This window comes from Lactuca sativa, chromosome 7, assembly GCF_002870075.4.
Source record: "Lactuca sativa cultivar Salinas chromosome 7, Lsat_Salinas_v11, whole genome shotgun sequence".
Lineage (NCBI taxonomy): Eukaryota > Viridiplantae > Streptophyta > Magnoliopsida > Asterales > Asteraceae > Lactuca > Lactuca sativa.
Genome location: NC_056629.2, coordinates 5,695,687 through 5,767,775, shown reverse-complemented (window position 1 = coordinate 5,767,775; position 72,089 = coordinate 5,695,687). Strand labels below are relative to the sequence as shown.

Genomic DNA, 72,089 nt, shown 5'->3' with positions numbered 1-72,089 from the left:
GAGATGTACGGTTCACTTCTAGATTCTGGAAGAAAATTCATGACGAGTTGGGTACTCGTCTGCACTTTAGCACGGCTTTTCACCCGCAGACGGATGGTCAGAGCGAGCGGACCATCCAGACTTTGGAGGAGATGTTACAGGCCTATGTTTTAGATTTCGGTGGTAGTTGGGATACCTACCTTCCCTTGACAAAGTTTTCCTACAATAATAGCTACCACGCCAACATCGACCGTCCTCCCTTCAAGATGCTTTATGGGAGGAAGTGCAGAACCCCGATATGTTGGGATGAGGTTGTGCAGAGGGTCATAGGGAGTACCAAAGTGGTACTCAAGACGACAAAGAGGATCCAACAGGCCCGAAGTAGACTCCAGACGGCCCAAAGTCGGCAGAAGAGCTACACCAACAGCCGACGATCAAACCTAGAGTTTCAGGTAGAAGATATGGTCCTCCTGAAGGTGTCATCCAGTTCAGGAAACGAGGTAAGTTGGGCCCCAGAGACATTGGTTCGTTCAGGGTATTGGGTCGGGTTGTGTATCGACTGGATTTGTCATCCGAGCCTAGTCAGATCCACATCACTTTTCATGTCTCCCAACTGCGGAAGTGCTTGGTATATGACTCTGCGGTGGTGCCTTTAGAGGATATTCAGGTGGATGACAGCCTGAACTACATTGAGCGACCAATAGCCATCCTCGACAAGAAGACGAAGAATCTGAGGAACAAGAGGGTAGAGTTGGTGAAGGTGCAATGGCAGCACTGCAAGGGCTCGGAGTGGAATTGGGAGTTTGAGTGGAGTTGATTTCAGAGACGAGGACAATTCAGCTACTTCTCGACATTTGAGGTGAGTTACCTTCCAGTAGAAGTGGGTCGAAGGCATCAATGTCAGCCCACTAGTAGTTGATTATAGTTGAGATGATTGTCTTTATGATAATTTTCTGGTATGTCACTATCTGTTATGCTTTATGTGCTAGTATGCTATGCTATTATGTGATAGTGGTAGGATGGGTAGGTTAGACCCCTATAGCCGGCTGAGATAAACCGGAGGGTAGTTCGGGCATTCAGATATGCCTGGCGGTATGTTTATGCTATGTATTATGTGGTAGTGGTATGCGTGAAATAGTCCCCGTAGTCGGTTGAGATAAACTGGAAGGTAGGTCAGACACCCAGATATGCTTGGCAGGATAGGTCGATCACCTAGATATGCTTGATAGGGTATGTCGAGCACCCAGATATCCTTGACATGGTAGGTCGGACAGCCAGATATGCCTGACAGGGTAGGCCGGGTACCTAGATATACCTAGCAGTATGTGATTATGTTGTATGATGGGGGAACTCATTAAGCTTTGTGCTTACAGTTTTCAATTTTGGTTTCATGTACTTTCTCTTCGAAGGGAAATGAGTCGACATGATTGCAGCGCATCACACCAAGATTTCCGCACATGAGATCTTTGGGATTTACACTCTGATGTTGTTTTATCATGACATGTTTTGACTATTGATACTTTTGTTTTGTAATAGGATGGTTTTCAGACAAATGGTTTCATCATTGGTATATTAAAAATGAAATCTTTAGCCTTGAATTTTGGGATGTTACATTCTGTCACAACCCAGAGTTCATCTTTACAATGTTGTTATTAATCTCATAAGATACTTGAAAGGATCCCCTAGTCAAGGTAACTTCTTATCTTCCTCTTCCTCCCTCAAACTTAAAGGTTTTTGTGATTATGATTGGGCTAAGTGCAAAGATTCTAGAAGATATGTAACTAGGTTTAGTGTATTCTTAGGAGATTCTTTGATCTCATGGAAATCTAAGAAACAATCCACTACTTCTTGTTCATCTGTTGAAGCAGAATATCGTGCCATAGCTATAACCACATATGAATTGGTCTGGTTAAAACAAATTCTAAAAGATTTTGGTGTTGTTCATACTGATTTTGTGTTGCTATTTTGTGATAATTATACAACAATACAAATTACCACCAATCCTACATTTCATGATCGTACTAAACACATTGAAGTTGACTGCCATTTTGTGAGGGATAAAGTAGTTGATAAAACAATCAAATTAATGTCTATCAAGTCTGCAAATCAACTAGCAGATATGTTCACCAAACCTTTACATGCTACATAATTACAACCATTTATGGTCAAGATGGGATTGAAGAACATATATTCTTCCTCTCCATCTTGAAGGGGGAATATTGAAGCTTATTTCACTCTTGATTGTTATGTTAGTTACAGGGGCATATTATTAATTTAAATTGTAATTAATTAGTTAACAGTTTGTTAGAAGATTGCTAGTGTTAGGTAATACGCAACTTGTTTCTATAATACTTCTTTGTATAAGTTTATGCTATTTTAGTTGATCAATGTAACAATTCAGTTACTCTTTCTCTAATATGTAATATCTATATTATATTATAAAATATATAAGTCATATCGTGAATTTTAAAAGGTAAATCATTTTGTACAAATTGATTATGCATAAATAGCTCATTAATACTTGTCAAAATTTTGAAGACATGAATTAATGAAGGTTATTATACAATTCAATGCAAAATGACAATTTTTAATTACTAAACTAAATCTATGCGTAGAAATTAATGTAGATACCTTAGTCTTGACATTATTATTAATTAATTTACATCAATAGTCTGAATCAAAAATATAAATATAAGATATGAACATAAATATTATATTTGAAATTGATAATTATTTATATTACTTAAAATTTAATTATAACATCTAAGAGTCATTTTGTTTATGTTATTTTAATAAAATCATATAATTATATATTATATGCTTAAAGATACGATGTTACATAAGAAAGAAAAAATACAATAAAATGACACAATGAATTAATATGGTTTGATCGATATGAATATGATAATTATTCTATTAACTGAATGTTTTCAAAAGTAATAATTTTAGAGTCCCTAACTAAAAATATTTATAATCATAAACCCAAATAACTATAAGGATGAGCCCACATACAAGTAATCTTGAAATAATTAAACGTGTCTATACCACCGGGTGGGAGGAGGGATGTCATATGTGAAGACCGTCATATAAACTCTATTTTTTAGACTAAATATCTTTAATAATTTATTTGTTTATTTTTAAAATATAACCGTAAAATTTACCATACCAGAGAGTTATTTCCCATAAAAAAACCAATTCATCAAATAAGTTATTGTCGGCGCCGTTTTGCACGAGCACATATCTAATTTTAGAAAAACAAAAACGTATATTGTTTTAGAAAAATAGAATGTGAATAACATATATAATATTAGAAAAACAGAAATATATATAGTTATTGTCAACGCGGTTTTGCTCTTATAATTTTTATTTTTTTTATTTTAATGTTATTGATGTATTACACAAATAATGCATGTGGTTGTGGTATATAGATATTTATATTACACAAGTCTATGTGGTATATAGTGTATTGTACTTTCTAGTTTTAGTCCAAGGGTCGATTTCTGATATAATGTTATCTAAAGATATTATGAAGGTGTTTTAAAGAACATTGTCGTGGTGAGAAAGGATAAATTTAAAAAAAAAAAAAAAAAAGATGGATAGGGCCCAACCGGGTTCGAACCGGTGACCTATTGATCTGCAGTCAATTGCTCTACCACTGAGCTATGGACCCATTTGTGTTAAACATTGGTATCTTATCCAATTAATATGAAAAAAAAAACGAAAAAAAATCTCGCCTTTTATCCTTGTCCTGGTTTCGTTTTAAGTAAAGTCCAAAATCAACGCTCCGTGCCTTTCCTTTTATTTCGTTTTAAAATTTTCAAAATTCAAAATTTCAAAACCCTAACCACTATTCCCCCTTTTGCCACACACCTCACTGAACACAATGCTGACCTGATTCGATTTCATCTACACTCTGCTACTCAAGTCATCAACGGAATCCGAAGATCCAAAAAGAAAAAAACTGGAGATGACGGAGCAGCATCAACACGAAGGAGAAGCCCTACATCAGGTCACCGATGAAATTGAGGAGCTTGATAAATTAGAGGAAGATGTGAACCTTATGGCTCAGAAAATAGCCGAATTTAGAGAGACATTGCCTGCTCAGCTTCAGAATACTCTCGCCTCAGTTCTTTCTGCTCAGAGACCTGTTAATTTTAACCTTTCTGATAATGATCCTGGACCCTCTAGTAATGCCAATCAAGGTACACATGTAATCTTTCATTTTCTTCTTGCGAATTGTGATTTACATGCGAATAATTAACATTTTAGGGCTGTTAATTAGCTGCTTAGTATGTTACTGACGCAGTTTTGGTAGAATCTGAAGATAGGTATTTTGTATTATCCGGTTAGTTTTAGGGTTTCTTCATATGTTTGCATCTTATGTAATGCTATATCTGTAAGTAAATGAAATAAGCTCATTAGTCATTAGGGAACGTTCCTTATGGCAAACTCAATTCATATCTAACTTAAATTGCGGTATACATTTAAGATGGATATATTTTGTCATAGCTCCCAAGACCTCAAGTACATTATGAGAATATCTTCAAGCTGTGATGATGGTGACATCTTTTACTTTCTTTTGGGTAAATATTGAACAGTGGATTTTGATGTAATGGTTCCAGAAGTTTGGAATCTTTGGGCCAACAAGAATCTATGTTTTTCCACTATATTTTTAATTCATACTCAAAATTTTAAAGAGATAAAACCGTGTGGACATTAGCAACTTTTGGGTGCTTGTTAAAAGCTAAAACCCCATAAGCACCAAATTAAAATTTATCATAAATATTTTAATTGAATAAGAGGGGTTGTCGATTCCATAAACAAAGGATTCTATCTTAGTTTGCTACTTTTTGGATTATGATATAAAAACTTCATTTTTTTAAGTAAGACCTTAATCAGTATGAACAGTATTAACATTACTGTCAATCATATATCTATATGAACTGCTAAATTGGAATCATATACTAATTTTATAACAGTTGTTTTTGTGATTGTAAATTAGTGTTATTCCTTTATTATTTAACTAAACTCAGATCAGTTTTCATGCCAGTGAGTATACTGTATATCTATCTATGTGAACTGTTAAATTAGAATCATATGGACGTTTTGTTAGTTATTAGTTATTACTAACTTGAATATACAATAATGGAAGTGCAAACATTGTTAGGAATAAACAAATAAAGTGGCCAAATCATTTAAATAAAACCATGTTATCAAGATACAGGTGTTCCCCTTTATATCAGTATGTTGATATTTTATTTATAAGTTGTAAGAAGTAAGTGTTGACTTGTTATGTAACTAACTCCTTGATTGATTCAGAAGAAGGTGTTGTTGCATTAGTAGAAGATGACGTGGCACACACTGAAAAGATAGAAACAATTAAACAGAAAATTTCCAGCAATGATTCTGCAATGTTGTTAGTTGTAAAGAGAATGAAAGATTGTATGTCAAGGATTGAGAAGCTAGACTCCTTCAACAAAGGAATCATCCATCCTGCCTTCAAAACAAGAAATATCATCTCACAAGATCGCTTCACATGAGGTTTGTTCATGTTTGAATGAGAATCTACATATGTTTTTTTTTTTTTTTTTTTTTTTTTTCAAATCTAAATTCATGGCTTCTAGGTATTTAGGGTAGCTGGATATGATTTAATCTAAACACTTGATGCTTATGTATGGCTTTTATCATTGATTTTGGATTTTGTGAATACATATTGTTTCTCTATTAGATTTAAGAATGTGGAATTGTGTATAGTATTGCTTCTTGAATTATTTGTTAGAGACTAGAGTTTGGAGGAATTATTTCAAGAAAATGGAAACTTTTATGTTCAACAAACTGCAAAAATGTCCCTTTATCTTTATGTTCAAGCAACTGTAAACCTTAGAGTCAAAAAATAAAATTAAGATAAAACCAAAGTAAAATTAACGCAAAACAAATCAATATCAAAATAAAAAATCGGAGGTCACAGTCATCCGTTAAAAGTTAAATGGCATATGAACTAAATTAGTAACATATAAAAGGTTTAAGGGAAGAAAAAAACGGCTTCATTTGAAAAACTACCCAACGAGGATGAATATGAAAATTTGACAAGTTGAGGAATAAAATATAGGAGCCAAATTGGTAAATTGCAAACTTGTTTAAAAAAAAGATATTGATTTACTGGAGCGTTTGCATACACAAATAAAGTTTCAAAACCCCAGATTTTGGTGTAAAAAGCTGAATTTTGATATTGGTTGGAGATGATTTTAATTTTTAGGGTTCGATCTAAAACCTCAATTATGTATACTTATCTTGTTAGTACACTGTAAATATTTTCACAATAAAAACTAATTTTTTACATATTCCACTAAACATGACAATACATTTTTTTTTCAAAAAATGCATGTCATCTAGATTCTGCTGATTGTGACCTACGAAAATTATGGTTATTTGGGTAAATTTGCTAATTTTTTGCTATTTTTTAGAAAATAATTGGTGACTATTAACATAAATTGTTATTTACTTTGTATTATTTTGGTTGGGTAAGAATAATATCAAATATAGATATAGATATAAGATAAAGTACCATTATTGAAATCCACTATTTAGGTGTGTTATGGCGTCGAGGCTTGAGGTAGCCGTCCCGAAAACATAAAATGAGTCTTTGTTAGGCCCGCTCCAAAAGTGTGGCTATATGCGTCTTATCACGTTATAGTGTGAGTTTTTTCCAAAGTATAGTTTTTTTTTTCTTTCTAATTTGACGTTAAATAATTGAGTTTTTGTCAATTTTTTCAATAAATATTGATATTATATTCTTAAAAACTTGATACAATTTTATAATTATATAATTTATCTTTTTTAATATATATATTGTCATGTCTTGATAAATGTCATGACTTTAAAACTTGACATTGGCGTCACGTCACATCTGACACCTCATTCAATTTAGAACATTGTTGAAATCACAAGAAAATAAATAAAGGTTGGCTAAAGAGACATCCCAAATTTTCATTTAAACACCCTATTTGATTTTTAAAGTTTTTTTTATTGGTTAATATCTTATATTTTTATATATAACACTATGTTTTTCTACCAAACAACCTTTTATTCTAGATTAATAACTTTTATTTTTATATATAACACTAGGCTTTTCTAGAAAAAAAAACATTTATTTAAATAAACAACTTCAATTTATAGAAAGTATTTGTAAAAGTATCAACTTTTATTTTCTTTTTCATTTTTCTTTTGCTTCACTCAAAACACGAAAAAAATAACTAAAACATATCATTTTCTTTTTCTTCACTCAAAATAACGAAAAAAATATATATTTGTAATAGTCCACCACAACACCTACAAAAATAATAATTATTTCTTGAACGAGAGAACACAACGTTAGCATATGCTCGGGGGAATCTATCTGTCCGTCAAGATTCTTCTCTGATTGAAACCAAATCCAAGATTTTTCCAGAACCCATAAGAATCACTACCTGCTACAGCAACTGTTCTTCCCTAATTCATCTAGGGTTTCCCATACACTCTTCGAATCAACTCCCAATGTTCTACACCAACTTCCATCGAATCCCAACTCTATTTTAATTTTCTGATTTAATCAGCAATTTCAGGTGATTTTTCTTCAAATTTCTACTCTCAACTGATTATATCATTGCCCATATAGAGATTATAATCAGTTGAAAGTTCATTAGTCCTGCATCAAGCTTCAACCTGTTTTTTTTCTCGATTAATTCCCAACAGATTACTTCCAGAATCAGTTGTTATTGGATTAATTCCAGAAAAAAATGTCACTTGTTTGTGCGTGCCCTATTCTCGAATGCGTCTACTGTTTAGGTTGTGCTCGTTGGGCATGGAAGAAATGTCTATACACCGCCGGTCGAGAAAGCGAGAACTGGGGTTTCGCGACTTCAACTGAATTCGAAGCTGTCCCACGCATTTGTAGATATATTTTAGGCGTTTACGAGTTCGACATCCGTAACCCACTCTGGGCTCCACCAGGAGGATATGGAATTAATCCCGATTCCGTGGTTTTGAAGAAAAATTACGACGAAAATCAAGGGAAGGTGTCGCCTTATATGATTTACATCGATAAAGACAATCAAGATATACTTTTGCTTATTAGTGGTTTGAATATGGCGAAAGAAAGTGATTTTTTACTCTTACTTGATGATAAATTGGGACAGACGAAGTTTGATGGAGGGTATGTTCATAATGGGTTATTGAAAGCTGCTCAATGGGTGTTTGACACGGAATGTGATGTTTTGAAGGAATTGGTTGAAAAATATGAGGATTATACTTTGACTTTTGCTGGACATTCTTTAGGGGCAGGGGTTGTTACTTTGTTGACTATGTTGGTGGTGAAGAACAGAGACAAAATTGGAAATATTGACCGAAAAAGGATCAGATGTTTTGCAATTGCTCCTGCTAGATGTGTGTCACTGAATTTGGCTGTCAGATATGCTGATGTCATCAATTCTGTTGTTCTTCAGGTAAACATTTTGTATCTGGATGACATTGCTATAAATTGGTAAATTTTTTCCATGATGAGGGTGAGAAGGGTATTCATGTCTTTTGCACAAATGAAGACGAGAGTAACTTATTGTCCTAACTTTTTAGGTGGGACAAAAATTGTGATTTTTAGAGAAATTAAATATCCTCCTATCTGTTCTTTCTACATATCTTCCTATCCATATGAAAGGATGACATGTGTCATATTTTAATAAAAGTAATTATATTTTTGGACACTTGTCATTATTTCAAATGGGTAGGAAGATAATTAGGAAGAAAAGTAGATTTCTCGATTTTTATCTCATTGTCATCAGTTTTGTCTTGGTCGGTCTTTATTGTAGAAATGGCCCTTAGTCTTTATTGTAGATTTGTTTTTTTTTTTTTTTGACAAATCCTATGATTCATATGATTTAGGATAATGTTTGTTTCTAATACTCTTAAATCTTAATCCAATGAACCAGGATGATTTCATGCCTAGAACAAGTGTAGCATTGGAAGTACTCTTCAAGTGCCTATTTTGGTACGTTCTTGGTCACATTTCCATATTATTTCATTATCAAGCATCAATCTTTATGCCTCAATAGTTTGGTATATGATCATCATCTCATTTGATGAATATGTTTTTTTTTACAAGTTTTGGATCATGATGGTTATTTGTTTTAACAGTTTCCCGTGCATATTGTGTGCCACTTGTTTAAAGGAAACATGCACACTGCAAGAGCACATGCTTCAAGATCCAAGACGTTTATATGCACCTGGTCGCCTTTATCATGTTCTTGTCAGGAAACCATTCGGGTATGTCGCACAATATATTTTTATACACATATATCACAATGATTTAAGAACATGTTGCATTGTTTTGGAAAATATTTGATGAATTTTTTAATGGGTTGAACATTTGATATGTATACATGACTGTTTCGTTTTGACTTAATCCAAACATAATGACTTAATGAGTTGAGCTAAAAAAATAGTGGCTTAATACACTAAGACACAAACCTTTTTACCTATTTGTCATTCTTTGTTTTCCTCCCAACCCTTTCACGTCAAAATTGATTGAATACTGTTAAGATTAATGAATATTGGGAAATCTGTTTTTTGGAATGTAAGGCTAAAATGGTCATTTAGTCTCATTCAGATGGTTTATTCGGACTATAATAGAAACATACCCATACATGACTTGATGAAGTAGATATTTGCCCTTGGTGATAGAGGGAGGGTATTGGTTTTCGGTTGAAGGGTATGAGATGTATTTTAGATTAATGAATTTGTTGCAGGGTTGGAAGAATTTCACCTACTGTGAAAACAGCTGTGCCAGTGGACGGGAGATTTGAGCACATGGTTATCTCATGCCATATAATTAGTGATCATTCAATTGCTTTAATGGAGCGTGAGTTTCAAAGTGCACTTGATGTAAGTCTAAGTCCTCCTCATTTTGTGTGTGGTTTTATAAAATTAAAAACAACATTTAATCTCTCTCATCTCAACCCTGGGTTGTCAGACATTGAAGGAGAAAGATCATGTGATGGATATCCCAACACAACAAAGGATGGAAAGGAGTACATCTTTAGCCATGGAGCACAGTGAGGAACACAAGGCGGCACTAGCAAGAGCGGTTGCACTAGACGTTCCGGAAGCTTACTTGCCTAGTGAATATGGAACCTTCCAGAAGGCTCAAAGCATGAATGACTCAGCCCATGGGTCCTCAAGCTGGGATGAATTAGCTGCCAGGATTCTTGACACAGATGAAAAAGGTGAAAGTGTGTTGAAGAGTGATTGGTATTGAAGATTTTTAAAAGATAGATTTTAGAGGGATATACTCCATCATATATATATATATATTTTCAGAATCACCATTCTTTTGTAAGATTCATGTACTTGTATAGCTTATCGAGTTGTTATAGCTTGCTCAATTTGTTGTTTCTTAAATCATAAATGGTTGGGTTGGTGAAAGGGGTGGGTCTAAGACCTATTTACCAACATGTAAAATAGCGTATTTCAAGTCATTTTTTATTCAAGAAAATGTATTTTTTGAAACCAATGGTATAACAACCTGTTTTTGATTATTGCTGACCAGGCCTAACCAAGATTGGGCTTGGGTTAAAATGTTAAGACAGTTAAAGTGTCAGATTAGCACAAGCAAAAAGGTAGTTTGAAGCCAAACCCGAACCCAGTTTGAGTTCAAACCAGTTTTTGCATATAGCCAATGGAAAAGGTTTTTTATTTTTTATTTTTTATTTTGGTCTAATGGGTATATATATCCATTTGTGAACATTTGTTTGTTGGTATAAACAGCCGGTATTGAATGTTTTGTTTCATCAAACTACTAAAAAATGCCTTCTAATGTCTCAACCGCAATTTCACTCAATAAACGTAGATGCTATTTTTTTCAATTAAACGTTGGTTAAGGTTTGGATTTCTAATAAACTAAACGCAAGTATTGAAATCGGGTCTGTGTTAAAGTTTAAAGTCTGTATGTAAATGAGGAAATGTAAACTCATTACTGAAAATCGTTTAAGTTGCATTGCCAATAGGTTAATAGTACGAGTTTAGAATCAGAAATGAAATTTGTCGTAACCAGATCCTTATTTTATTATAAACTTATAACATATGCCTTTAAATGTTGATCTTTAAAAAAAATTATTAAAATATAAATGACCAAAAGTATGTTCTTTTTACAATTTACGTTTTACCAACATATTATAATATTACTTTGGTGTCATATATATTTGACATCAAGTAAAGAAGAGAAATTAGGTAAAATCTGATATGTAATTTCTCCAAATTTTGAAGTGTATCAAATATATGATCACAAATAAATACCATTAACCCTAAACAGACTAATTAATTTACCTTTTTTTCTTCTTCATATGGCCTGACCCTGGATTTCTTCTCTACACTTGTATTCACATTTACAGTAATACTAAAAATATCACCTCTCGGATTTGGTTAGTATATAAATGTTAATATTATAATAATAATAATAATGCACACATCTCCACTCTGCTTCCATCCACCTAGGCATGGATCTCAAGAACCGCCTCCCCTGTAAAAAAAAAAAAAAAAAAAAAAAAAAAAAAAAAAAAAAAAAAAAAAAGTGTTATCATCAAAGGGTAAAATGGTAAATTTACAATGTAGAAAATGAAAGTAGGATGAAGTAAATTTACCATGCATTCTCTTGACGAATCGTTCAAACTCCATGATATTGTGAGGATCCATGAGAAGCTGACCGAGTCTAAGGTAAGTAAAAGCAGAGTAATGCCTCCCATCTGGATCGTTCATAGGCTTAGCCTTCTCCAATATATAATTGTAGCTTACTTTATCAACACATGGAAGTGGGTTCTCACTAGTCATAGCTATACAAGAATCCCATGCAGCATTCATCACCTGAAAATAATTAATTAATGTACTTTCATTTTATTCTTATTATTTACTAAGACATTCTACTTCCATTAAATAAATAAAAAAGGTACTTATACTTACTTGCCAAGCTAAAGCATCAGGATCTTCAAGGGCTTCTGAGGAGTCCATGTCCATGTCCATGTTGATGTTCATGTGGGCCAACGTAAAGTTTAAGGCAACCCCGTGTTTCTTTAAGACTTCCATAATCGGAGCATATCCATCACGATTGGACGGGTTGTAAAAGCCAGCAGTTAACTCAGCAGCATGACTTGATGTCTTGTACCACCAATGAATACCTGATAGCTGCTACCTCAGGTCTCAGGAATTAATATAACATCAACTTTTTCATTGTGGAAGCTACTAACTTTCTTTCTTTAAAGAAAAGAAAAGAAAAAAAAAAAAGTAACCAAAAACTGAGTACCTTTGCAGTAATGAAAGTCCCTTCAAAAGCAAATTTAGCCAAAGAAAGCAGGCGATCAGCATGGTTGATCAATAGCTGAGAATACCAATCAAGAAAGAAGCGACCATAGTAGCCATCATAATCCCCTGCATTGCAAAAGAATCCGGTTTCATGAGGCCTTGAATTATAAGAGCCTGCATTTTCTGGTCCTCTACCCCAGAACGAGTGTCCCCTTGTTTCAGCCGCCTTTGTCAGGCTCTTCAACATATATCGATCGTAACACTGAAAAATCAACATTTTCAATTTCTTATTCTTTTCTTGGAAATATAATAACAATGATGACCTTCAAAAACTCTCAAGACATCAAATTCTAATTTTCAAATACTAGTCAACAACTTCAGAAGTAATTGTGATGCCCTGTGATTATTTTTACCTGAAATTCACCCACACCTGGATATCTCCAACCATGTTTCACAGGATTAGATGGATACCGAAGCTCCCCACATGGACCCAATCCAATTTCAATCATTGAAATAACTCCATCTACAAAGAACTCGTCAAATTCAACCCGAAAGCTTCTCATGTAGTCAAAGTAGACCTATACATTGGTTGCGTTTTTCACTACGTTATAACATGTCCGATAAATAATATTCTAGAATTTGGAAATGGTACCTCTGAAGCAGTGCGACCTCTTAGAACACGTTCCTTGTCAATCCCCAATGAGAGACATTCCGGGTTGCGTCTTCCTGATCTATCCGTGAAAAATATGTCCGGATTGCTCCGACCAATTTCAGCCACCCAATGTGGTAAGGGTATACAAACATCATCACCAACATTGCCTCCACATTCATGGAAAGACATTACTACCTGAGCCAAACTTACATTATGGTCACTTGTTTTATTTTCAAAATACATGAAAAATGCAACAAACAGGTGACAAAATAATGTCTCCAAGAGGACAAACCTGTAACTTGAGCTTAAGCTCACGCACCATCTGAAATAATCGTTTATATCCCTTCCAGTTATACTCCTGTGGAACATGTGCTTCAACTATACCCCACCAGCAATCAACCATTACACCATCAACATTCATAGACTTCAAAACCCTTAATTGGTTCAGTAGACCATCAGGATCAACAACTTCACACTTCATATTAACTGCTCCCAACTGCACACCAATTTGCAATAAGTCCTTTAACTATGCAATGCAAGAGGAGATATGTTAACTTTTTGGCAAGAATACGGAACTTACAGGAAGCAATACATAAACAGGAACATAAGGAGTACCCGCAAAATCCCGTTCTTGTAACTTTGAAGGCATGTCAACAACCTACAAAGAGACGCAAAAGATATTGTTGATTTTTGGAAACAGAAATCAGAAATTAAACAGGGAAATACTTCTCTAACCTGCCTGCCTGCAACAGTATCTACAGAAACCCCTATAAGTGGATCATCTTGACCATCAACTTCAACTCCCAGCATATGAGAAGACTGAGATCGACCACTTGATGACACATCATAAGCAGAAGAAGGAACAAATAAACCTTTCATTTGGCATGCCTCATTATCCATCTCAATTGGGCAGGCAGAAGAGATGCCTCTTAGAGAAGTAGCTTGGTTCTGCTGCAATGGCAGTGAGGTGGATGAAGTTGATACACCAGCAGCAGGTCTCACACCTTGTGATCTTGATGGAAAGGTGGTTCCATCAGGAAGAACAACCCAACCAGCTTCCCTAGCCAGAGCTGCAATCACATCATTAATATCGGCTCTAACCCTAAGATTGTAGTTCCCATGTCTTCTTAGGCCTGCCAAGATCTTTGCAGTAATTGCCCTTCGTTGTCGCTCACGAAGCTTTGTTCTTTCCTTTTCTTCAATAGGTCTACACCTTCTACCACCTCCTTGTGGAGTCATCTGATCTTGAAACTGCTGCTGATGTTGAAACCTGTTATTGCTTCTGCTTGATGTCATTAGTCCTCCATCAACACCTACCATTGTTGGAGGTGTTGAGTTCTTATCGTCATCATCTTCGTCATTCTCACCTTCTTCTTTCACATCCAATCCCATTTCTTCATCCTCTTCTTCACTTGTCCCAAATCTCTGCATTTCAGTTGCCATTAAACTGCACAGACCGGGAGGATACTATTAAAGCTTCAACATGCTAGACATAGAAGAATCCCTCCATGATCAGCAGCATACACAATTTTGAACTCCCTCGGACTCTGTTCACAAGGTTACAGATTATGAAACAATGTCAGAAGCTTTCTATAAATCCATACAGAACTCAGTTAAAAAACGTCGACCACTGATTGCAATTTTGAACACCCAAAAGCACAACAAAAAATGGATGAATTAGATATTAATGGAAATCAAGAACATGTAAAAATTTATATTTCCTTTCCAATGTACAATACTTTGCCTGATGCCACCAAATTTTCATTCAATCGTCACGATCAACAAATTCAACCACGCAATAACCGGAGAATTTGTATTCTCTACATTCGACGGTTGGAACTTTTGACACCATTTCTCATGCCAACATGTCTAGTATAAGTGTTTATCAACAAAAAATTACGACTTTCATCAAGTCGCATAGTTCCCACCAAAAACAAAACTTCGAAAGAGAGAACGAACTAGATTCAGTAACATTCAAACGAGAAACGAAGGAATTTCACAATTTCTCAACTTCAAACAAGCGGAAACATTTTCACTAAAACACCAACAAAATTCTCAAAAACTGAAAATTTCCTCACCGTCAAAGCTTCAAAACCCTCCATCTTCTTCATAAAGCTACAAAAAATAAAAGTTTTCGCACCTCCGTCACAACTCACAAATTACACGTTAACAACTGGTTAGATCTTGTGAGGTGAGCTCGCCGGAGTTCAGCATCCGCCGGAAACATAACGGAACCGTTGAGACATGACGCCGGTGGCGCCGGCGGGATAAATTACGAGAGGAATAGATTTCCCGGCGAGGGTTAGGTTATCGGCACTCGTGTGAAGGAATTGGCACGGATGAGGGAGGGTGGCGATTGGGTGTGCGTGAAGCATATGAAACCAAACGTGCGAGGTCACACGATTTGTGCGTGCGGGAAGAGTGGGGCCATGAGAATTGGATGTGTTACCGGAATACCCCCAGAATCACGTGAATTAACACCCTCACCCCAAAAATTCACATTTTGTGGTTCATGCTATTCGTTCTCGTTTTTCTGATATAAATATAATCTTTATTATATTTTTATAATTTTAACTTTGGTTTTTCAAATATCAAGCTTAGCTTCTGTTAATTTTTAATATTAAGGATGGTCCCTTTTGTTTGAAATTTTTTAATGGATCATCTGTATACCATGTATTTTCTTCTGTTAAGTTTAAACATATATGAGATATGTGAGAGCAAAATCGTCTTTTATGTATGACATGGACCATTTATGAAGTTTTAAATAAATAGACTTTACCTCAACCCTACCCACTCATAAGCCCAACATCTTTCTCTTTTGCTCTCTTATCTAGCCAACCACTATCAGCCACTATAACCACCAACCATCACTGATGCTTTCTTATGAGCACCATATGGACCACTAGAGTAGTTTTCTTGCACACCATGACACCACCATCTTATGAGTTTGTAGATGAACTCATTGGTCCACCAAGAGATATATCATTCAATTTAACAAACAAGTAAGGGTACTTATGTCAGCTCCTTTATACAACATGATAATGCTTCCAGACATTTAGACAATTAAACCACCAATCTTTCTCTGGGAAAAAGGCTCCAACATTGAACATTATGATGATAGTTGACATCGTATCATGATTATATTTCTTACACAAAGCATGTTTGAAGCTGATTGTAAGCAATAATGGCATACCATATGAGAATAGCATAAGTAGTCAGCAATTTGCAGAATCCTTCAATTAGAGTCAAACTACTTGTAAGTTTGAAGGTTTTTCACCATGTTGGATATTTGCCCCCCCCCCCCCAACAAACAAACAAACAAACAAACTCACATATTATGGGCAAATTCAACCTCTTTCTCTACACCAATTGTTGAAGGCTTTTGTGGTATTCCAGCCACCATTAGATTGTTATTATGTAATCCTTAAGAGCAAACTTGAAGAACAAAAGGCTAAGAAGTAAGAAAGATCAAGTCAAAACAATGGTTCCTACTAGTAATTTTGATGATGTTGATGATCAAATAACACCTATTCATAATCAAATTACAACACCTAGACTACTAAAGTTAAAGTTGAATTTCGGTGATGGATTGTTCAATTTAACCGGGATATATACACAATAAAAAACAAAAATAGACCTTGTCCCAAGATGCTTTCGGGATTAGTTGTGTAGACTTATTGTCTTTTATACTTGTTGCATTAGATCAATTGAGAGCATATTAGGGTCCGAACAGAGTACGAGGTAGTCGACATTGTTTGTGGTTGGATGGATTGATGCTTGATGGTCTATTGAGGGGCATGTATTGCACATGTTGTGACTTAGCATAACAAAATTGACAGAATGAGCCAAAAAGACTGTCGATGAAAAGTTTTAAAGCCATTAGGACTTTTCATGAGACCAAAAAAAGGTAAGGACCACACTTGATATTTTTGAAAGAGAAATTAAATATCCTCCTACTTATGTTCCTATAAATCCTCCTACCCAATTACATGATGACATGTGTTATATTAGTATGTTAAAATTTCACTAAGCGAACATTAAATGTTACACATGTCACTATTTAATTGGGTATGCGGGTTTGTAGAAACAAAATGTAGGAGGATGTTTAATTTCTCTTTTGAAAACCATAGGGACCAAGATTACTCTTTTAACTTTATGTTTGAATGATAATTTTTAATCAATTAATCGCATAGAAACCACAATATTTCTTTTTTCTAATTTTTTTTATTTGATGATATTTCTAAAGAGCAAGCAAAATACCCATCCTCTACATTTTATGTAGCCAAAATATATTCTTGATTGCTTTTCATATATGTGAAAATGTTTTAATATTTCTAAAATATTTAATTTTACCTGATTTTCATCTGATAATGCATAACAAAAATCCATCTGTTTATTTTCTTATGATTGGATCAAAATAACCACCTTTGAAGACGTCAAGGGCACTTTTGTTTTCATTTTTCTTTTTCTTTAAGTTGTCTATCAAAATTCAAAACAAGAGTTAAGGTTTGTTTGACAAAAATAGCTTAAGCTGTTAGATGTAGGTATATTGTTGATCTCTTATCTCTTTAGCTACACAAACAGATGGAATGTTTATTTCATTTCATCAAACCTAGAGAAATCAAGAATGCACGTGATTTACAATGCTATAACCCTTTTTACGTGTCTAACTTAACTCGATGAATGACACAAAGGCATATAGTTTGCATTCTGTTTGGGGGTTTAAAGTCACTTGTTGCAATATGCTTGAGAATCTATTATGTATAGATAAACATGATTTGAATTCGGACATTTTGAATCCACAATCAAAGGACAAAATGAAAACATAGCTGGAAGCCTAAACCTTAATCAATACGGTCAACTATTTAGTAGTGTTATACAGGAAAGAAAAAAATGATAGAGAAAATGTAGATGCGTGAATTGAATTCAAGACTAGATAAAGAAAACAAAAAAAATCATGATGGAAAAAAGGAAAACGTACCTTAGTGCAACTAGAAGAGAAGAATCGTACCTAGTTAGGGTTGGTAAGCATTAAAAAAATCATAAGAAACCTTACATCGTCGGTTCTGTAAGCGTGAGGGGTCATAATACCCTAAATCATCGGCTCAAATTACTAGTTGGAAAGTAGACTCTGGGGATAAAAGTAGATGGAGTAGGGTAGATGAGAAGTGGAGATGGGAAGAGGAACTCTAAATCTCCGACGATGTGAGCGTGAGGAGTCGCACAACCCTCAACCGTAGGCTTTGTGAACAATTTTGTGAGCAAAACCCCAGTCCTTTGTTGATTCTTTCATCAGATTTTTTGAATATAGAGTCGGAAAGTCTTTGAAGCGGAAAAGGGGAATTACAAGACGACGATTAAAATAGGTACATATTTGATGAAGTATACTACGTGTTTTCTATTATTATGACACAAAAACACGACACAAAAAAATTGTGTATGTTGTAAATATTATAAAAGATGACACAAATTTACAACATATTGTTATGTATATTGTAAATCCTTCAATTTTTTTAAAAAGATGATATTTTTATGACATACATTTTTGTATGTCACAAGATTAGTTTGTGGTAGTTCGTATATCATTAAATTCTTATTTTTTAATAGTGTGTCCTATTACAACAACCCACTTTTTATGTTCTTTTAAGCCGACAAAAAAAATGAATAATTACAACTCAAATCAATGTCTTATAAGCAAAAAATCAGCAGTATAGTTTTTTGTTTAATGAATGATCATGTTATAATTAAGTTTTTTGTCTCATAATATTAGTTTTTTGTTTAATGGCTTATTGTCTAATTATAGATATCTAACCCAAGGGCTGAAAAGAACATGGTGTATGGATAGTCTATGTATTATGATAAGAGGATCTCCATTTATGCATTAACTGTATATAACCAATACTAAACCATTAAAGTTGCAATGTCCCAAAAATTAAGACCAAAATTTTGATTTTTAAATTAATAAAATCATTAGAAAAAACAATATCATAAAACCATAATGAACTTAGAGTATGTCAATAAACATCCAAATACATCAGAGTTATATAATATGCGGAACAATGTGGCGTGTGCAATGCAGTTATCCTGAACTCTTTCGTTTTTAAATCGAGGTACCTGAAACATAAACTGAAAACTGTAAGCACAAAGTTTAGGGAGTTCCCCAAGATACCATATACCATACAAACATACAACCAAGCATATTTGGGTACTTGCTTACCCCTTCGGTCTATTTCAATCGGATGTTATCAAGCATATTTTGGTGCTTGCAATCCCCTTCGGTCGATTTCAACTGGATTCTGTCAAGCATATATGGGTGCTTGCAATCCCCTTTGGTCTATTTTAACTGAATATCGGGTCTATTTCACCCCTACTACTACCACATAATATGATAACAAGAATCACATAGTCATCAAGCAAATAGAGGCATAATTGACAATTGTCTCAAAGACAATCATCACACTACATCATAAACTAGTAGGTCGGCATTGGTGCCTTTGACCCATGAATACAGTGAAGGAAAACTCACCTCTAGCTACCGAAACACTCAAATGAATCTCGGTCTATTGGTTCGGAAAATCTCCGCACTAACAGTATAAAATAATATCCAATTAATAGTTGAGTCTCGACCCATAATCAAGAATCTAAGCTACTTAACCCATATGCAGGGCAAAAGACCATTTTACCATTTTTCTTACTTGGCCCAACCCATTGTTCAAAAGGCTAAAATTCATTAATTGGCATCTCAAGGCCCAATAAGGCCCAACTTCCAAATTTTGCCCAAAGTCATCATGGACCTAATCTCAAGAAATTACATAGTCTATACATGACGCAAAGTCAGAAGTCCAATGGCCCAGCAAGTCCCAAACCCTAAAAGCCCAAAATATGGCCCAAACTTGTGAAGGTCAAACCCAAAAGTCAATCTGCTGAGTACGCGGGGCGTACTCAGCTCGTACGCTAAGCGTACGCCTTCCAGGGCTAGTACGCGCAGTGTTCTAGCTAGGTACGCCCAACGTACTCCCCAGATTACCACTCCACTCCATGAAGCACTTATTCAGTTAAGACAACTTGCCAAACTCTCATATCTAATCCTAAATGGTGACTTAATACGTAAAGTTGGCTACAACCATGCATGGCTTAATGGAGCCTAACACTAAAAAAAATCTTAATAAGAGTCTCAACACTTGCACGGATTAATATCTTTCATAAAGTTTGTATTTTTATGAACAAGGGACCTCAATGGAGATAAGATCTAACATCCATGGCTTATGGAGTAAATCAAAAGCTCAACTTTAACTCAAAAGACCCAAAAATGCATAAACAAGGCCCTAAACTAGATCTAGAACAATGAATCATCAAGTAGGGAAATTTATACCTCAAATAGATTGCAAAGATGATGATGAATCTGGATCTACAAGCTCAAGCTATTCCCATGTAACATCCCAAAAATACCGGTTAAAAATTTCATTTTTGATTTAGGTTAATACATAGAAACGTCATTACAAAACATTCATAACAATAATCCATGTCTGAAAACCGGTAATATCATAGTAATAATTCAGAGTACATCCCAGAAATCCATAGTGCGGAAAACAAGAGTGTGTGTGTGTTATGCCGCTACCGTGTCGGCTCCTTTCCCCTAGCTAAAGAGGTACCTGAAACAACAACTGAAAAACGTAAGCACAAAGCTTAGTGAGTTCCCCCATCGTACCACATACCATACATACACATAACATACATACTACCAGGCTATTCTGGGGTGTCTGACTACCCGGTACGACCATTCTGGGGTGCCGACTACCCATGCGGCCATTCTAGGGTGTCGTCTACCCGTGTCAAGCTATTCTGGGGTGCTGACTACCCGTTGGTCCTGACAATCGATCCTCGGGGACTATTTCACTCCCTACTGCTACTTACACATATATCATAACATAACAAATTATCAGACATATCTGGGGTGTCTGAACTACCCTTCGGTCCTAACAACCGAACTCTACTTTTATCACATATAACACATCATGCTAGCATATAACATATAGTGTAGTAGCAAACCTAGATGATATCACAAAGACATTCATCTAACGTACAACTCCTACTGGTGGGTCGGCATTGTGGTCGTAGTCCCACCGCTACTGGAAGGTAACTCACCTCAAAGTAGCTGCTGATCTGATTGGGAACTGACTGTCTACTGCTGCTGCTGCTACTCCGGGCGTCCTCCGGCTATAATTCCCACAAAACGATCAGTCAAACACTGCTAGATGTACTTAGGGTAAAATGACCCTTTTACCCTTGACCAAGTCGAAATCCAAGTCAAAGTCAACTTCCAGTTGACTGGACTCGCTGAGTCCTTCCCTTACTAATCTGGTCCTACTCGCCAAGTCCCTCTCCCCACTCAGTGAGTCACCCTTGACTCACCACTCGGGACTATGGGGCCGACTCGAGTCTCGACTCGCCGAGTCCGCGAGCAACTCGCCGAGTTCCTCGAGCGGATCCCCTACTCGCTTCTAATCCACACCAGAACACCCCATACGAGGGTTTGGGGTTTTGGGACTACGTTACACGGTTAATTTCGCGTGCAGGTACGAAGGGTTGAACCTTCAACTCTAAAACCCCTCTTGCTCTGTGAAAGTTCATATGACTCGCCGAGTTTGAAGAACAACTCAGCGAGCTCCAGGCAATCTTCATAGGACTCGCCGAGTTGTTCATCCAACTCGCCGAGTCTAGGACCATCTTCATAGAACTCGCCGAGTTCCCCTTTGGGACTCGCCGAGTCCCTCGACCCATTTCCCAAGTAGGCCAGATCTGAGACATGCAACGCTTCAAAAGCACAGATCTATGGTCCTAGGGCATGTTTACCACGTAAAGTTGCAAACTTTACGTGCATGCATGGCCCTATGAGCTCAAACATGCAATTCCAAGCTCTTTAAGAGGTCCTACACTCAATATGGACCTCAATCACCTCAACCACAGATACTTTATGCTACTAGGATGTCCAAAAGGTCCAAATCCGAAGTCCTTGCAGAACATTAACCATAAACACATAGAGATTTAGGTTCTTAGGGCTTAAAACCACTTTTTAGGGACAAAAAGGGGATTTAATGAACTAAAGATCAAGGTAGGAACTTTTCTACCTGAATAGAAGCCCTTCACAGAGTAGATTCTGGATCTTCTTCCCTTCTTGCACTCTTCAACCTTCTCCTTCTTCTCCCAAGCTCCAAACCACCTTCACAAAGCTAAAAATCACCCACAAGGACACAAAGGGGGCTAGGGTTTCGTTCTACAGATCTCTGGGAGTGCTAGGGGAAATGGAGGTTGGGTTAGATCGTTTAAATAGGGTGCAAACACCCGGGTTAGGGTTTTAGTCCAGACAGGGTCTACTCGCCGAGTCCCACGAGCCTACTCGCCGAGTAGACAGAGTAGATCCCGCGTCTAGTCCCGCTTCTACTCGGCGAGTTAGTCCTTCAACTCGCCGAGTCCAAGGTTAAAATGCAATATATAAGGAGAGTTAATAACCAAGAATGCATACCAGGAACCAGGTGCTACATCCCAAGCACCCTACAAGAGTTCTTCTTCCTTCAAATCATTAAAAATACCACCAAAACCCACTTCCAAACTCCAAATATCACAAAAGGCACAAGGATTTCGTTCTAAGGGTTTAGAGAAGTAGAGGCTAGTCATAAGAAGATCCATAAGTGAATTAAGGTGATTAAATAGGGCATAAACCCTAAATTTTAGGGTCCTGCCCCTGCTGGCCGTACGCCTTGTGTAACCATGCGTACGCCCAGCGTACGCTGAAGTCTCCGCGATTAGGATGTCGAGCCAGTACGCCCGACGTACTCCTAGCGTACGCCTAGCACACTCGGCTAGGGTCAAGAACCGCTAATCTTCCAAAGGTCATGACTTCTTCGTTATAAGTCTGATTTTGGCGTTGTTTATATCCACGAAAAGGTAACGAGAAGCTCTACACTTCTATCAACTCCCCTTGCTTTAAAAACTCCCAAACTTAAACCCAAATTTCATAAATGACCAAACTGATACTTTACCGATATACCCTTGGACTCCAAAACACAAAACGAACTCCCTGATCATCTAGTCTACATTATCCACACTCAAAAGGGCTAAGTCTCTTTCCCAAAAGGCCCTAAGCCTTATGATAACCGGTCTTCAGGTCACGACCCCGAATTATGAAAGGATTCGAAACAGGGTGTTACAAAAGTATTAGTTTTTTTTTTCAATTCAAAGAGAAGTTATAGTGTTTTTTTATACTTCAAATGTTTTGTTAGACCACAAAATTCTATGTATCTTAAATTTAGGATTTTAGGTAGTTTATACATGGAATAATATTTTTTTTTGTCGATTTACAAATAGTAATTATGTAAGTACGCCGTTGTTGATTTGTTAATTAAGTTGATATAAGAAGCATGTTATATAGTTATAGTGCCCTTCTTTGGTCATAAAAAGGATGCAAGTTTATTTTTCCAAAAGTTCTGAAACTGTTTTCCAGTTAATCTCTTTTGTCTTTTGCCACCTTATGATACTTTAAGAACTTTTACTAATTGAAAGTTTGCAATTTCTTTCTTGACATACACACATACACACTCTTTAACCATATAAACGTGCATAAGTTAACTCTTTTACAAGATCATTCAGCCAATGGATTCATTACTCATATACATTTGTATACATTTTGTCATTAGTTGTGTTATTAAATTAAGTTGACATCTTATCTTTTTATGTGTGGATCAGTTCGATGATGCAATAATTTTTAACCATTTTTTCATGTATGAATGAAGTGGCTCAAGTATATTGTGTCATTTTCTCAAGTCCTTTTAGAAAGTTATCATTTATCCAAACAAACAGATTGTGAAAGTTTGACTAATTTTGTTTTTTTAACATTTCAAGCTATTTATTTGTGCAATATGTCAAAATAATTCAAATGAAACTGGAAAGATAGAGAAACATGTGGTAGAATGGTGATGAAATGATTGAATGGTGATCTGTTAGATGGTAATTGGTCAAATGGGTATAATGTAACATTCACAAAAATTCTTGAAAATTTAAACTTTTAATCAACCCGAAACCATCATTGTTTACAATTTGTTTTCAAAATAAGTTTCACATCAGAGAAATCTAAAAATCATAAAACAAAATCATGAGGAGGTGCACAATCACACCTTCGTCTTCCCACGATCTTCTGAGGTACCTAAAACATAATCCAAAAACTATAAGCCCAAATATTAGTGAGTTTTCCCCAAAATACCACCACAACACATAATCATAGATATCATAGCAACATCACGCATACATAACCTTCAGCATGTTTGGACCACCGCACCTGGGCCTTTAGCCTGTCTAGACCGTTCTCCGGGCCTTCGGCCTGACTGGTCCGCCTCACAGGCCTTCAGTCTATCCGTGTCGCCCTAGGTCTGTTGTCCTTCAGCACAAAGTAGGACCGCCTCAACCCAACCACACACATATCGACATATACATAACTCATAAACATATAATCAATCAACAGACAAGCACATATCTTACAGATCAATAAGCATAACATTATCCATTTATCCTATCTACCAGGATACAGATCTATCAGATCACTATAATACTCAATCATGCAATAATCAGGATACCCATTCCAAAAGGGCCGACCTTGGTGCCTTTGACCCAACAAGTATAATGAGGAACACTCACCTCTTAAGTAGTGCAGAACTGATAAGGTCTAACTTTGAATCTTAGCTCCCGAATCAAATGCCTACAACCACCATGTGATCAATTCCATCAAAACCCTGAAATACCCAAAATGCCCTCAAAAGTCAAACTTGGTCAAATTCAAGTCATCGGTTAAGGCCAACAATCCATGTTGACCCAACTCGTCGAGTGTACCAATAAACTCGTCATGTTTCTCCATAAATTCAGAATCGGGACAAATTAAATCAACACGCCGATTTTGACCAACAACTCGTCGTGTTGGTTCAAATTCTAGCAGCTTAATACATTGAGCCCTTTTTATCGAATCTAAGGATTCAAAATGTAGATCTGATACCATGGAGCTGAAAAACCATGTAAAGTTGCCAACTTTACGTTCATGCATGCCAAAAGAAGCTCTAGAACTCAAGAAAGGCTTAATAAAGGACTTAATGCATGAAGGAGACCTAGAACCTAATAAAGTTTGCAACATTAAGCCAAATGAAGCCACAAAATGGCCAAATCTAATGTGACAACCCATGAAATGCTCAACTCCTTGAACAATTCGCCAATGAGCCAATAATCACAATAAAACTTCAAGGAAGAGATCTAAGAAATAATGAAGCAAGGTATCGACTTTATACCTCAAAAGGACTGCAAAAAGTGGGGACGTTCTGGATCTATAGCCTTCCTTCCAAACTAGACACCTCCAACTTCAAGGCTCCTTCAAAAGAGTACCAAAAATCAACTCTCAAAGCTCACCACAAGCTTACACACTCAACCTTGGAAGATGATACACGAAATTAGGGTTTATGGACAGAGGAGGCTAGTAAGGAGGCCTACCAACGGACTTTAGGCCTTTAAATAGGGTGCAACACCCTAAAAATTAAGGTTTCCTTCTTAGTTGCCAACACGCCGAGTTGAGGCACCTTAACTCGTCGTGTTGGTTCATTAATATCCGCGACCAATAATCATCTCAACTCGTCGAGTTTCCAAGGAAAAATATGCTAAAAGAATAAATCTCATACCTGGGGATCGAGATGTTACATATAACATCTTAATTTTTTAAATTGGCATCCTACTTCTATAATTCCATAAATAGATACACTCGCATAGAGTTATGAACTACATAAAATAACATCCTACTTGTAGCAAACATACTATACAAGTTTTAATTAAAACACATCTCAGTTTGTTATAGTTTGTTAAGAGGGTATTTTAGAATTAACGCCAACTTATAAATGCGCTTCCATGTTGTACTCATTATGTGTTGTATTGTAATCTACGTAGCTTTTGTTATGTTTCTTTAACCTTTTCTTCTAGGTATTAGTAAGAAGAAAAGTATTTTCTCGACATTCAGGTTTGTTCATACGTGTTCTTGAATTTTCGAAATACTCTTCTTCTTCTTCTTCTTCTTCTTCTTCTTCTTTTTTGTCAAAAATCCAAAATCTACTTTTTGCAATTTGTCTGCAATAAGCCTGAAATATTTCATTTCGACATGATGGTCATTTTGGTAAAAGCGTTGGATTTTCCCATATCACAATCCTATGGAAGTAACAATATAAGGAGTTTACACACACATCGTCAATATTTTATTTTGTTACAATTTTTTTTTCTATTACAAACATTTATGTCTAACATATGACGTGCTGACGTGCTAATCCCATTTGAAATAGGAACGAAATTGACATGTCACAACAAACAAACATCAAGCCTTATAGGAATTGAAATCATGCATGCTTAATTATTCACGAAACATATAAAACACATCTCATAAACAAAAAAGGAAAGAAAGAGGGATCTGAAGCGTCAAAGAAACCACAATCGCCAAGATAGATGATAGGGATGTTGAAAGATTTTAGAGTACTACACGCACACTTTAACATTTCAAAACGAGGACCACTATATACAAACTTCGTGAGGACATCGCAACACTTGGAATTAGCTCCATTGGCACATGTCATAGTATCAAAGGAATCAAAACATGATTGTCCTCTTACTCCATGAGCTACCACCAAACAAGTCACCAACAACATACAAATCACAACTTTCATCATTTTTTTCCCTTTTTGGATTAATACCTACACCTTACACCTTGGGGTTAACTAGCTTGTTATTTATACATCATTTATCCAATTTAAAAATGTCTACTTGCTTAATTTTTAATACAATCTTACATTATGTTGTGATTTATCAAAAACATGTTGAACACATTACATAAAATATTCAACAACTATATAAATGTTAGTTGACTTAAATTATAATTAGGATATGATGAATAAGTGTGATAGTTATAAACTAGTTATATTTTATATTAAGGAAAGAAAACTATGAATACATATATATGATTTTATATTAAATCTAAAGACACGAATTTTGTACCAAGTGATCATGTGTTTATAAAAAATAATATTAATAATAATTACCGTTTGAAAGCAGCTTAAAACTTTTTTAATTACCAACATAATGTACATATTTACACTGCATTTGATGGTAGTTGGTCAAATTCCAAATGGGTTTACTTTTTCAGAATACCATGCATCATCCTACATCAGCTTAAAACTTATTTAATTAAGCTACCTATCATCACTGTCAAAGCATCCCTCATAATTGTCGTATGACTTTTTCTCAGGCTTTGAAAGCAGCCCTTTCCTAAGTGGTTGCTCATCCCGGATCCGTTGAAGCGTGGGTTGCTCTGTTAATTCTTCCTAGGTGTACTCTTCAGGTGTTCATGCCCAAGAATAGGCAAGAAAGTAGGTCTGGCAACAGGAAGTCTTTGCAACATCGTAATATCTTGAGCGCTTTAGCTACTTGGGGGACTGAAGACGGTATCGCCAAGCTATTTAAAAACTTAGTTGACAATGCAAGACTGGAGCAACAAGATAAAAACGAAGAGTACATTCAGGAGAAAAGAACACCGGGCAGCACCAATGTCAGACAATGTCTTCGTAACGCTGCTGATGGACATTTTACAGCAGCTGTGAAATTTTTATGTTCTTCGGGGGTTGCTCCATTTGGGGGTGATACCACAAAGGCATTGGAGGATAAGCATCGATACAAGCCACCGCCTTCCATGCCCAACACCATATTTTCAGAACCTCCCCTGGTTGTGGATGTTGACAATGTCCTTGGGGGAATTAAATCCTTCCCTAAAGGTACCTCGTGTGGGAGGGACGGGTTGAGAGCTCAACACATTTTAGATGCCCTTTGTAGAGAAGGTTCGACTATAGCCAAAGACCTCCTGCGTGCTATTACTTTTGTGGTTAATCTATGGCTAGGGGGAAGATGCCCTTCGAGCTTGGCAGAATTTGTTGCCTCTGCTCCTCTCATGCCGCTCTTAAAACCTGACAAGGGAATACGACTTATTGCATTAGGTACTATATGGAGACGTTTGGTTTCCAAGTTGGCCATGAAAGGGGTTGGTAAAGAAATGGCCAAATATCTCAATGATTTTTAGTTCGGAGTCGGGGTGTCGGGTAGCGCTGAGGCCATTTTGCATAGCGCCAATAGGTTGTTGAGTGAGCGCCACAATGACAAATCTCTCTCCATGCTTACCGTGGACTTCTCTAATTCCTTTAACCTTGTTGACAGATCCGCATTACTTCATGAGGTCAGATTGAGGCGTCCCTCTATTTCCTTGTGGGTAGAATTCCTATATGGTCAAGCAGCAAGGTTATATCTAGGTGTGACATCCCCAAATTTCACGGCCATAAAAGACTGGTTTGTTTATGCTTTATTTTAAAATCAGAGTAATCGTTTAAAGAAAACGGTTGCGGAATTTGTTCCCAAAACAAGATATGATAAAAATTTATCAAAACATTTCTCAAAGAGAATGTATTTTCATTAAATAATAAAACCTCGGGATGTCATTATCCGATGGAGACACATAAGCATAAACAGAACATACATTCATTTACTCTAGTGATTTACATCTCCTTTAATCTCTCAGTGCCAAGCAGCTTCATATCGATACCTGTGATACAATTAAACTGAGTGGGTCAGGCTTGGGAGCCTGGTGAGCATATACACAATATCATATATATATATATATATATATATATATATATATATATATATATATATATATATATATATATATATTCAATCATCAAACAATCAACCCAATTACCCATCCCCGTTATCTCCATTTATTTCTTAAGTACCTTCCCTAAGGAATTTATCCTAAGGGTCATCTCCTACATCGTATTTACCTCTCATCTCTTTACATCACATTTCCTTATATGTTTGTTCCTAAGGACTTTTTCCTAAGGATCATCACATGAATACGTAGTCACAACATCGCCTGGACTAGTAATTCATAGCAAGGGTTAGACTATCATCGCATGAATACGCAGCCACGACATCGCTTGGACTCATAATTCATAGTAAGAGTTAGAGTATCATCGCATGAATACGTAGTTACAACATCGTCTGAACTCGTAATTCATCACCTACAGGTTATGAGCCTGCTGGTGTTTCCACGGGGTCATCTAGAATAGTCCGTGGTCGCCATCTATACTCTGGTAGATGACTACATCGCCAAATTGCCACATCGCCGGTCAAGGTTATGGTATCTCCTCTCATCTCACATCACCTATTTATCACCACCTATCTATCATCACCTTTCTATCGTCACCTATCTCTTATCACCTAATTATCATCACTTATTTCTCGTCACCTAATTATCATCACACATCATCTAATTCATCTACCCATGTTCTACCCAACATAACATATTTATAGATATAAAATACATATATAGATTAACTCCTTTAACACCTATATAAAACATTCATTCCACACTCATCTCAAATAAACAACAATATATAAACACATAGCACGTATTTCATAGCAAATACTTAATATATATATATATATATATATATATATATATATATATATATATATATATATATATATATATATTAAGTGTTAGAAGAAAGTGATCACATACTCACCCAAAACATATACTTAATACATTGACACAATACTGGTATTAAAATCGTGTTATGAAAGGGACTATACACTCACTTGATCAGAAGATGATCAGACAACACTACAGCTCTAAGAGTAGTATTCTTCGGTGAAACCGGGATATCTTTACACACCGGGTTTCTCGCGGGTAGAGCTTCGGCTTGTAAACTCTTTTCTTCTCGGGATCTTCGAGGCTTCGGGACTTGCTTCAGGTCTCGGGGTTGATATCGGGGCTTCGGGGGTATTTCTTGCACATAAATCGAGGTAAAACGGGAGAGAGAAGAGAAAATAGCAACCCTAAACTGTTGGCCCTTCAAATCTATTTATAGGGCAAAATCTGCCCTTGCCATGTCGTGGTACCTTTTTCCACGTCGTGGGCTTGGTCGTCACTGCATGCATCATCACAAGTTGCATCTGGGGGACTCACGGAGGTGTCAGAAGACTGGCCACGTCGTGACACTGCTTTCCACGTCGTGGTATCTGATAGTTTTGGGGTTTCGCGCCTTGAACTTCAGAAACTCATAACTTTCGCATACGAACTCCGTTTTCGACGTTCTTTATATCGAAGCGAATGTGAGATTATTCTCTACAACTCTCGTTTAGATTACATTGGCTAATTTTGACTTTATTTTTAATATATTATAATTATATTACTTATATATTATTTTTAGTAGGCCGGGACAGGAAAACTCCGTTATAAACTCATAACTTCTTCGTTTGACGTCCGTTTTCGTCCGTATTTCCGTCGTTGCACTACTATTGATGAGATCTTCAATTCTCATTTAGATTGTTTTGGATAAATATCGCTCCAATGTAAATTCACTATTTACGTCGCGCTGTGTCGTGTCGGTTCTGTCGCGAAACTTCGACAAGTCATGACTTCCTCGTTATAACTCGGATTTCGGCGTTCTTTATATGTACGGAATCCTTGTAACATATACTATAACTTAGTTAAGATTAATCCTTCTCTTTGCCATTGTGTTTCAACCGCTCTTGCATAAGATTAGAGATAATTGCAAGCTTCTGCTCCATGCATGGTACTTGGATGATGGCACACTTATCGGAGATTCGGAGGAGGTGGCCAAAGCATTGGGCATCATTACGGTGACTGGTCCAAAATTGGGCCTTCAGCTGAATATCAAGAAAACCGAGCTCTTTTGGCCCTTGTATGATGGTAGGAAGTTACGGGAGGGGCTATTTCAGGCGGACATCGGGAGGCCGCCTTTGGGGGTGAAACTTCTTGGGGGAGCTGTTAGTAGAGATGCTAGTTTTATTCGCAACCTAGCCATAAAGAGAGCTGAAAACGGTGTGAATTTGATGCGCCTTCTTCCACAATTGTCTGACCCCCAGAGTGAGCTCCTTCTTCTTCGGTCTTGTATGGGTATTGCTAAGCTTTTCTTTGGGTTGAGGACGTGCCAACCCGTTCACATGGAGGAGGCGACAATATTCTTTGACAATGGATTGCGCGGGGCGATTAAGGACATTGTGGTTTGTGGGGGCCCTTTCTTTGGTGACATACAATGGCGAATTGCTTCCTTACCCATTAGGCTTGGGGGTTTGGGTTTATACTCGGCTGTAGAGGCTACCTCCTATGCTTTTTTTTTTGCCTCAAGGGCCCAATCTTGGGTATTGCAAGACCACATCTTACGGGATAACGGTATACATGGTATGGATTCTGATTATGATTATGCCTTGGCATTCCTTCGCAACAAGCTTCCAGATTTTGACCTTAACAATTTTACTACTAAAGACACCGCCCCCCCCCCCCTAAATCCCAGAATACACTGGCGAGTGCCTTTTTTCATAAAATTGTCCAAGATATGGAAGTGCATTTCGACATGACGGCTCGGTAGAAAGCGGTTTTCCAGTGCTTACGTGCACCACATGCTCAAGATTTTCTTCTGGCTATCCCTATAGATGGGCTTGGACAACACATGTCTCCCGTGGAGTATCGTACTATTCTCAAATATCGACTCATGATTCCCATTTTCCCAACTGACGAGATATGTCATGTGTGTCGCAAGGCATGTTTGGATTCTTTTGGGGAGCATGCAATTCACTGTAAAGAACTCTCGGGGTTCAAATACAGGCACGATATGGTTAGGGATGTCTTGTTTGACATATTTAAGCGCGCTGGGGTTTCCGTTAAGAAAGAGGCACCTGTTAATTTCTTGACTGACTCGACAGAAGGAAGGTCAACCCTCAGACTGGCTGACATTTTGATTTTTGGATGGGTCGGAGGGAAACACGCATGTGTGGATCTTACAGGGGTATCCCCTCTCGTGGGCCTGAGGGATGGGGGTTTCACAGTGGGACATACTACTTTAAAAGTAGCCACATGCAAAGTCACCAAACATGAGAGAGCGTGCTTATAAAATCAACACGTGTTCATATCATTTGCATTTGATACGTTTGGTTTCCTCGCACCGGATGCGGTAGAGCTTCTTAAAAGAGTACAACGAATCATGCATAGTAATGTTATATCCCCTAGATCTTCGGATGTAGTCTTTAAAAGAATTAGCTTTACCATTCAAAAAGGTTTAGCGGCACAGTTAGTTGCCCGTTTGCCATCTCACTCATTGTACGATGACAATTAAAAAGTTTCGTTATTAATTTTACTAGACACATTTCCCAAAAAAAAATTACTTATAGTAATCGTACTTCGTACAAGTTTTAACCGAAAGACATCTCAATATCTCAATTTGTTACACACTAGGTGTGAGACCCATGTATTACATGAGTTTATTTAAAAAAAATTAAATATAAAATTTTAACAATTTGAAAACTTTAAATTTATAAGAAAAATAAGAAATTTTTTGAATTATTAAAACTAATGAGACTTTAATGCATTAGATACATTACATGTATAAACCATTTTCTAATAAATACCTTACATATATATTACCTTATATATTAAATGTGGATTTTAATTTAATAAAATCAAAAATACAATAAAATGACAAGTAGAAAATAGAAAAATTTAAAATTTCTAGAAAATGCCATGTGTCAAAATGAATGAGAAGAGGACATATGGCAAAGTCATTTTTATTTATTAGGGTAGATGATTCGGAGCTAAGAAAAGGCTTGGAATTATAATATAAATAATGATTAAATAGGTGTCTTTCTAAAAAAAGGTTGAAAGTTCGATGATATGTAAAAAGCTAATGCTGTAGTTCAAGCAAAGTAGGGTTCGAATATGACTATTAAACTATATTCAGAACATACAAGTCAGGATGGCCGAGTGGTCTAAGGCGCCAGACTCAAGTTCTGGTCTTCGTGAGAGGGCGTGGGTTCAAATCCCACTTCTGACATTCAACAAGTGTTTTATTTTTTTCTCAGATCAATTTGACAGGTTATACATCAACCCTCACTAAATAGTAAATACAGAAAAGCTTGTACGTCGAACATCAAAGCGAAAGATATATATATATATATATATATATATATATATATATATATATATATATATATATATATATATATATATATACTTTACATTTACACAAACAATTACATAATGTAAAATTCCAATGCAATAGAATGTGTCATGTTCAACATATCACAATACTATTAAAGTATATAGTATAAATGTTTTATTTCATTATAAAACTATACAACTTTTTACTTCGAAACAATCATCTATGCCCCAAAAGATGACGTGATGTCGCAAACATCAAATTTTAAAGGAATTGAAATCATGCATCTTATCAAAACATAAAACACATCACAAATAAAAAGATGACAAAACGTAAAATAGTTTCAACAATAGGTAGGTCCACAAGTTCATAACCAATGATTCGTTGTTTACTTGGTATTTACCAATAACGGACACTATTGGACTATATCATTTTTCAAAGAAGTAATTAGATGGATTGAAAACAATAATTCAACAACTTATATCTTATACCATAAACTTTGGAGTTTACAAGTTACATCGAACACAAAACGTGTAACATAAGTTGAGAAAATGAGAAAACAAGTTGGATTAGATGCTAAAGATCCTCCACGACTTCACCTGTTTTAATGAAACAAAATCAGTGAGTGAAAATTGCAATACCACATTGATTTAAGGGAGGGAAAAAGATATATTACCATGCATTCTGTTGACAAACAGTTGAAATTCCCTTAAGTTGTGTTCTTCAAGGAGAGGTTGATTAAGTCTGAGATAGGTAAAAGCAGATAAATGTCTACCATCAGGATCATCTCTTGGCTTTGCATGTTCAAGTATCTTGTTGTAGCCTTGTCTATCATAACAAGGAAGAGCATTTTCACTTGCAACTGGTATATCAGCATCCCATGCAGCATTCAATACCTAAAAAAACAACAAGTAGAATCAGTTCTGCCACGTCATATGTCCACATCAGCAACAGATATATCTTTTCTATACCTGCCAAACTAACCCTTCGGGATCTGCCATTGCTTCCGGAAACCCCTCGTGTTGGTCAAGTGTACGTAACTCAACACATGTAAAGTTTAAAGCGGTGTTGTGTTTTTTTAACATTGAAGCAATTGGACCGTATCCATCACGGTTGGCACGGTTGTAAAATCCAGCTGTCAGTTCTGCAGCATGGCTCGCCGTTTTGTACCACCAATGGATACCTGATACCTGATATATCATCCATCAAACTTTTTTAGATAATCAACAGCAGACAGCAGACAGCAGACAGATAAATAACAATATTAAAAGGAGGTAACCTTTACGGAAATGGGAGTGGATTCAAAGGCCAAATTGGCCATGGAGAGTACACTGTCACCGTGATGAATGAGAGTTTGAGAGTACCAATTTAGAAAAAATCTGCCATAGCCGCTGTCGTATTCACCTCCATCACAGAAGAATTTCGTATCCTGAGGCTGTGAATTATAAGAACCTGCATGGTCAGGTGGTCTACCCCAAAATGAGTGTCCTCTTGCCTCTGCAGCTTTCTCAAGACTCTTTGTTAAGTACTTATCGTAGCACTGCACTCCAAGTAAAACATTGGATTTTTTTTTTATAAATTTCAACATGTTTACGTTTTTATAATGTTCTTGTTTAATGTTTATGCAACAAAGTTTCATATCTTTTCCTAATTTAGCTACAAAGTTATTTTTTAGACGAATATGCAATCATGTTTCATTCTTAGGACCAAAATTCGTAACGTGTTTAACTGGTTGAAAACATGGTTGCATAATTCATGAATAGATCTTGCGAAATTGCTTTTTCATTGGTCCCCACTACATTTTCTTCAAATGAACCACCACTGAATTTCGGGAAATTGCTTTTTAAGTTGTCCCCACACATTATTTTTGTGAAAATGACTGTAGTTTTCACGAAAATGATGTTATATTCGAGAAATAGAGAAAATATCTTAATTTTTTTAGGTTTTTTTTTTCTAGTGGGGACGGACCTCTAATAAGCAATTTCGCAAAAAAGTAACAGGTGATCATTTTGTGATAAAATTTAAAAAGGTTTTCATTTTGTTATATTACCTTACCTCCTAATTGTTGGTTATTTGTAATTAACCCAAAACAAGTAACATTTTTGCATAAATTGGTAAAAATGTGGAAATAAGCATTTCATGATCTTTCTATAATAAAATACCTGAAATTCACCAATACCGGGATATTCCCAACCATGTTTTGCAGGGTAAGATGGGTAACGCAATTCTCCACACGCACCTAATCCAATTTCAATCTCAGTAATGCTTCCATCCATGAAGAAATCATCAAATTCAACCCTAAAACTCCTCATATACTCAAAGTAAACCTGCATATGTAACACAACAGTTATTAAAAGGAAAATTTGTATAAAATAACAATCTACTTTACTTTTTTTACCAATATAGACAATCTACTTTATCTTTTTTACCTGGAATAGCAACGTGTATACATTTTTTTTACCGATAATAGCAATATTTAAAGTTTAAACCCATAATAGCAACATACTTACATTTTTTTTTAATTTAAATAGCACCAAAATTACAGTTTTTACCCATAATAGCAGCTTGCATTTTTTTTTACCGATAATAGCAATATATAATGAATAACATACCTTGTCTATAGTGGTAGCAATATGTAAGTATTTTACTAGTATTGGCAAAAAAAAAGTAAAGAACATTGCTATTTTCAGTAATTTTCCTGTTATAACATTCATTTTATTTTTATTTTTATATAATATGTCATTTGGTAGAATTAAAATCTGATACCTCAACAGCAGTACGGCCTTTTAAAACACGTTCCTTGTCAATTCCCCATGTAAGGCTTTCAGGGTTGCGTCTTCCATCTCTGTCAGTGAAATATATATCCGGATTTTCTTCACCAATTTCTGTTACCCATTTTGGCAATGGAATATGAACATCATCACCAACATTCCCTCCACATTCATGAAATGACATCACAACCTGATATCATATTATTATATAAATATATTGTTACTTTTTGACTTCATGCAGACATAACGACTTAATACAGATTGTCAAGGAAATGAGGCTTTTTACAAACCTGTAGCTTAAGGTCGAGGTTGCGTACTATCTCAAATAGTTTTCTGTAACCTTTCCAATTGTAGTGTTGTGGAGTGTTGGCTTCTACAATTCCCCACCATGTATCAACCATAACTCCATCAACATTAATTGACTTAAGTGTTCTTAGCTGATTTGATAGTTCATCAGGATTAATCAGCTCACACTCCATATCAATGATCCCCAACTGAAATTCATACATAAAAAATGTAATCTGACAGAAATTATTGACAACAAATAGAAAAGATTGAAAACTCACTGGTAGCATAACGTATACAGGAACATGTGGTGTGCCAGAAAAATCACGCTCCTCTGAAGGGGCAATGTCCACAACCTACAGAAAAGAATTTGGAGCAGGGATCGCTTTTAAAATTACAAAACGACAAGTGTTATTAAAGGTATCATTTTCGATACATATTTTAATGATTAGGACCACTAAGACCAAAAAGTCTATAATTTGACTTCTAAAATATGAATGTAATCATAATTCTGTAATTCGGATTTCGGAAGTAAAACACGAACTGTTCAGCTATAAGATTAGCAGAATCGTTCATACACAATGCTAATTATAAACGGATGTTTGGTTGTGCTTATAATTTTCATAATTGCAAATAATCCTTTTTAACAAAAAAAATATGTATACAAGGAAAACACTTAAAATCGCAAACACATTTTTACCTGATGATCATCAGAGGTATGAACTGAATCACCGAAATTCGAGGATTCCGTAAACTCACTTGGTGCAGCTGAAATTCGAGTGTGAGAGCTGAAATCGATGAAATTAGGCTTCAGACTACGAGAACGAGGAGCAAATCGAGCTACGGAAGGAGCCGGAAATGACTGTCCTAATAGAACAGAGTTTGCAGAGGCCAAAGCCATGGTTGTGGCGCATTTTAGCATAGAATTAGGAAACGGCATCGCCATGGGACTGGAAGCTTGTCATAGTTTCCCTTTTGGAAATTTAAGGAAAGGGGAAAGAAGATGGCGGGACGGGACAAGGCCCGTGATCCGAAATATCGAGATCACCGAATTTCAGTTGCACGTAAAGTACTAAAATTGTATCTCTATTTGTGTGATTGTATTTTATACTGAAAAAATAAAGCAAAAGGTTGCCCGAAAAATTGTTATATTTGCAAGAGTTGGATTAAAATAAGTAGCTTTTGGGTGTATTAGTTTTCTTTGTAATCTAGCATCTTCATGCAGCCCAAAGTTCATGGCCCGATCCAAGGTGGCCAAGCCCATCCAACATGAGAATTGAAAAATGTAGATGTGTCATTTAGTTTTCTTAGTAATCTATAGAAAGCTGTCTTTTTAGTTTCATGTTTACTCATATTTTCTAACGAGATCATTTATGAAAGGTCAAAGTCATTTTCATTTTTATTCACTTCATCTTTTGAGATTAAAGATGTTTAGAATTGTTTATTTAAAGTGTTTATTCCCAGAATTTATTATCATCCTTTGGTAGGCAACCTTATGATTTGTTAGTTGGATTTGTTTTTTCATCAGTGATGTTCACTAGTTTTGGTTTTGCTTGATGTAAAGTGTTTATTCCCAGAATTTATTATCATCCTTTGGTAGGCAACCTTATGATTTGTTAGTTGGATTTGTTTTTTCATTAGTGATGTTCATTAGTTTTGGTTTTGCTTGTTGTGTTTGTCCTTGCGGAAATGTTGGAAGCATGGTTTGCCGACTGGGATGTTTGTTTCCATGGTGTTAAGTCTGTTTTTGGATGTGATGAAATTTCCTTTGTTTCAGAGAGCATGTGTACGACTAACACTTTGTATTGTGGACTCTTGTACAAAGATTTTATATTTTTCGAGTATCGTTCGTTATCTTTTGTTTGATATATTTTGTTACTCTTTGGAAGAGATCTTGCAGGGTTGTTTTTTCATCAGTGATGTTCATTAGTTTTGGTTTTGCTTGCTGTGTTTGTCCTTGCGGAAATGTTGGAAACATGGTTTGCCGGCTGGGATGTTTGTTTCCATGGTGGTTAAGTATGTTTTTGGATGTGATGAAATTTCCTTTGTTTTCAGAGAGCATGTGTACGACTAACACTTTGGTATTGTGGACTCTTGTACAAAGATTTTATATTTTTCGAGTATCGTTCGTTATCTTTTGTTTGATATATTTTGTTACTCTTTGGAAGAGATTTTGCAGGGTTGTTTCTTTTTTTCAACTCCTGTTTGTTTGTGCCTTTCCCGTTAGCTTCCAACATAGTTAATTGGTCGCAACCCATGAGAAAATACACCAACAACCATGTCATCATCTCCCTTACAACATTGCACTCAGGCCTCTTTGAATCTTACTAGGTATTCAACAACCAAGGATTACATGGTTGTTAGAGGTATACTTTCTCTGTTGGAAAAAAGTGACTCGCGAGCTCGCCTGTGAATTTTTCCTAATTATGGATATTGCTTGGTGCTAAACTTACAAACCACATGATTTAAATGTTGTTTTGAAAAGCATGCACCAAAACCATCTGTCCAACTTTAGTGACTCTATGTGTGCCTCATACGTTCTAGGTCTCCAATACGTACTATCATAGTTTTTTACGTGTTGTATGAGAGTTCTAGCATGGAGGTAGGGTGTATTCCCTTAGTTCCACAATAGAGGGGAAGGGCTCTTTTGTTGGCTAATAAATGGTTTGGACCTCATTAATCTTTCTCGTCGTATTTGTTGCATCGTTAAGTCCAAAGAGGTTTTGTGGTCGGGATTGAGAAGTTAAGTAGTGTTTCTTGTTACATGTTTTCCTATTTGGCCAAGCACCTCATACATAAGGCCTGATATTCGAAAAACGTATTTAGTATGTCATTTTTTAGAGATTCGGGTTGGTAGTCGAGTTTATGGGTCATGGGTGTGGAGAATTGTTAGGTGCGTCAAACCTAACAAATAATATGGGTACAATAGACTCCAAATACACTCTTTAATGCACTAAAAAGTAGTACACAACAAACAGGGTCGAACCACAGAGACACGAGATAAAAGTCTATACCTCTTTGCGCAAGGTACTTTGGTCACAAAGGGGGTTTTGTTTGCAAAAGTTAAATAATGAAAATAACAATCTACTTTGAAAGCATGTAGAAAAGGAAATAGATTTGTAAACACTTTGTTGGAACGCTTCTAGTTCTAGTTCTCAATGTTGTTATTTAACTAGGTTCTGACTTGATGTAAATATGTAATTCATGATTGCTATTCTAAGTGAGTACTAAAAGATATTAACATGCTCTAATACCCATCGTTTGCCAAATTATCTAACCAAAACACGCTCTTTGACTAAACCTATCTTTATTAATTCAATCTAAACACGCTTTTAGATTGTATTGAGAAACTGCATTAAGTTTTATATAAGCTTCTCAACAATGTTCATTTATTCTCATACGCTCATAAGTGTGAAAACATGTGATATATGTTCTACAATAAGAAAACCTATTATTTGTTACCAATCGTTAACTTTATAGAATGATTAGGTGCCCTAATAGTTAGTTAATTACACAAAAAAATCAATTTATATAAGTAGCTAATCAAACATAAATCAAATTCAATGATTCTAGTTTAAACAAGAACATAATCACTATAATAGAATCATAAATCAAGTATCAAGTCATATGATTCAAGTCAAACAATTAACATGTTTTGAACAAGAACTATAAATTAGGGTTTCTTAGCCACACATGACTAAGAACAAATCAACCAACAAAAAAATGCAAATGGAAGTGTTTAATTCTTACAAATGGAAATAAAAATTGTTTGCAATGTGTGACATCCCCATTTTCACGGGCAGAAAAGATCGATTTCGTTTATACTTTTAAAATAAAATCAGAGTAATCTTTCAAAAGATGTTGCAAAATTTGTCCCCAAAACAAAATATGATAAAAATTTATTAAAGCATTTCCTAAAGAAATGTATTTTCATTATATTACAAAACCACAGGATGTCATGTTCCGATATAGACCAAAAACATAAACAGTACGATATAGGCCTTGCAACAGTTATTTACATCTACTAGCCTATAATCCAAAATCCTTTGTCATCATCCAACTATGCTCTTGTTCCACTACCTGTAATATAAAAGGTTGAGTGGGTCAGACTTGGGAGCCTGGTGAGCACATAGGGTTTTCAACCCACAATAAATAAATTTATTAATTTCATCAACCAACAATAAATTTATTAATTTCATCAACCAACAATAACCCTGATTACCCGTTCCCGTCATCCTCGCTTTACGTCCCTAAACACCTATCATAAGGGACATATCCTAAGGATCATCATCGAGATGGACTTTACTGCTAAGGGGATTCCTCAGCCATATATGTCTGTAAGGCAACCATGAGGGGGATGGAATACACCGATGAACACATCGTTCACAAACACCTACAGATTGTGGGCCTGCTAGTGTTCTACTGGAATGTCTAGAAAGGTTTGTGGTCGCCATCTATACTCCGCCAGATGACTGGAACAACAACAATATCGAGGTCTCTCATTATTTTATTACACATCAAATATTTCATCTACCCATGTTTTACCCAACATATTTGTAGATAAAAATACATATACAGTTTAAAACCTATATAAAACATCCATTCAACACTCATCTCAAATAAACAAACAATATATATACACATAACACGTATTTTATAGAAAATACTTCATATATATATATATATATATATATATATATATATATATATATATATATATATATATATATATATATATATATATATGTGTGTGTGTGTGTGTGTGTAAGATGAAAGTGACTACACACTTACTTGATAAGATGGTAATTGGACAACACTATGTCCCTTAAAACAATCTTTTTCGATGAAACCGGGATGTTTACTCAAAAACTGGGCTTCACGCGGGTAGAGTTTCGACTCGAAAAACTCTTTTTCTCGGAGACTTTGGGGCTCCGGGTTTTCTTCGGGTGATAGGATGGTACCCTAGGCTTTGTGGGGTTTAGGATAGGCTAAAAAGAAAGTAGAAGGTGTAAAAGTGTGAAATTTGTAAACATAACTCGGGCAGCCTCGTATCCTATTTATAGGAGGCCGAAGCTCCTCATTACGTTGGGCATAATTCCTGGTACGCAGGGCGTGCTGCCTTACAAGGTTCTTCGTTGGGCGTATGCTTTCGTAGGCTGGGCGTAGGAAAGGATCACTTCGGATGCGTCAAGGCTACGAACACATGTGCACCATGCAAAGGAGTAGGCGACGTGGCCAATCTTGGACCGTGTATACGAGTACGTTGGGCGTACTCCTTCGAACCAACCTCGAAGTTTGTGTCTGAAACTTCAAAAATTCATATCTTTAGCATACGGGCTCTGTTTTTTGACCTTCTTTATATCCACTCGTAGGTATGACCATGCCCTACAACTTTCATTTAGACTCCGTTGGCTAATTTTGATTTCATTTTTAATATTATATTTTTAACAGGCCAGGACAAGAAAAGTCCGTAAAAAATTCATAACTTCTTCATACGACGTCCGTTTTCGTCTGTCTTTTTACCGTTAAACTACTATCGACAAGATCTTCGATTCTCGTTTAGGTTGTGTCAGCTAAAAATCGCTCAATCTATAATTCGAATTCCGGGATGCATACCGCTATGTCAAATCTTAGAAAATTCATAACTTCTTCATACGAAGTCAAATTTGGACATTCTTTTAATGAATGCTCTCGGTTTAACGTATACTAAGAATTTCATTTAGATCGCTAAGGCTAAAAAGCACTTTATCGTAAACTCACTTTTTACGTCACACAGCGTCGTGCCGGTCCTGTCACGAAATTTCGACATGTCATAACTTCTTCGTTATAACTCGGATTTCGGTATTCTTTATATCTCCGGAATCCTTGTTACGACCACTACAACTTTCTTCATAGATATCGGGTTATTTAACATTTATTTTCGATGCTTATTTTTATCCTTAATTTATTATATTATCATAATTAAATATAAGGCACATAAATTCACATAATTCATTCTTATTACTTCAAAACACGTTACAGTAGTTGACCTAGACTATTACATCATTATTAATGCCTAGCCTAGAAACACGGGTGTTACACAATGATTAGTACCCTTCAAGAACTCCCAAAAATCTCCCAAAATCGCCCAAAGTTGCTCCCAAAACTGTCCCTGATGAAAAATGACGACTTCCCTTATTTTATTAACTGCTCACATGCTTTCCATGAGACCATGCATTTTTAGCATGGTCATGCCTTTTTGCCCATGCGTTTTTGGCATAGCCATGTGTTTTTATCATATCCATGCTTTTTGCTAAAACTCCAATAAGTCTTCAAACTTGACTCCGTCTTCGGTCTAGCTTCACCACGAGTCATGTTCCTCAAATATATGATAAAAAGGACAAACACGACACGTTTCGGTGTGACACGACCCATTTTTCAAACGTAGTCATTTGCTATGATGATATGCAATGACTCAGGTTATGTATTCATGTTTTCTCCATGACATGACCGGTCCATATTCTCTTCATGTTCCAATGCTCCAAGCTCCATAATGCCTACAAAAGTAATAAAAAATGGTGAAATACCATGCATTTCGAATAAAACATGCAAGTGCCCAAATAATTAACTAAATGCAAGAATTATGAAGTAAAATGCAATGAAAAGATAGAAATAGATGTGCAAAATAGGTGCATAAAATGCACCTATCAACAATATGATTGGTGTATAAATATTCTTAGTTTGGCTATCGTCTAGATGTATAATGTTGTTTCTAAGGTTGGGAATGTTGGTAAGGATGAAGTTGAAAGAATTACACTAAGTATGTTGGGAAACAATGTGGTTTCAAAGGCTCCCAAAGAATGGATGAAGCTTGAGCTAGCATCACATTTTTGTTTTCCTACCATTCATGGTGGTTTTTGGCCTATTAGGAGTTACTTATTGTTAATGGATGGTAGTAATGATGCAATCATCTCCATGAGAGAGTATCCCATACAGAGAATGCATATGGTGGATGATGGATATGATTGATGCCATGGGATACTCAAAAAGTATTGTTGATAACAAATGAAATACTAGAGTTAGCCATAATCCAGGATGACTTATAATTACGCTCTGATGTCAAAGTTAGAGGGCGATTACTAAAAAAACGTTTTGAGATCTATAAGCATGTAAGAGTGAGAGAGCAAGATAAGTGATATTTATAGTGTATCAGAGACAAGGCCTGTCCATTTAGCCTGAGAAAGATAAGGTGCAATGTGTTTTTTGCAGCTAATTGTGACTAGCGCATGATCCTATTTTGGTTGTAGGGGCTCTACCACCATTATGGGTGTTTGGTTTATGGCGGGATAATATGATGTGTTGACCGTGTTTCGGTCTCTATATCGTGTTTCTCTTGTGTGCCACATTCGAGCTCGTGTGTGTGTGTGTGTATATATATATACATATATATATATATATATATATATATATATATATATATATATATATATATATATATATATATATATATACGGCTAGGTTATAATGTAAATGACATATATTGTGTGGTCGTAAGAAAAGTTCTAGTCCAATGGATAAAAAAATAAATGACTATGATTTGAGTGTCTATAATATAACATATACTATATAATCACACAACTTTATTATAATGTATTTTAGTCGATTAAACTAGATTTAAAAAAAGGAAAAAAATCAAATTTTTAAGGGATAATTAATTCTTTTAATTCTAAAAATGTGATTTTTTTTAATTCAATTTCAATTCTAACTTAATTTTAAATTATAACTGATTAGAATGATGTGCGGTCTGAATAGTTATTTATATTTATTGGTCAGTTGCATAATAAATATCAAATAATTACATTTTTATAAACTAGTTATATCAAAACATTAAAAAATCTTAAAAGAATAACAATTCCTTTTTTTTTTCATTCTTAAAGAATGAGATTAAAAAATTTGAAGTGGAATACATGAACAAAAATAAGAGGATGAAAAACTAAATAAATAAAGGACTAAATATTTAAAACATTCTACTAGAATACACTCTTGTTCTTGAAAGAATACATGAAATACATTCTACTAAAATACACTCATGCTCTGATAGAATACAATGGTAGAATACACTCTCGTTCTAAAAACATTCTGCCATAATACACTCTCATAAATTGCACCAAGGGTATTTAGCGCAACTTTTTTGGGATATTAGAGTTATTGAATAAACTAAGGATATTTAGCACAACTTGTTTGGGTTCTTCAACAACTTGTAATTTACATAAATGTTGTACATTGATGATGATATTGAAATTGAAAAGTTTATGTAGAACATATAGTAGAGCAAAGTTATCTAATATCTCCAAAGCTCTCCATTATTTTATGCATATTCAACAATGGGTTAGCTAAGGAAAACATTAAACACCTTGTGTGTGGAGTGCATTGTACAAATGAAAACATGGATGGGGATTCACAACCATTCACATGACTACTTTTCATTATTTTAAAAGTAAGAAATGAATACTTGGGTTCGTAAAGACTTCAAGAAGCAACTAGCCAATCCTTTAAACAATCTCCAATTACTATCACACACATGAATACATTGTTACTTTCTTTTACAAGAGATTTAGAAATCCATGTGTATTATTTAGGGAACCTACATCAGGGCCGTAATTAAAAACTTTCACTTGTGAGTCATTATCATATAAGCATTGAAAGAAAATTCGAGCAAAACATATATTAAGTCAATCAATTGATAAATACATATACCATGCTTGTTGAACACAAATTTTTAAGTTCTAATTACATAAATAAAACCAAATGAAAGCGTGAAATAACCTAATTTATGGATCTCAGTTGTGGAAACCTAGTGCATTTAGTCTGTAGAATATTTTAACCCTAATTGGCCATGCTACTGGACGTAAACGCTATACAAAATCAAAACAACCGGTCAATATCTCTCTTTGAAGCAAAGTATCAAACAAGTGGAGAACATAATGATAAAAAAAGAAGTAAATAAATTAAAAATAATAAAATTTCAATAATATAAATATGCTTGCATTTGTATATGATATTCAGTAAGATCTTATAAAAAACCTTGAAATAGAAAACCCAAAAATTATATACACATAAAATGTTTCTTTTTTCACATATGAACAAAGAATCAATTATGCTAATTTGGATATAATATGAAAGGAACAGGAGATGTATCATGAAATGTGTGTGAAATCATTTTATGGATGATCTAAAAATGGATAAAAACCTATGAGAGTCGAAATCTTGGTTGGTTTTAACTCAACCTATAGTTTAAATGAAAGGGGAATGATGGATGATCATCAAGAACTAAGAAAGAATTGAGGATCATTTCTGTTTACCAGATTTAACATCGGTGATGATAAATGCGGGTGAAGTCTGTTGGAATGATGGTATATGTGAAGGCCGATAGAGGGATGGTCGAAGGAATTGAGAGTGAGGGGCTTCTCTTGATCGACAATTTCTTGCATTTAATGTTGAAGGGATTGACATTGAGATTGAGATTAGAAGGTTTAATTGGACAAAGAAAATAGAAATAAAATCTATCAGGCGGTATCACTGTCGACTGTGATGGTCTGATCACTCAAATGGAGCTAGGAGGCGTATAAATGATTTTGGGTCGCCAGTGATTTTATAGAAATAGAAGGAGAAAGATAAATAAGGTCATCTCCAATGCATTGAACTCATATGAGTTCAATAGAGTGTCACATCAACATTTCACTTACTATATAATTTTACCTATTAAACTCTACACTCCATTAAACTACATATTGTTCAATGGATTGCAATATCATATATTATATTCTTTTTACTTATTATTATTTTGTAAATAATTTCTTGGAATGAAATAAAAATTTAAAAACTACCATTAAAAATAAGAGTAATTAAAAAAATAAAAATTACAAATTTGAAATATAAAATAACATTAATACCAATATTATATATATATATATATATATATATATATATATATATATATATATATATATATATATATATATATATATATATATATATATATATATATGGGAAAAGTGAATATACCCTTAAGGGTATATAAGATTAGGTACCCATTTCTCAATACTACGTAGTTTTATCACTTGGTTTAATTTTTTTGACAAAAAAAAAACAATTTCCATAATCGACAGAAATCATCAACACAAAAATACGTTTCTGATTTCACATCATCTTCGTCTCTTCCAACACTAACGTTGACATTCACATATGTTGGCAGCCGCCATTGTTTACAGTTGAAGCCCTCCCTTGTTCGCCGACTATCTCACCTGCGATGCAAGGCATGTTCAGGCCCGGCGAGATGAGGTAGACAGCCCCCCCAGCCTTTACTCCGTCGCAACAACGCAGCAAATCGACAACAAACTTGGGGAATTTGGTATATTCTCGGTTAATAAAACACTTTGCCATCTTCAAATTCCATCTTTATGTATTATTTCTTCTATTCATCTTCAATTTATAGTTGATAAGTTGAGTTGATTAGTTTTTTGATTCAGTGAACTGGGTCTGTACTCTTTACATCATTTCTAAATTGGTCTAATTGGTGCAATTACGAAACCTTATATTTTGGTGGGTGTTTTGCTCGGTTACGCCCTAAAGGTTTGGTAGCTGTTTTGATTATCCTTTTGACAATTCCGAAAATGGTTTGGTGGGTCATAGACATGTAATTTCATAATCAGTAGTAATTGGCACAATTCTAGAACCTTATGTTTATTGATTGGTGTTGTTGACGATTATACCCCTGATGTTTGGTAGCTGTTTGATTGTTATTTTGGGAAATTCGAGTCGAATTTAGCCTTGGAATCTATTTTGCCTTAATCATGTTGTAACATATTATCGGTACAGTGGGATTGATATGGATCTTGGTTATATATATATATATATATATATATATATATATATATATATATATATATATATATATATATATATATATATATATATATATATATATATATATATATATATATATATATATATATATATATATTGGATGTATTTATATTAAAGATGTTTGCTTTGGAAAGTTCACTGATATTGATGGTAAAAGTCAAGCCATGGTAAACAACTTCTAACAATTTAATTGAAAATATGTTTTAGTGGTATTATCAAAAAAATAAATAATAAGCTATCATTCTACATAAAATTTCCAAATAAACATAAATTTAAAACTTAAACAAAAATCATAAGCGGTCAACATTCAGTTTTTAATTTTTAAAAAATTTAAGGTTTTTTAATATTGTATCAAAAAATTTAAATTTTTAAATATTAAACCAAAATTTTAAAATTTTAAAATTTTAAAATTTCAAATATTTACTTTCTTAGATATATATAAATACTTGATTAATTTTTTATTAATTACTTATATTCTAACTAAGTAAATAACAATAAAAAACTGTCACATTTATCAATTTTATTAGGAGATAGATAATATTTAATTTTTATAAAATAAATTCTAATACAATTAAAGTTCTTCGCGTATGCGTCCGTAATCACTTAACCTCAGAAGATTGCCTAAACCAATTAAGAGTCTCCACATATGCATTGATTTACCGGTTACCCCGTATGTGACAATACAAAACAACATAAATCATAATTATAGGGAAAAAAACGAAGATTTAATCGGGTAAACTATTCGTACCCGTCGCTTGACGCAGGTAAATGTTTAGTGTGTGTATATATATATATATATATATATATATATATATATATATATATATATATATATATATATATATATATATATATATATATATATATATATAATCATGAAAGACAAATGAAAAGATCTCCACAATCTACAAGTAAAGCACTTGATTTTGTATTGGATATGCATGAAAGGCAAGCACCAAAACAAAGCATTACTTTCCATGACACCAAACACTTACTGGGAAATGTAATTTATATATATATATATATATATATATATATATATATATATATATATATATATATATATATATATAGAGAGAGAGAGAGATAGAGAGAGAGAGAGAGAGAGAGAGAGAGAGAGTTTGTCCATGTATGTCCACTAATTGCTTAATCTTAATCAGATTAGGTAATATGCATAAAACATGGTTAAATAACTTGTTTAATGCATCAACGTTAAAAGTGATGGATGGTAGTTGATTTAATTAAAAGTTGAAAAAATAATAGTAAACCACTATATCTTAAACAGGTTACAAGCATAAGTGATGCGATTATTTCTTTAAGAGTTTCTATAAACGCTACTGAAATTTATACAATATGCATGCTTGAAGTTTTCTTGAAGACAATAACAATCGTACGTAATCAACTATACATATAACATATATAATCGGGAGTAGGTTCATACAGATGATTCTTGTGACTTCTGTGAACGATTCTTGGTATTATTTGTGACAAAATCTTTAACTGTAAACCCAACTTTTTCGAACTTGCCTTCTTCGTTGCTCTCTCTAAATTTCAAGTAATCCGAGCAAACAAATGGCTCATAGAATCTCATATTCCCATTCCCTACAACTTCTTCAGGAGCATAAATCACCTTTTCGTCTTCAAAACACCAAAAGAAAGCAATGGAAAGCCGATTGACTGGTTTCTTTAAGACGACTCTGTGTTCAGATGATACGAGTTTGTTGTTGCTCCAAGCTTGCAACAAATCGCCTATATTTACAACTAAGGTCCCTTCACTTTGAGCAATGTCCATCCATCTCCCATCTTCTTTAGATTTCACCTGTAAACCTCCTGAATCGTCTTGATACACAATAGTTATGCAACTCATATCAGTATGCATCCCTAGACCTAATTCAGTGGTTTCTTTTCCTTCTGATTTCATTGGTGGCGAATATCTGTTTATCCTTAAATAACCATGACACTTCTTGAAATCTGAATTATAAAATCTTGTGTCGAATCCTTCTCCTAGAATCATTAACGCGATCTTCATGATCTTATTAGACAGTTCGCTCATTCTCTTTCCATACTCTTCTAATATCTCACTATAAAAGCAACCAAAAATACATAATCGTTCATATCAGACATCAGTTACAACTAATTACAAGTGCATAATATTTAATTGATTACAAAATGCATTATTATTTCTCTTTTTGGAAAAAGCTTCTTTACAAATTGCGTGAGTGGTCTTGGTCCACATATATTATGCGGTGCTTTAAGAATTTAAAAAAACTGTCACTAAATTATATATCAAATCATACACACAAAGTGAGCTGGTGCAGTGGGCAAGTGACTGCACATTGGTTGTAGTTTAATTGCAAATTAACCATTAAAAAATGTCTATATCAATCACTACATGACATATTTTATGTTTTATTAATATTATAACATATGGAATAATTTACAATTAAAAATCCATTCATCATTCTTGAAAACTAGATTCTTAGCCTTCTTTTGACAGTTTTTTTGTACTTTTGCAACAGAATGGATAGTTCGTAATGAAAGCTCAAGAATTCTTTTGCCATTTTCAATATAGATGCAAGCAAAATAGTTAGCTTATAATGAAACATATACGTTCCACAGTGATAAAACTCATTTTTGAAACTATATTGATAATTTTGCTACGACAATTAACCCACACTTACAAAGGTTTAATTAAAAGATCAACATCCTTACCAGAATTCGTAAGGTTTTTCCTCGAAGATCACATCAATAGAATCTTGAGCTGATGAATGAAAATCTGGTCCACAAACCTTAAAACTTTCAAAGTAAGGAGATGCAATGAATGGAGGAGTGTAAGTTTTGATACAGGAAGAAGGACCAAGTTTAAGCTTTGTTTCACTAGGGAGATCAAAGAATTGATTAGAGAAAGAATGGATACTTTCATAAAGGTCCTTGGAGACCCCATGATTGACAATATTGAAGAAACCCCACTGATGACATGCTTCAGAAAGAGATGATATAGATGAAGGTAGTAATAGCTTTGAAAGGTCTAGACATGGGAGGTTTATAGTAGTTGCAAGAGAAGAATTTGAAACCATTATAACAAATTAAAAGATTCCTACTATACCAAAAAGGTTTGAACACTGCCGTGTAGGTTTAGGGATATATATATATATATATATATATATATATATATATATATATATATATATATATATATATATATATATATATATATATATATATATATATATATATATATATATATATATATATATATATATATATAGGAGAGTTCAATTGAGAAAAGAAAAGGTTGAGAATGGGGGAATCATTCTCAGCCAATCATTTATTTTTGCCGCAAAGCCTCCAACGTACCGACGAAAATGGGAAACGAATGCACATGTGTTTTCCAACATAACATATTTCTTTAAACTATGCTAATCATTACCTTAATATATACAAAAACATAGTTTTTTTTCGTTTTTTTTTTTAACTTTTATAAGCTATTTTTTTTATCAAAAAATGATTTTAATATACCAAAATTCATAATTTTTTACAAATAGACATCCATATTGATATAGTTTTAAGATAAAATAAAAACTTTATTTTTTTTTATATTTTCAACTATCGTTATTCATAAATGAATAACAATGCATCAGGTTTTATTACAGCACATTCGTTATTCACTTATGAATAAAAAGTATGATTTTTTTTTACAATTTAAGTATCATTCATATATGAATATAACATATAATAAACATAGTATATTCATATTTTAATATTGGACGATGAATTCACTTGTGAATATTAACATAATATATTCACTTGTGAATATTAGATGATATATTCACTTATGAGTATTAAATAATATTTTATATGTGAATATTACATAGTATTACATGGTATATCACATGTGAATATTACAGAGTATATTCACTTGTGAATATTAGATGATATATTCATTTATGAATATTACACAGTATATTCACATATGAATATTACAAGGTATATTCACTTATGAATATTGAAGGTATTTTGACAAATATATATAATTTTTATATGTTTTTCACATATGAATAACATACAGACTTGCATATTTGTTTTGTGTTTTTAATAATCATATACTGATTCAGGTGAGAAAACATATTCATATGTGAATATAACGTGATAATTTAGTTCATGCATTTCATCAAACAGTTGGAGTGCAAATAAGTTAACTATTTTAAAAATGTTAAAAACATTAAGTTATCAATTACAAATCATCATATACTTCCGATTTCGACTTCAGATGCGACATCCTATCTCTGATCGATTTCTCAATTTGATTTTGATTTCCGAAAATCCGATTGGGATCCTGTGATTACCGATTCTAAGTCCCTCAATGTCGATTGTGACTGCGAGTCCAGAACTCCGATTCCAATTTCATGAACAGCGAAGAAATTCCGGTTTAGTTGAAGAAATCTGGATGATTATTGAAGGTTGGAGGAAAATTTTTGATGATGAACGCACAATTATCGAATTCTCTATAGTTACGTATTTGAGATTGAAGGTTATTACGATATTTACAAGTTTGTCACCGTGTCTTTTATGCTTAGATTAAATGAGTGGCTGAGAATGATTCCCCCATTCTCAACCTTTTTTATTTTCTCAATTGAACCCACCTCTCTCTCTCTCTCTCTCTCTCTATATATATATATATATATATATATATATATATATATATATATATATATATAGAGAGAGAGAGAGAGAGAGAGAGAATCATTTGAGAATTTATAGTTTTCCGAGAACCTGAAAACTAAAAATAGAGCGTTGGATCAATTGTTTCAATGGCTTAGATGATCAATGACATATTTTGTAAATATGACTATGTTTAGTGGCATATTAGGTTTATGTACACATAATCATAAGGGTAATACGGGTATAAAAAAAATTAATCCTGGATATCAATCATTCCCCCAAATTCAACTGATGCCCTCTTTATCCCAAATCCCTCGATTTGTTCATCGTCTTAGCATCCCTTTTATTTGTTACCGATTCATCAATGATCGTTCCCCCCAATCCAGAACCGCCGGCCAAAATCCATGGTCTCCTTCGTCAGTTGTCATCCTTGTTCAATCATTCCCCATCGTTCGCCTCCCTCTGCCCTCCAATAACCGGCCCTCCCTCTGATTCCTCTATCGATCTGACAGATATGGAAACGACCTTCCAATCGCATTTGAGGTTCACTTTATTAGCTGATCAACTGTGACGGTTTATTGAGGAGTTCCAGGGCGGCGATGGTGCCTCAATTTCATATATTGAGGGTATATCGGAACAAGTTCTTCACAAAAGGCATCTAATTATTGCAACAATTCACCAATTCTGATCTCTCCACTTTCGATTTAAGTTTCAAATTGTATCATCTTTTGAATTTGGTCTTCTGGTAGGTATTTATAACCTCTTCCTAGCTTTTCTCGATTTATGAGTTCAAACTTTTGTTTATATATAGTTCCAATTCAGTAAATTAGTTTTTGATTTTGTATAAATATATTCGTTCATAGATGTTTCTCTTTTGATGGACAACTATTTATAGGCCATTATTTATGCATCTGTAATGCCATTTATGAAGAGTATATTTCGAAGAACTAAGAGAATGGTGGCTGAGCTGTTGTGTCTGGAACTTGTATGGATCAAGGTAATGTTGATTTTGTTGAAACTAAATGTTTTTAAATTACTTATTAAGTATATATTTGTGGTTATCTGAAAATCGGATCACTCATAGACCAGATGATTATTATCGATTTTTGATGCTTACTGCTTTCTTTGTTTTAGTTTTAACATGTTTGTTTTCAAGGATGATGTTGTTCAAAAAAACAGAGAAAATATAATATGCATGCATGCATATTTAGATGTGCATATATACAAATTTCAAAAAAAAAAAGATCATCAAATCATTTTTTTAGCATTGATCTCTTTTAAACGCAACATTCGATAAATATTGGTGGTCTTGGTTTTGAAAAAAATAATATATATATATATATATATATATATATATATATATATATATATATATATATATATATATATATATATTCATGATCTTTTGCGAACCAATATTTTCCAGCGAACTCCGTATTCTTTTTTGTGTGATTTTTTTTAATAAAAAGTGACTTAAGGCATTAAGTTAGCCATAAAAACATGTGTTCGTAAAAAAAATCTCGAAAAAATGTGCACATATGAAAAGTGCATATATGTTCAAACATCGGAAGTGCATATGTTAGTCAAAACTAACTTTTATATGTGACATTTTTTTAGGTATTATTTTTTGCTACAGAATCATGGATCATTGGCACACACCATAAGAATGAACGATTTACCAATGAACCCCTTGTATTTAATTAGACTCTTTTGATCACAAAATTAATTCCAAATTAATTCTTAATCAATACCAATTAAATAATATGATTTCATATTAATATATTAGAATTTATAATATATTAACAAATCATAAATAACCTCTTCTCAAAAGTCCATCCTATCAAATTGTCCTGGTGATATGCAACTCAAATGGACCATGCTATTATCTGGTCAAGTACATACCAATAATAGTTATGGGCTTAGACACCTAATCCAACAGTTTCCCACTGGGATAAGTCTAATAACTATGATTGCAAGCATGACTCCAACCCGACTAGCAATCGTAGCTCTTAAAAGTCGTTGTCAAACTCTGACTTAATCAATGGCGTGTCCATTAGATAAGGGATCATATTTTCCTCTATTCTAGATATCATACGGACTGAGATATGGATTATAATCATTCTCTATGTCCATCTGTTGTTTCCTGATTTCCGATTTATGACGACCGACTAATTGGACAAATCAAATCAGTTCAGGCCTGGTGTCATCACTAAATCATCTAGGGCTCCACATATATCGCTTTTATCCACATGGGGTAAAAGGAACGGATAAACTTCGACCCAAATGCTCGCTTGTACTTACTCATCAAATTACACATATGTCAATGTGCAACCGACTCACAACTACAACTCATATGTCTCCGTTTCAAGAATATAAGATATTATCGTCTCATGATCACTCGTGATAAAATCCATGAAGTGATTCAAATGAGCATGGGTTGAATCCAATACTCGAATCTTATTCCAGGAGCACTCATGAACACTGTAGCAAAACTTGTGCTATGACTAACACACCTCTACATACCCATTCATGACAGTCTTGCCTCAATACCTACTTCCAAAGTATGATCGACTGTGGATGGTTTGAATAACCTAGTTATTCGGGAAGTCAAAACATGCAAAGTAAAACACAAGAATAATACTAATCCTATATGGCCCAAAGCTTTTGAGTCCCATATTCATTACTCATTATTCATTGTATAATGTTTCGAATAATCAACTTTATACTTGAATTAAAACAATAGTTATGCCATGCTCCAAGCATGTACATTATGTTTGTCTATGGTCCTTAGTTTGTGAAATAGATTAATTGAAAAACATTTCAATGATGCTCATTTCAAAATTCCAAATCCTTATTGCAAGTGTAAGAATTCCAAATTCTTGTCACTGCTAGAAAGTGTTAGATTATAAACTATCATGAAAAGATTCTTTTGTAATGTATAGGTGCCAAAAGTCACAGAGACTTAACCAATGATATTATAAAATATTCCTTTGGAGATTGTTACAAGACAATTCCATGGAAATGAAGTCTCAAATTCAAAGTGCATTCCTTTGAACATCCTTCTTGCATAAAACTTTCTAACTTTTTCATCTATTCTTCAACTCCCAATATGGAAACATTCCATATTTTCCATACGACAACTCATTATTAATAGACTCCTATCTATTCATAATAATGTCAAAATAGTCCTTCCATTACTATACTTCCAACTGTCCTTAAGCGACCAATCATTGGCGAACCTTAGATTGTCCTTAACAGTTGTTTAACCACTTTAGTCATATCCGGTTCTGTTCCTTTTTCCCTCTAAACGCCCTAGGCATTCAGAAAATTAGAACACGAGAATACTATAGCATATGAATCGATCCTATACCCGAAGCATATGGGACACAATTCATAATGTCTAACATAAAGACATGATGCTTAATCAGTCTTTTGCTATACTATTTCTATTTGACATGTTCTCATAATTTTCATTATGAAGAGGGATGTCGTAATCATAATCAAATTTCAGAACACAATTAACATTTCCATATATAGAATTTCTTTATGTTGAACCATTCCAACATAACATTCACACATATTTGACTAAATTTGATTAAAATCTCAATATAAGCTTTTATAATTGAAATAAAGTATAAATTCCTCTCCCTTAATTATAGCAAAACAACTTCTCAAACCCAGCAACTTTGCGAATTGAAACCTTTGTTTTCTATAATTAACATTGCTAACTTGCAACACTTACCATAATAATTATGCTCCTATTAGCATAATAATTATTATTAGTATAACACTTATGCTCCCACTTGCAACACCTTTCCTTAGATTGCTCACATGTGTGTCTTAACAATTTTAGAACTTACAACCATAAGTCTGGAATGTTTAGACCTTTTCCATTTCTTACAATTCGAATTATGAAGAGGGATGCCATAATCATAATCGAATTTGAGAATGCAAATATCACAATTTCCATCTCCTTAAAATCTACTTAGTGAAAACGTTTCCTCACAATCATTTTCGTGAATAAAAGAGAAACCTTATGACACTTAGATTTTATGGTGTATGTGTTCCTATCCATGTGAATTTGTCATGACCATAATCACAAGACATGGTTAGTGAAAAATCCAAACTCATATGGACTGAACTTGTTCAATCTTAATTTCTTGCCACCTGGCAGCACAAGGGTCTACCATTGCTTCCAGGTTGTTATGAAATCAATTGAGAACTCTCAGAACTCACATGCATAGTCAACTTTAACTGGAATGGGCACAAAAACAAGAATATGTCAACACGATAGGTCACAAACCTCAAGTCGTGTGCTAGTGTTTAACAATAGGTTTATTCTTGATTAGTTTTTGAAACTTGTCAAGATCTTGAAGACTCCCACTGACCTATTGACATATATGATTCACTTTGTCAAGGAGCATTACTTGACAAACCAATATTCAAGAGCTAGTGCGGATTCTAATCAAGATAAGCACTTCACACGATTGGCCTTAGTTGGTCTTTGTTGTATCTAAAACATCACAATTTACCAGTTTCAAGTGTACAAGAGTAGAAAACTGTTACTCTACATTTGATAAGTGTTTTAAACCTTTCTTAAGATCATGTCACTCAAGGTTACAATCTTGGAGTATTACTCTAAGACTTGTTTTGGGAACGAAGTATGACTCATCTTCTTTATTTAAACTATTTCAACAATTCACGATTCCTCTTATTAGTCATACAAATGCACTAAGATGTCTTTAGAGGATCAACTGCGATATGGTTTTTCCATAAACTTGAATATGATCATAAAACACGATACTAAAGTACTCTCCCATCTTTTCAGATTGGAGAAACTTTTACTTTTCTGCCTAATTTGACTTTTTTCATTCGTTTTGCCATACATTGAACCTTTTCCAATGTTTCAGAATTATATTTAAACTTGTAAGCATAACCATGTTTACTAAACTTTAGTAAATCATGACGAATAGTCTTATCGATCTTTGTGGTGGATATTGACCAACGCACACCCAGTGTACCTGATCCCCTAGTCCTTCACTTGACTTACATATACATGTGAACAAGGAATTAGTCTTAATTTACCAAAAATGAAAGTTCTGATTCATCATACAATACAACTTGCATGATTCCAAGTTTCTGTCCAACTGAAACTTGGGTGATGAGAATCTTTCCTTATTTGGCAAATACTCGACACCTACCACAAACGAAAGAATCAAATTCATATTGCTAACATTGAAACATACAAACATCAATTTTCACAAATGCTATTGCAAGGAGATATAATAAAAATAAAACAAAATTTTATTTATTTATAAAATGCGGAAAAAACTTTTCATTACAATGCAATTACAGATAAAAACTAAGTTATTACATATTTCCTAGCAATCTATCATAACTCCTAAGCAACAACTCAAAAATCTGATCTTCGGACCATGCGGTTGAAATCCATCTTCGCGATCAGATTCAACATACTCTTCCTTTAAGCTTCCTTCCCTTTGCATGATCCTACAAAACATCAAAATGTAACATCGTCACATCATGTATTAAGAATAAACAATAAGGAACTTAATAGAGTTAAATAGTAGACTTATCTGAAGTAGAGTCAAACTTTTCGATTCTACTATTTCTCGGATCTTTCAGGTAGTCGGGACAGCTTCATAACCAATGTCCCTTCTCTTGGCAATAGAAACATATAGACTCTTTGGGAATGGTACACGGGACAATCTCAGACTTAGCCTTTCTCTTTCCCTTGGAAAGAGAAATCTTTTCTGGACTTCCAATGTTTCCATTGTCAATATCCATGGAAGTTTGGGGAGTAAATCTTTCAATCAAATTTGCTTTTCCAGTGCGCCACATCATTGTTGATTCAGCAGCAACAAGCAAAAAGGTATGATCAATAAGGGTCATGTCGTGGTCTGTCACATAGGAGTCCTTAATGAACTCACTATATGACTCATGAAGTGATTGAAGAACCCAATCAATAGCCAACTTCCTTGAGACAACGACACCCAATACTCTCAGTCTGTCAATATGCGACTTCATCTCCAAGACGTGAGTACACACAGGCCTTCCATCTTGATGTTTCATTGCAAGTAGGGATTGAGTGACCTTGAATTTTTCAAGTATTTGAACTCGTGGGTTAGGGAGAATTATTAGAGGAGGTGGAGGAAGTGAAGTATGACTTCCACGATCCAACCGTGGAACATCATATTCAAGAGGAAAGTTGTTCCAAAAGATTTGGGAAGACCATAGTTGTCTAAACTAGACATCTACAATGGGAGAAATTCAAGTTAGTTGATTTAAGTCCTTAATATAACACCCAAATGAAATATTTAGGCTAGGACCCAACACAATATTTTACAATTTGGAAGAAGGATGTTGTAATCCAATTGCAAAATATTTGAAGGTAGGTAAATGATGATTTACCAATTTCCATCACGAAAAACGAAAAAAGAATTTTAGGTTTTAAGTGAATTGAAATTCCTAGATCCTTCGAGATTCATTGAAACTTTCAATGACATGTTTAAATCTCGATTGTGCCCTTCAAGTTTGTGACTGGGATGCTGAGGATCACAAACAAGGTGTGAATAACCATGCAAATTAGCTTGGTGCACCCAATGTCACAACCACCTAATTAATGTGCCGGTTAACCACACACGCTCCATTGATCTATGATTAACATCCAACTACCCTTTTCCATGCACTGTCAGTCCAGATTAGTGTGACGGTTAACCACACACGCTCCACTAATGACTTAACAAGGTGCAAAGTGCAATTTAATGGATTAGCACCATATTCACATTTTCCTAAGTAACTAAGATTTGGGAATTTATAAGTGTTTAGTTACTTCATATTTATCATTATACTTTTAATGAAGGGAGAATTAGAGTCTTATCCTATCCATTCGGCTAACGACCCTCCACCAATCAAGGAAGCGGTGGGTGAGAGTAGACACCCATTAAATTGTCATTTTATAGGCAGTAAAGTTATACCCCCCCTTATAGACCGGCTTCGTGAATGAGGCCTACTAACGGAAAGACTGACTTTGTTCTTATATATATATATATATATATATATATATATATATATATATATATATATATATATATATATATATATTAAACCTATAATATTATAATAGTATAAGGATATAATTTTTAAACTTTAAAATTCTAGGGTTTGGAATTAAATGTTTCAAAAGTTAGACTTTTACATTTACAAATTCCAAAACTTGAGGGCAAGTTTTGAGTTATTCAAAAACTTTGGGAATCCATAACTTATGAGTTTAATATAGGTTTTAATGAAAAGACTCTTGAAAATCCATAACTTGAGGACAAGTTATGGAGTTCATAAAAAACATTTATGGAAAAAAAAAACTCTTCAAGTTCATAACATATACGTTTAATGATCTCTTTAAAAGAAAAACTTTTCATTTTCCATAACTTGAGGACAAGTTATGGAATTCATCAAAACATTTAGGTCAACTAATGTAACTTACAAAATCAAACAATTTGCCAATGATCTAAATTAAACTCATAGGAACAAAAAAATTCATATCAAATAAATTTCATGTAATTAGCCTAACCATATAAACTAATACAAAACATGAAACTTTGACAATTATCTTTTAAATTGGATAAGCATGATCATTACCACATCAAAAACAGGTTTATAAGTTCAAAAACAGATTAGGGTAATGATCCTAGTCCAATTCCAGCCTTAAAACTCGAAATTCTGCATCCAAGAGCACCAACTCATCGAGTGTATGAACTGACTCGGTGAGTTGGTTAATTTATAGGGTGGACTCGGCGAGTCTACTGTCTAGACAACAAAAAATCGATTTTTCAAGCTTTGAAAACAAGTAGCATCAAGTATATAAGAAAACAAACCTAGGCTCCGATACCACTGAAGGGTCTTGAGCATTCTAACACTCATATGGTGTATATGCAACCCTAGATGCTTTGGATCTATGTTTTCTCTAATACACATGCAAAATTTGATTTCCAAAGCAACATCCTAACTAGCATACAATGGAGTATCTTTACTACAAATTCTAGTTAGATAACATACCTTTTGTTTTAGTTGGTAGCCTTGGGCCTTTAAGAACTTAGTGCCCCAAGTGTTGCACCTCAAATGGAATCACAACACACCTTTGGATAAAGGAGACTTTTGAGAGAGTATCTTCTTGCACCAAAATCGTCCAGCCCTCTAGTATTCCACTTAAGTGCCATTTTGGTAGCCATGAGGCTTCTTATATAGTGTGGCAAGATTAGGGTTACACCATGTAAGCCTTAATGGCCATGACCTTCCATATTCCTTAGGATCCATGGGTTTAAACCTCCATGGATAATCCATGGGTTTAGCCCAACCTAAGGAATCATGCATCATTGGCCCACACCATAAGGGCTTAATCCATTAAGTCCAAACATACAATGAAATCCGCTTGAGTCATATCTTCACTCCAGTGGTCCAAAATGCAGGTCCCGATAAGTCCAAACCAATAATTCCAACATTAGGGTTTTCAACCCAATCATAGCCCAATAGGCCCAAAATTAAGTCCTTAGATCAATTAGGGCTACAATAGGCCCAATAGGGTCTCATAAGGCCCACTAGGGTCTCATAAGGCCCATTAGGGTTTCATAAGGCGGACATCACCTACTACCAAGTCGGGTAGTGGTGGTCAACGGCGGCCACCACCTCACGGTGGTGGTTATGAGTTTCTTTTATTATTTTCACATCGGTTACAATATTACAAAGCAAAACCTGAATAACACACACATTAATACAAACACACACATACAACCACCCTAGTGGTAGCCGGCGGTGGCACATGGTGGTGGTGGTGGTTGTTCTTGTGAGTTCCAGCCAAACAAAACCATATACAACACAATACATCAACACACACCTAATCACATGGAAAAACACGTACACAGCCACCCTCCATGGTGGCTGGTGGCGACGAAAAGTGGCAGAAAACGGTGGCCACCATGGCTGGCGCCCATGGTGGTTCTTTTCCTCGATCTCCGGCCAACAACACTTGTACAAGACGCCTTGGGTCCATCATCACACATATCCAAACACAACATGAGACCAAAACTTCCCCAATTAACGACTAGTTTGCTGGAACAAATTCAAACGGCGACCAAAGGTCATTCTCGGCAACAGCAGCGGCACACAAGACGTCGAACACCTCGAGAAGGGCGGAGATGCAAGATGAGGTTGGTCTAACCGAGAGGTTCTGGTCGCGACCTGCTCTTCTTCGTTCATAGGTTACACTTTGGTCTTGGTGGGGTTCTCCTGCCATGTACAACATCATAGGCGGCATCAGGTGGCGAGACAGCGGCAGCGGGCTTGGCAATGCAGCAGCGGACAATCTCGGCTGGGCGGCAGCTGAAGAGGTTCCACAGCCCTCCTGTTGACGTTCCTCGCCCCAAATTTGGTCACCAATGGATCTCTCGGGCAGTAGGACAAGGCACGGTGGTCGGATTCGGTGATGCAATCAATGGCTGAGGAGGGTTCCAATGGTGGTGGCGGCTACCGGAAGTGAAGAAGGAGGTATAAAGGGGGGGGGGGGTGATGGTTGTAGAGGATTAGTTAGGGTGAGGGTTTCGTTGGCTTTATATACCCGACAGTGAAACATATTGCCATAATGTCACAAATGGTCCCTCCCTTTACATTTTCTTTCAAAGTCAGCCCATATTTTACCTTTTCAACCCTGCCTCCTGAAACCCTTTACAATCAAGTCCGGATTTTACGATTTAGCCCCTGCCTTCCGAAATCTCTTTCAAATCCAGTCCAATACCTACCAAACACAACCTAACTTCTAAAAATCTTTACAAAATACATCCTGAAATTACACTTTGACCCCCAAAAGTCTAAAATGTATCATTTGGCTCCCCGAAACCACTATCCGCTAAATATTATTGGTTTTAGGGCTATTATTCGTTCATCAATTTTTTATCTATTTGTTTATTAAATAAACGAAATGTTACATTACTTTAATTTCTAAAACCTAACCTTCGATTTTCCCAACTTCTACTACCGATTTAATGTGAACAACTTCAACTAGTTGGATGGTCGAATGTGAACAAAAAAAGAAAATTGCCTAGGTGTGAACAAAACCAAGAGTTCAATACCCTTTTGCGTAATTATCTTTGTCACGTATACACCACGTAAGCTGTAACTTGCTACAGTCGGTCATAATGGTCATATGTGAACAATTCCAATAAGTTCATCGTCTACATGTGTACGAAAAAAAGAAGTTACCGCTAAATGTGAACAAAACGAAAATATAACTACCCTACTAAGTCAATTTCCGTTTTTTTTATCCACACACTTCACAACAAAATGATAAATGCGAACAAATGTAATAATGCATAAATAATGTTACTCGCACCCTCTTGTTTCATACACATCTCCCTACCTCTATCTCGTTAAGATCTCTATATGACCACAAACATAACCCGTTTTATCGGGGTTTTTTTTTTCACAAACACCAGTTTTACACTCATCTCAATGTTTTCAGATGCATGTGTTACACACACCTCAACACCTTTATAAATAAATTGTACGCACTAGCACTATTATGTGCGGTTTTCTTGGGTACCCTTTTCACCATCATGAGTATCATTTTCTAGACCTTTCCCCCAACGAAACTAGGGATGAGCGTTTGGTTCGAATAATTGAATCATAATCGGATCCAAATTGGAACCGAACTGAATTAGGATCAAATAAGCTATTCGTTTCGGATTTCGGTTTTGTATTTTAGGCTAATCCGGTTCTCAGGTATTTCGGTCTGGTTTACCCGAATAAATGTTTATTCGGTTCTAAAGGAACCGGACTAAATAAGCTATCATAGGTTTTTAAATTTACTTTTATCACAATGTATAAGTACTAAGCAGCAGAAATACAAATAATTTTTATGTTATTTTGCATTAGAAAAAATGAATATATATATATATATATATATATATATATATATATATATATATATATATATATATATATATATATATAGAGAGAGAGAGAGAGAGAGAGAGAGAGAGAGAGATTGAAAATTTTCAATCGCAAATGTATTACATTTAAATACAACTTTTTTGTATATTAAGAAATATATTAAATGGTTTCGAGATGTTTGATGTAATTGTTGTAAATTTTGAGTATTAATTATTTATATATCATATTTGTGTATAAGAAATATAAAAGAGTCGATTGAAGTTAATTATGATAGGCACCAAACATCCCCTAAGTTAAAAAAAAAAAAAAAAGTACCAAACTATCCGATTTATTCGGCCTTTTCGGTTCATTTTGATCCTTAAGCATATTGTATATGTTTTTCGGTTTATTCGATTTCAATCTAGTTTGATCCAATTCTGGTTCGAAGAACATCCTAAACGAAACTATCGTATCATGGAATATCATCTTTGAGGAGTCCATTCTTCCTTTTGGGTCCGCGGCTCCATCACTTCCCTACCATTATGTCATCCTTATTTGATTAGTATGATTATGATATCGAAAATTAGATATTGAACTATAACATAAACTAATTTATAAATAATAAGGTTTTTTATTTGATTGTATTATACATACAGATAATTAAATATTGATTTCTAGAATACGTTTATTAAATTTGTCTTAACATCCATTATTAACTTAAACACCATAAAATGAACTAATGTCATTAAATAATATATTTTTTCTGTGATGGTGTTTTACCATTAATAACTAATAAGTTACAAGTCATAATTAAGATATTTATTACATCATTTTTGACATCTTATATTAGCTTTTTCAAACACACGGTAGGATCGATATTCTCAATTTCTCATCCCATTTTCATTACAGCTATTCTTAACATAATATTTCTCATGAAAGGTGGGATCTTGGAGGTTTTTCTTGAGAGTGCAAAAGGCATTAGGCACACCAATCTCATTGGTATACTTCATTTTACTCACCAATTTGGATGTTTGATTTGTTGCTAACAATGATGTTTATATATCTTTTACACGCACTAGCTAATATTTGATTTCACATATATGTATAACTTTTAAAGGTAAACCAAAGTACTATGTCATCATCGAATGTGGGATTCAACAGAATAAAAGCAAATCATCAAAGGGCGATCATCACAAAGTTTCTTGGAACGAGAAATTCAACTTTGAGTTGTCAATGTCTGAATATCAGAAGTTGACACATTTAAGATTGAGAATCATGGATAAAGAGTTGTTTGCAAATGATACTGGATTTGTTGGCGAAGCAAAGTAATATCTTATTTATTATATATGCAAATCATTCATTTTTGTCCCATATATATATATATATATATATATATATATATATATATATATATATATATATATATATATATATATATATATATATATATATATATATATATATATATATATATATATATATATATATATATATATATATATATATATAAAAGTTCAATAGAGAACCATAATTATTGGTTCTTCAAGGAACCAAATCTTTTTTTAAATTTTTAGAGCTTATTCGTTATCGACAAAAATATCTGAATTCATATATTAACATTATGAATGTGAAAAATATTTTTCGGATTCATGTTGTGAATTTTCAAAAATTCACATTGTGAATTTGACGTAAAAAAAATCGAATTTTATATCATTGGAAAAAGGATAAAAAGTTATGAATTTCTGTATTTTTAGTTTTTTTTTTCTTGATAAAAAATAAGTTCTAAAAGTTGAAAAAAAAGATTGGTTCATTGGTTAATTATGGTTCTCTATTGAACCTCACCCATATATATATATATATATATATATATATATATATATATATATATATATATATATATATATATATATATATATATATATATATATATATTGTTTTTTTACAATATATTGTTCACTTAAAAAAATTACTTTCTGAACAAAGTTTTAAGAATTTTGACATATTTGTTCTGAATATATAATTGATCAATTCACCTTTACGTTTTATTGGGAACTTTACGTTTTATTGGGAAAAAAGATAAGATTATTTGATCTTGTAATGCTTTTAGAAGTTGAAGATTTGGATTGTGAGAAACATGCAAACAAAACCTTTTTTTGTAAGGGTAAATATAAAATTATGTGATTAATTCTAAGTTTAGTTTTTATGTTACAACTAATTATCATATTAATTATGATTCTTTTAATTTTCATGTTCTTCAATGTCATAATGGTCATTTTGAAAATGCACATCCAACTATCTTTTCAATACTATATACAAATAAATAATTTCTATATATCGCAATTAATGTTTATAAAAATATTTGATTGAGATTGGAATATCTTTTCCAAATTAATCTCTTTTTAGGATTTATCTTGAAGAAATACTTGTTGAAGGAAATGAGAAAGGACTCATAGAAGTGGCACCAAAACCATACAATGTGGTTCTTGATGATGAAACTTACAAAGGGGAAATCAAAATTGGACTTAAGTTCATTCCCAATGTAAGATACTTATACTTCAAGGGGGTTGAATTAATGCATATTAATTATGTGTATCTTCTTAAATTTTACTTTATACTTGGTCAATCAATAAAAGACAACTTAATTTCTATTTTTGTAAGTAGAGAGACGTTTGTTTATATTAATTGAATAAATTTTTATCAAATTGAGTGTTAAATTATGTTACATATTTGACAACATAAAAATGTGTGTTAATTTGCTTCATCTTCTCGTTTGCAGGCAGTCATCAAAGAAGTTGGGAGAGGAATCAATGCAATAGAAAGAGATACTGACGACAGGATATGGAATAAATTGGTGGAAATGTGCAAAATTTCATGGTGTAGGCTTTCTATTTATGGCAGAAAACTAAAACCTAGTGAATACAAGCGAATCTAAAAGACTAGCTTTTATATATGTTAGGAAGATAATAATGTTATATTTGCATATCCGTAAGCTTCTTTCATCCTTTTGTGGTTAAAATTACATTATGGTTTTAACTATTTTGCTCCCATTTCATCCCCTTTGGGTAATTTGGTAATTTTTAACTTCTCTATAGTCGAGAAATGTGGCATATTTATTTAAAGCATAATCTTTGTTAAGGGTAATCTTCTTTCATGAATGTCACCAACAAATGATATTAGGACAACCAAGCTGAAAAAGATAAATATAATAATTGTGACAAGTTTGTTGGAAAATAACAAGTTAAACATTTTAGACAAAACAATAAACCAAATTTCGATAAATTTGCGGAATAAAATTTCTGAATTTTGAAATAAAAAACTAAAGGCAATATTTAACGTGATTCAGTCGACTTTCCTAAATGCCCACCACTGGCCCTTCCATTTCCAAGTCTGGATTTTTCACGTCGTTTCTGAAGACGGAGAAGAAAGAAATGAATGGATGTTCTTTTCCGGGGTTTTGTACGCAACTTAAAGCAAACATTTCAGGTATTTCTTAATGAATCAAAGTAACCAACCTCCGTAGGCAAACGAGAGAGAGAGAGAGAGAGAGAGAGAGAGAGAGAGAGAGAGAGATGGTTTTATTAACCTTTCAAGAACAATTACAATCACTTACAAATGTTGCACCTCACTTGAGCTCTCACAACAAAACAATCTTTCTTGCTTACAAACTACTCCAAAAGATGTGTTCTCAACCTTACAATGATTTACTCTCTTGAAATTTATGCCCAAGAATGTTAATGGAGATGTGTGGCTATTTATAGACAAGAAAGGGAAACCTTAATTCTGATATGTTAGTCTCATCCATAATTAACCTATGAAGAAGATGTCACAATTGTCATCATAGAAAGCCATACAACTTCTTACAAAAATTTCAATGTTGAGGGATGTGTATGACCACATGCCATGTATCATAAGACAGTCAACAACTCCCCAAAAGATCCATACCAACACATTCTCAGCTCCAACATTACTTTCTCTCACTAGGAGAGTTTTCTACCACCAAAGAGAACATTCTCTCACCATAAGAGCTTTATGTAACAAAAGAGAGTTTTCTCTTACTAGGAGAGCTTTCTGCCACCAAAGAGAAGTTTATCTTAGGCCACAAGGTGTATAAAGAACAGTACATAGTGGGGTGCTGACTATGACAAAAATCGCACATAATAGGGTGCTGACTTGGACAAGAACCGCACCAGGGAACACCGCACCCTAGGTGCGCTTTAGGTGATGAGTTTCCGTGCGCGGGATAGCTCCCCCCTCCCCCCCCTCTCTTATTAGCCAACATCTAAAAATGGTATTTGTTTTTTTCTTCTTCAGTTTTTATAATATTTAATTAGATTATAATGAGGAAAAATGAAATGTAAACATTTCATGGGTTTTGAAGAATGAGAGGAAAATGAGGTGCCACAAGAAAAATAAAATGTGAAAGATAAGAACACCTTCCGGTCTTTACCAGAAAAGCTTTCTTTTCAAGACTTCAGACCTAGGTTGTTGACTAAAATCATGAACTCTTTATATGATGAGCAAAGTTCAAAACATATAATTCTCATGATTAAACTGATGGATTTTATGCATAAGAACAATCCTATGTGCTCATACAAACCCTAATGCTTGAATCTAGGTTTCTCTATTGTACATGCTTTGAATCCAAGACTTACAAACCTAGATCTATCATATATAATTCAAAATTATCATTAAGAAAACAGATCTAAGTGTTTTACCTCTTTCAAGTAGCTTGAAATCCTTGTTATCTTCTTGATCTTGAGCTTAGAGTCACAATTGTAACTCCTCTAATGGTTCACAAACCCCACAAGCAAGAAGGCGATATGAGAGAGGATGAGAGATGCTAAAATCGGCCCTAGGGTTCTCTTGGAATCAAGTGTAGCCAATTTCCATAGCCTAGGGGTCTTATTTATACTGTTGGCTGCTAAGGTTTCAGTCTAAACCCTAATGGACAGCTTAATCACCAAGCAGCCCATAGAACCTTCTAGATTAGGGCCTTTGGACGAAAATATGATGGATCCCCATCATAATTTCGTTCCCCCCTTAGTCCATTAGGTTTCCCAGCCCAAAACTCAACTATCATATATTTGACAGTTTATACCCCTTGATCCAATTAATCTATTTTAGTCACCAAATTAATTCCTAATTAATTTATGACTAATACTAATTAAATAAATATGATTTCTCCTATAATATATTATTCTTATAATATATTAATAAACCATAATATTCTCTCTCTCTCTCCTTAAATTACCTTGTCAAGTTGCTTTGGAGAAGGTAACCCAAAAGGACCATGCACAACCGGGTCAAGTACATACCAAATATAGTTACGGGCTTAGACACTAATCCAACAGTCTCCCACTTGGATAAGTCTAGTAACTATATCTCATATATGTCTTCAGAATCCGATCAGCAATCGTAGCTCTTATACTTCTTTGTCAACTCTGATAAGCAAATTGTCCTTCAGATAAGGGATCGTATAATCCTCCGTTCTAGATATCATTGTTGGATAAGGTGTCTAAGTCCATAACTATTTATGGTAAATACTTGACCCGACCCGACATGGTCCATTTGGGTTGCATGGCACCATGCAATTGGATAAACTAAATGAGAGAAATAACACATATGGTTTATTAATATATTATAAGTTCTAATATATTAATAATATTATTTAATTAGTTTGATCAAGAATTAATTTATAATTAATTAAGTGATCAAAAGATAACTAATTAGATATATGGGTAGATTAAGTAAATCTTCCATATCTTATATAGTGGACTAATATGCTCCATGGATTATCAAGTTGGGTTCCACCCATAAGATGCTCCATGGAGTTAACCCATGGATCAAGAAATGAAGAGTCATGGAACATTAGGGTTTACCTAATGCTACACACTATATAAGCAATGTAACTCTCCCCAAAATCGGTTACACAAAAGAAACAAGAGGGCTTGGCCGATTTTGCATGTGTTAGAGTATTCTATCAAGTTTATTCTTTGCATTTGGTGTTGTGTGAAGCATTTGAGGCATCACACTTGAGGTGCTAGGCTCATAAGGTTTCAATGAACACTTTTAACAACAAGGTATGTAGTTCTATCTTTTATACAAAGAGAATTGTACCCCATGTATGCTAGATAGGTTCATAACCTTGGAAAAACAACTTTGCATGATTATTATACAAACATAGATCCAAGGTTATTAGGGTTGCATGTACACTTAGGAAGTGTTAGAATGCTCAAATCTCATCAGTGGTATCAGAGCCTAGGCTTGCTTGTTCGATTTTTGTGCAAACTGCTTGAAAAATCGAGTTTTCTGCTTTCTGCCCGTATGAACTCGCCGAGTCCATGACCAAATGCAAGCTACTCGTCGAGTCAGTTCATGCACTCGACGAGTAGAGGCTGCAGTTTTCATAATTTCGATTTTTGTTGCTGGAAATGGACTAGAAACATTACCCTAAATTGTTTTGGTACTTGAAAAACATGTTTTAGATGGTGTAATGTTTATGCTAATCCATTTACAATTACAATTATCAAAATTACAAGTTTTTTTAAGTGTAATTTTTTATTCTTGAAAGTGTTTATATTCATTTTCTTGTTCTTATGATGTTTAGATGATCATAGGAATTATTTGTAACCTATGTGGTAGATTAATTCATGATCATTATGTGTTTTAATGGAGTCCATAACTTGTCCTCAAGTTATGGAAAACCAAAAGTCACCTTGTTTTTAAAACCATTAAAAGAACACATGGGTTATAAAAATGAAGAGTCTCCATTTTTAATACTCTAATTAACTCATAAGTTACAAGAAATGAATTTTTTTGAAAGTTTACAAAACTTGCCCTCAAGTTTTGGAACAAGTAAAGTCTTGATTAAAACTTCAGTTCCAACCCTTAGAATTTTAAAAGTTAAAATTCAACCCTTATACTTTATAATATTATAAGTCAATAATATATATATATATATATATATATATATATATATATATATATATATGTATGTATAAGATCAAAGTCGTCTTACCGCTAGTACGCCTCATTCACGAAGTCAGTCTATAAGGTCGGTATAAGGTTGTTGCCTATAAAATGACAACTTAATGGGTGTCCACTCTCACCCACCGCTTGCTTGACTGGTGGAGGGTCGTTAGCCGAACGGGTAGGACAAGGACTTATAAATTCTCATTAAAAGTATAATGATAATTATAAAGTAACTAAATGTTTTATTAAATTCCCAATCTTAGTTACTTTAGGAAAAATGTGAATAAGGTGCTAATCCATGAAATTACACTTTACACTTTGTTTAAGTCGTTAGTGGAGCGTCTGTGGTTAACCGGCACATTAACTTGAACTTAACAAGGTAGGTAAAGGGTGAATTAATGTTTATCATAGTATCGATGGAGCGTGTGTGGTTAACCGGCACATCGATTGAGGGGTAATACATTAAGGGTACCAAGTAATTTGCATGGTTACTTCACACCTCGTTTTGTGATCCTCGGCATCCCAGTCACAAAACTTGGAGGGCACACTCGAGATTGAAACATGCCTTTGAAAAGTTCATTAAATCTCAAAAGAATCTAGGAGTTTCTAAGAACCAAATTAAATATTTTTTAATATTTCGTCTTTGGTGGAAATTGGTGAATCGTCATTCACTTACCTTTCAAATATGATATTACTTAGATTACGGCATACCTCTTCTAAGTATAATATATTGTGATTGGGTCCTAGCCTTAATACTACATTTGGGTGTTTTATTAAGGACTATCTCTATTTCTAAACTAAACTTTTCTTCTTTTCAGATGTCTGCAAACACTGCTGCTTCTGGCTCTAATCCTAATGGCTCCTTTTCTCTAATGAACTTGTGTGGGAAAGTCACTTTTGATGGATCCAACTTTAATGAATGGATCAGAAACATCCGAATGATTACCCGCTACGAGGACAAGGAATATGTCCTCGATAAGGAGCTTAAGGAGATTGATGAGACAGTTGCTACTCCTCAAGAGATCGCTGACTTTAGGGCACATGAAAGGGATGCCACCAAGGTGGCATGCATCATGATGGCCACTATGACAGCCGACCTCCAAAAGTCCTACGAGGACTTCTACCCTTTTGAAATGCACCAAGATTTGATGGAAAGATACCATTAAAGTGCAAGACAAGAGAGGTATGAAATCATCTCCTCCATGATAACAACCCGAATGAAGGATGGTGAACCCATCATGGGCCACATGCAGAAAATGCAAAGGTTTGTGGACCGCTTGCTGAAGCTTAATGTGAACTTCTCCGAGGAGCTAGCAATAGATATCATTTTGCACTCCTTACCTTCATTTTTTGATCAATTCCACATGACATACCACATGAACAAGGACGAGGTCACTCTCAGCAAACTTCAAGGACTCTTAAAGACCGCGGAAAGTGGTCTTAAGGGTAAGGCGGTTATGACTACTCCTACTCCTACCAACTCCGCCCCTGTCTTGGCAATCGGGAAAGGACGAGGGAAGAAGAGAAAGAGTTCTTCGAAGGGTACCAAGACTAGGACCCTTGATGGATCTTCTTCAAGTGGAACCAAGAAAGGTTTCATCACTCCTACTTCTGACCCAAAAGAGGCTGAATGCTTCTATTGCCATGAAAAAGCACATTGGAAGCGGAACTGCCCAAAGTACCAGCAAGATGTGAAGGATGGGAAAGTCAAACCCAACCATGCAGGTATTTACACTATCTTATCTAATAACTCACCCCATTCTAACTCATGGGTCCTTGACACCGGTTGTGGTATTCATATTTGTTATGATTTGCAGGGACTAAGAAGAAGTGAGAATGTGGAGCAAGGAAGAATAAACTTGATCATGGGAAACAGGAAAGCTTCACCTGTTACCAAGATTGGAGTTTATACTTTATCGCTAAGTAGTGGGTTTAGTTTAGATTTGAATAAATGTTGTTATTATCCAGAAATGGCAAGAAATATTATTTCCTTTCATGCATTGTATAAACAAGGTTTTACATTTTCATTTGATAATGTAGTTGGTTCGATTAATGCTTTCTTTAATATTATTCTTTATTTTAAAGCATTACCTTGTGATGGTGTGTATGAAACCGTATCTGTGGTTGATAACTTAGGAAATAATGTTTTGTGTATTGATTCTCTTAATAATAATAACTTGGATAAAGCATCATTATGGCATTGTCGTCTTGGACATATAAGCAAGAAACGCATAGGCCAACTCCAAAAGGATGGAGTCTTGGAGTCATTTGACCTAAAGTCAGATGATAGTTGTGAATGATGCTTACTTGGAAAAATGACAAAGTCACCCTTCACAGGTTCTTGTGAGAGGGGTGAAGGTTTGTTGGATCTTGTACACACGGATGTGTGTGGACCATTCAAACATGCCACAAGGGATGCTAATCATTATTATTTGACTTTTACTGATGATTACAGTAGATATGGATATGTCTAATTAATCAAACATAAGTCAGAGACTTTCGAAAGGTTTAAGGAATTTAAACAGGAAGTTG

General features: G+C 34.5%; 5 protein-coding genes and 2 non-coding genes across 10 annotated transcripts; 3 read left to right on the top strand and 4 right to left on the bottom strand.

Annotated features, from left to right (window-relative positions):
• Nucleotides 1-3,577: 3,577 nt before the first annotated feature.
• Nucleotides 3,578-3,649, bottom strand: TRNAC-GCA (transfer RNA cysteine (anticodon GCA)). The gene has a single exon. It is a non-coding gene; the product is annotated as a tRNA-Cys (tRNA).
• Nucleotides 3,650-3,725: 76 nt separating this feature from the next.
• Nucleotides 3,726-5,747, top strand: LOC111902689 (uncharacterized). Of its 2 annotated transcripts, none has more exons than XM_023898510.3 (2): nt 3,726-4,181; nt 5,302-5,747. In XM_023898510.3, exons 1-2 carry the CDS (start codon nt 3,947-3,949, stop codon nt 5,517-5,519), a joined length of 453 nt encoding a protein of 150 aa, XP_023754278.1. In that variant the 5' UTR covers nt 3,726-3,946; the 3' UTR covers nt 5,520-5,747. The 2 variants fall into 2 exon arrangements, with proteins under 2 accessions (XP_023754278.1, XP_023754277.1); XM_023898509.3 differs by having other exon boundaries at nt 3,746-4,181; nt 5,299-5,747.
• A 1,550-nt stretch (nt 5,748-7,297) lies between these two features.
• On the top strand, nt 7,298-10,391 carry LOC111902688 (uncharacterized). The gene is made up of 6 exons (XM_023898508.3): nt 7,298-7,580; nt 7,711-8,459; nt 8,940-8,998; nt 9,145-9,273; nt 9,756-9,891; nt 9,980-10,391. The coding sequence occupies exons 2-6, from the start codon at nt 7,755-7,757 to the stop codon at nt 10,262-10,264; spliced, it is 1,314 nt and encodes a 437-aa protein (XP_023754276.1). The 5' UTR covers nt 7,298-7,580; nt 7,711-7,754; the 3' UTR covers nt 10,265-10,391.
• Nucleotides 10,392-11,231: 840 nt separating this feature from the next.
• Nucleotides 11,232-15,363, bottom strand: LOC111902687 (beta-amylase 7). 3 transcript variants are annotated; one of them, XM_023898504.3, is made up of 10 exons: nt 15,031-15,351; nt 13,688-14,499; nt 13,533-13,610; nt 13,245-13,448; nt 12,953-13,147; nt 12,714-12,878; nt 12,302-12,562; nt 11,962-12,186; nt 11,646-11,865; nt 11,232-11,524 (listed from the first exon to the last, which is right to left on the bottom strand). In XM_023898504.3, exons 2-10 carry the CDS (start codon nt 14,393-14,395, stop codon nt 11,496-11,498), a joined length of 2,085 nt encoding a protein of 694 aa, XP_023754272.1. In that variant the 5' UTR covers nt 14,396-14,499; nt 15,031-15,351; the 3' UTR covers nt 11,232-11,495. The 3 variants fall into 3 exon arrangements, with proteins under 3 accessions (XP_023754272.1, XP_023754274.1, XP_023754275.1); XM_023898506.3 differs by having other exon boundaries at nt 11,962-12,183; nt 15,031-15,347; XM_023898507.3 differs by lacking the exon at nt 11,232-11,524 and having other exon boundaries at nt 11,694-11,834; nt 15,031-15,363.
• Nucleotides 15,364-32,835: 17,472 nt separating this feature from the next.
• Nucleotides 32,836-32,919, top strand: TRNAL-CAA (transfer RNA leucine (anticodon CAA)). The gene has a single exon. It is a non-coding gene; the product is annotated as a tRNA-Leu (tRNA).
• Nucleotides 32,920-33,455: 536 nt separating this feature from the next.
• Nucleotides 33,456-37,157, bottom strand: LOC111902686 (beta-amylase 2, chloroplastic). The gene is made up of 9 exons (XM_023898503.3): nt 36,781-37,157; nt 36,362-36,436; nt 36,086-36,289; nt 35,791-35,985; nt 35,187-35,351; nt 34,304-34,564; nt 33,996-34,214; nt 33,701-33,920; nt 33,456-33,623 (listed from the first exon to the last, which is right to left on the bottom strand). Exons 1-9 carry the CDS (start codon nt 37,024-37,026, stop codon nt 33,601-33,603), a joined length of 1,608 nt encoding a protein of 535 aa, XP_023754271.1. The 5' UTR covers nt 37,027-37,157; the 3' UTR covers nt 33,456-33,600.
• An 11,076-nt stretch (nt 37,158-48,233) lies between these two features.
• On the bottom strand, nt 48,234-50,106 carry LOC111902685 (gibberellin 20-oxidase-like protein). The gene is made up of 2 exons (XM_023898502.3): nt 49,698-50,106; nt 48,234-49,066 (listed from the first exon to the last, which is right to left on the bottom strand). Exons 1-2 carry the CDS (start codon nt 50,060-50,062, stop codon nt 48,421-48,423), a joined length of 1,011 nt encoding a protein of 336 aa, XP_023754270.1. The 5' UTR covers nt 50,063-50,106; the 3' UTR covers nt 48,234-48,420.
• Between the last annotated feature and the right edge of the window lie 21,983 nt (nt 50,107-72,089).

What these genes read in the sequence shown, in the direction of transcription:
- LOC111902688 (XM_023898508.3), top strand. Translation starts at nt 7,755, where the DNA reads ATGTCACTTGTTTGTGCGTGCCCTATTCTCGAATGCGTCTACTGTTTA. An exon ending in CTCTTCAAGTGCCTATTTTG is followed by an intron (nt 8,999 to 9,144) that starts GTACGTTCTTGG and finishes TTGTTTTAACAG; the next exon opens with TTTCCCGTGCATATTGTGTG. An exon ending in AGTTTCAAAGTGCACTTGAT is followed by an intron (nt 9,892 to 9,979) that starts GTAAGTCTAAGT and finishes CTGGGTTGTCAG; the next exon opens with ACATTGAAGGAGAAAGATCA.
- LOC111902685 (XM_023898502.3), bottom strand. Translation starts at nt 50,062, where the DNA reads ATGGTTTCAAATTCTTCTCTTGCAACTACTATAAACCTCCCATGTCTA. An exon ending in GAAAAACCTTACGAATTCTG is followed by an intron (nt 49,067 to 49,697) that starts GTAAGGATGTTG and finishes TTGCTTTTATAG; the next exon opens with TGAGATATTAGAAGAGTATG.
- LOC111902687 (XM_023898504.3), bottom strand. Translation starts at nt 14,395, where the DNA reads ATGGCAACTGAAATGCAGAGATTTGGGACAAGTGAAGAAGAGGATGAA. An exon ending in ATACTGTTGCAGGCAGGCAG is followed by an intron (nt 13,611 to 13,687) that starts GTTAGAGAAGTA and finishes GTCTCTTTGTAG; the next exon opens with GTTGTTGACATGCCTTCAAA. An exon ending in ATTCGTCAAGAGAATGCATG is followed by an intron (nt 11,525 to 11,645) that starts GTAAATTTACTT and finishes TTTTTTTTACAG; the next exon opens with GGGAGGCGGTTCTTGAGATC.
- LOC111902686 (XM_023898503.3), bottom strand. Translation starts at nt 37,026, where the DNA reads ATGGCGATGCCGTTTCCTAATTCTATGCTAAAATGCGCCACAACCATG. An exon ending in ATACCTCTGATGATCATCAG is followed by an intron (nt 36,437 to 36,780) that starts GTAAAAATGTGT and finishes TCTTTTCTGTAG; the next exon opens with GTTGTGGACATTGCCCCTTC. An exon ending in CCGGTATTGGTGAATTTCAG is followed by an intron (nt 34,565 to 35,186) that starts GTATTTTATTAT and finishes CTTGGAGTGCAG; the next exon opens with TGCTACGATAAGTACTTAAC.
- LOC111902689 (XM_023898509.3), top strand. Translation starts at nt 3,947, where the DNA reads ATGACGGAGCAGCATCAACACGAAGGAGAAGCCCTACATCAGGTCACC. An exon ending in CTCTAGTAATGCCAATCAAG is followed by an intron (nt 4,182 to 5,298) that starts GTACACATGTAA and finishes TGATTGATTCAG; the next exon opens with AAGAAGGTGTTGTTGCATTA.